This window comes from Ambystoma mexicanum, chromosome 11 (assembly GCF_040938575.1).
Source record: "Ambystoma mexicanum isolate Mex_15411 chromosome 11, UKY_AmexF1_1, whole genome shotgun sequence".
In the NCBI taxonomy this organism is placed as follows: domain Eukaryota; kingdom Metazoa; phylum Chordata; class Amphibia; order Caudata; family Ambystomatidae; genus Ambystoma; species Ambystoma mexicanum.
The window spans coordinates 666,604,577-666,676,665 of NC_090934.1; positions in this window are offsets into that span (position 1 = coordinate 666,604,577).

Here is a 72,089-nt window from a genome sequence, read left to right on the forward strand (position 1 = left end):
TTAAGGACCTTCTCCAGGGGGCTGAGTGCTTGGGAGCACAGGGTGGGTGATGTGAGGTCATCCTCCCACTCACTGACCAGGTTGAGTATTATGTGAGGTGGAAACCTGTACCTCCCATACACCTGGTCATCAGGCATCCCAAAAAGGCTGGATCTGGGTGTGAAAATTCTGGGCCTAACTATCCTCCTCCTCCTCCTGCGGTATCCCACGACCACTGCTGCTAGGAATGGTATATTCATCCTGGCATCTGAGCTTGTTTTTTTTTTGTGCGCACATTTATGCTGCACGGGTCCACGTACGCCTGCTTCCTGCTGGTGTACGTGTTCCCGGATTAGCGCGTCTTTTTTGGCGCACGCGTTATCCCCATTCAAATCCATGAATAGGTTTTTGAACGTGCGTGTGGGCGTTCCGTGCATTTGCCTCCTGTACTTCCCCCATGACGCCCACATTTTCATGCGTTGTTCACCATTCCACGTGTCACGCCCTCTGTTCCTCCTACTTTTGTTGTGTGCGCCACGCTATGTGCGATTTCGCTGTGCGCGTAGCGCACTCTGTTTGGAGACGTGTGCGCCAGCGTGCGCCACGCAGAATTTTGGTGCACATTCTGGGATTTACACGCGCACAGACTTCAATGAATCGCTGTGCGCGGGTTTCGCTGCGATTTTCGCACTGGCACTGCGATTCGCACGCTTTTGCACGCTTTCGCACACTTGCGCTGAAAATCTCAGCGCACATTAATTCCATGAATCGGCCCCATAGTGTTCATGGAATAAGACAAGAATTGGACTACTGTGTTGTAATGGTGAAATTCACTATAAACTCACAAGAAGACCCACACAAATTTATAATGTACTTGCTACAAGTACTGGAAAACAAAAACATACCTATAAATGAAATCTTCCAGATTTCATACATGTGGAAACATAATTGCACTCTGTGCAACAATATGCAATATGAAGAAATCCCTAATGAACGTTTTGTTTATGTAGCCATGCACCCAAGACTCTAGGCCCTGGCCACAACCACCGCAGCATATCAAACCCATAGATCACACCCAACCATATCACACTTTTTGCAAAGTTTGGTGAGAATTCATCTAGAGAGAGCAAAGTTATAAGCCACCTTTGGTGGCTTATAACCTCGGTGGGTATAACTTCGGGCCCTGGCCACAACCACCACAACATATTGCACCCATATATATAGGTTCAAACATTTTAACTATGCAGTATGGGCATTTGTATGTCAGTGGATACCTAACGTGTTCTAAGAATAGTTTTATTTTGCTTCCGTACAGCACAGACAGATATACTGTCCTTAGGACACCTCCATTTTGATTGCTTACGGACATCCCAGTCACCGCGCATGTTCTTACAACAGTTTCAACTTGCCTGCAAGCACGGACAGATATACTGTCCTTAGGACACCTCCATTTTGATTGCTTATGGACATCCCGTGACTGCGCATGTTCTTAGAACAGTTTCAACTTGCCTGCGGACACTATGGACAGGAGTAGTGTCCTTAGGACACCTCCATTTTGGATAATTGCGGACATTGCAGACACTGTGCCTGTTCTTAGAACAGTTTCAACTTGCCAGCGGACACTACGTACAGGAATAGTGTCCTTAGGACACCCTGATTTTGGATAATTACGGACATCCCGGAGAGCGCGGCTGTCCGCGGATAAGACGAACAAAACAGGGGTGCCTGCAACCTAAATAAATACAGCGTTTGACCGATCTCTTACTCCCCAACCCTCTCCAAACGCTCTTACACACCAACACACTTGCCAAAGTTGTATTTCTCCACCATTTGTCAATGCGCTATCCGCGGATGTACGTGGATCCAAGATGGCAGGCATTTCCAAAAATCTGACGCACTTCACGCTGTTCACCATCCAATCAACAAACACATTGCATGTCCGCGGACATGACGCAAGCCGCTTAGCCAATCAGGACACTGTCCGCGGAGCGAACAGGGAAATCACTAATTGTTTGTTTGTGACCTACTTTTTGGTAGTTTTTTAAAAACTACTGGACGGATTTCCACCAAATTTAGAAAAGCATGCTTTCGGGACCAAGCCGCTGCTACTGCCACAAATTTGGTGACAATCCGTCCAGCGGTTTGGGCTGTAGGCGTGAACAAAGCATTTTCCCCATTCATCTACGGGAAAAAATAAGTTTTGGGACCCCCCCTATAACTTTGCCCCCCGGACCAAACCTCACCAAAGTGGGCCATATACTTTTTTTCAAAGTCTGTTGTGAATTCGTCCAGGGGGAGCGAAGTTATAAGCCGCCCAAAAAGTACTCTTCTTATGTGAATAGCAACTTAACCATAATTACACAGCCACTAGCGTGGCTGCGTAATATATACCTTTTGAAATCTCATTTAGCGTTTAATTGGTTATTCCACATTATGAATATGAAATGCAGCAACTGCTACTTATTTCCAGTTGTGAAAAAATATTATATATTAGATCTGAACTGTCACAATTGCTTACTTTGAAATAGCCTTTAGTAGGCCAATAATTGCCATCATCATACTCTTTGCTAAAATCATCTTTACTGTCCAACTCAGCAATTTTTTTACAGGGTGAGTTTCAATACACACATGTCTGTACATTGTAGGCTGTTTTCTACATATGTGTACAGTGCACTGCATCAGTTCAAAAATGAATATTTTTCAACAGCACAATTGATTTACTGAACCTGCCATTTCACAGAGAATGAGTGCTATTTTTTATTTATGTATTTATATACTGGAGGAACAATGATCTTTTGATCACAAAAACACGTATAATAGATATCAGATTAGACAGGAAACAGTGAGCTTCTTACAATGGGGTGAATTTGAGGGAATTTCTAAACAGATTGTGGAGTGGAATAAATGGAGTAGGCACCAGGGACAATACATATGTGGACATACATAGAAATAGGACAACCAACTTTTGACATTTTTAAGTGCAGGTAGGAAGTACAGCCAGCTGTGCTTGGGATGGGACCATGAGAGGTGAAGTGTTACACTGGAGGCAGAGGATGTGAGGGACAGAATCAAGTTGGGGGTGAGGGAAAAATGTTAGCTAGAAAAAAGATTAGAGGTGCGTTAAGAGTGTAACTCACAGATGAGGAGGTAGTCTTTTAGTTTGGTTTTGAACAAATCAATGTAGACTGTTTGTTGGACGTCAGTGGAAGTGAATTCCATGGAAGAGGAGCAAGAAGAGATAGGGAGAGAGTGGAAGCGAGAGAAAAGACTGGGAGGACGAGGAGCCACAAAGGTAGGCGAGGCGGCAGAGCAGAGGTTATGAGAAGGCTTATGGAGTTGGAAAGAGGAGAATAGATGCAGTGGTGTCTTACCGTGGATTGATTTGTGAACCAGGATATGATCCAGCCCTTTTTTTGCATCACCAGTCATCTTGCCTGGTGACGGTATGATGAACTAAGTGCTAAGTGAGGGAGTTCAAAGAGAACCCTGGTAGCGAAGTTAATGATCTTGTCTACAGGACAGAAAGCATAGTTGGGGAGACCAAAGAGGACGCTGATACAGTAGTCCAGGTTAGAGGTGACAAGAGTGGTTAAGAGATGCTTGGTGGTGTTGAAAGTAAGGAGGTGCCTAATTTTCCAAATATTTAGGAGATCGAGGTGAGCTGCTGTTCCAGTTTTGGAGATGATAGTAGAGAAAGTGTGAGGAGGGTCATAGGGGAGGGTCATTGGGGAGGAAGGTCATAGGGGAGGAAGGACAGCTCATGGGCAACGTGTTTGTCTTGAAAGCAAGACAACACAGTGCAAAACAGGTTCAAACCCCAAACCTGAGCTTAGAAACCACTCACTGATATTAAGCGCATTATAAATGAACAATACAATAAATACTTAAATAGATGATGCTGAGGTTTCTCGCTGAAGAAGAGTAGGGGAGATTGTCAAGTGGGAACTGGATAGGCAGAGAAAGACCTGAGATAGAGATTTAAGCAGAGAAGATGTGCATCTCTGTTTTGGTAGAGGTTAGCATCAGAGAGTGCAAAGCCATCCAATATTTAATGGCAGAGAGACAGTTGGACATTTTGATAGAGAGATTGGAGGAGAGTTCAGGAAAAGAGAAGATTTGGGTGTTTTGCATGAAGAGTTGGTATGAGAACCCAAAGGAGGAGATTAGTGCCACAAGAGCAGAGGTGTAGTGTGTAAAGAGGAGCAGAGCCAAGACAGAGCCTTGTGGAAAAGTAACAGTTAGAAGAGTTATTTGAGAGGTGTTGTTGCTCCAGGAATCCTAAGAAAAAAGAGAGTATTAAGGAGATCAGAGTGATAGACAGTGTGAAAGGCAGCAGACAGGCGAAGAAGAACTGGGATAAAGGATAGGTTGGTGCTTAGCAGAGTTGATGAAATTTGACACATTCATTAGAGTAGTTTCTGTAGATTGACAGGACTGGGAACCTGTCTGTAGGGGGTCTTGGAGGCTGTGGATGTCTAAGAAATTGGTATGACAGTTGAATACAACCCTTTCAAGCACTTAAGAGTAGTGAGGAAGGAGAGACACAAGGTGAAATTTAGCCAGTAGGTACGGGTCAGCCCCTTCCGTTTTTAGGAGAGGCATGACAGTGGCTGTTTTGAAAACAGAGGGAAAGCAAGCAGAGTCAAGCAAAGGTTGAAGAGTTATGTGAGGTGAGAGATGACTAAAGGACCAATAGGGTTGACTAGCAGGGGATCAAGAGAGTATGATGGGGCATAAGAGGGGTTAGTCTTCATAAGTAGAGATAGTACTTTGTTAGTATTAGTGTGACTAAAGTGGGAGATAGAGGCAGAGGATGATGTTATAGCAGGCAGAGTGTAAAATATAGGAGGGAGTGTGAGCAAGGTCAGAAGAAAATGTCTTAGTTTGGAAATGTTTACAGCAATGTATTCAGCTAGATCATTAACTGTAAGAGTGGAGTTGTTAGACAAAGATGTAGGAGAGGTGAGCAATGAGTTTAGGGTGCCTTGTGGCCAATGAGGATGGTTGGAGTGAGAGTCAATGAAGGTTGGGTAGAATTCCTTTTTTGCTCTTTGAGAGTGGACTTGAGAGAGTTCAGGGAAGAGAGATAGAGTTGCAGGTCCTCATGTGGGTTGAAAATGCTTGCATTTGCAGAGCAGCCAGCACATGTCTATGCAGAGAGAGCAAATGAATGCAGCGACCCATTGTTGAGGCTGCTGAGACTTAGGGATGAAAATAAGCAGTGGGAAGAGAGAGTAAAATGAGTTATATAATAGGGATTGGAAGCTGGAGAAGTCAGTGTTGGTGGAAGAGGCATTGGATATAAGGGGGGGAGTGAGAACTGGTCATCAGAGAGAACGGGGCAGAAGGTTTACATGTGCTTTTAGCAATAGGTGAAGCAAGCGATGAGGAAAGGTCAGAGGGTGGAGATCAGATGGTGGTGGAATCAATTGATTGGTCAGACATGGATGGTGTAACAGAAGTATTAGTGGTTGAGAGGTGGAGATGAATAAAAGATCTATAGAGTTAGCCCCTGTGTGAGAAGGCTATGGCTAGAGTAAAGAGAGTTGTCACTAAGAAAAGACTGAAGTTCTGATTGCTGAGAAGTGGTTGGAGAGGAAAGGTTAAAGTCACCTTAGGGAATGAGGAGATGTTTAGTGGAAAGAGAATCAGGAGTTCCCGAAATCGTCAAAGAATGGTCCAGTGGGACTAGAAGGGTATCTATGGAGGTGATGTGAACCGAGTGAGGAAGAGCAATAGCAGAGATCATGAATTCAACAGAGATAGGAGAGGATGTGGCATTGGAGATTTGTGAAGCATAGAGGTAGGAAGAGAGCAGGTGTCAGACTCCTCCAGCTTTGCCAATCAGTCTAGGAGAGTGAATGAAGGATAGATTGGAGTCGTGTAGGTCCATCAGATTGGCAGTGTCAGATTGAGAAATACAAGTTTCAATGATGGAAAAAGGTTCTAAGGGAGGGGAGATGGAGTTTTGTTGCAGACTGAGCATTCTAGAGTATAATATTCAGTTGTTGAGGTAAGGAAGAGTAGAGACGTTGAGTTTCAAAGGAAGAGAGGTGAGGTGGAGAGCTGTAAGGGGAGGCATGGTCAGCTCATCAGCTATGTTTATTAGAGGTGGAAGAGAGATAAAGTAGTTGGAGTTTCGAGTTGTGAGTTTTATAATAAGGATAGAAAAAGGAAGATGTAGCGCGATTGGAGAAATCGTAGGGAGAGGTTAGTAGGAGCAGCAGGAGGAGCAGGAGTGAATGCATTATAGTTGAGTAGCACAGTGTGGAGAGACAGCATAATATTTAGGAAGCTTGGGGTACTGACAGGTGCAATAGGGAGAAAGGCAAAAGCAAAGGCTCATAGCTGAATAGGCAAAGAGGCTTGTCAATGGCTGGTCTTCACCCTTCACTGTTCCACCCTTAACTGGGACGCCCCTGGCTGGACACCCCAAGGAAGTTCAGAAGGGATGACACACGTTCTTGTCATCTGATCGCCTAGTACATTAGTGGTTGGTGTCTCGGATATTGTCCCTGGTGTTGCTGGGATGAGGCAATTTCTTCCTGATTGGTGTCCTCAGAGGAGCCTCTTGTGGCCTTCGGCTGGAGATGCTGTTGATTTAAGATGGCTGCAAGAAGTGATGTCACTCATCCAAGATGGCCACAGGAAGTGATGTCACCAATCCAAGAAGGCCACTGGAAGTGACATCATCAATCCAAGACAGCGGCTGGCAGTGAAGTTCCAGACAGAATGTGAAGACAAAAGCTAAGGAATGAAACACACTCTTGTCACCTGATCGCCTAGTCCATCAGTGGTTGGTCTCTCTGATATTTCTTGATTCTCCATTTTGCAGCACAATTCAATGGGAGATTAATTGACCTGGTAGTTGACTTTCCTCTTTGCATGTACACACGTACTTGCAGTTGTTACTCTTCTTTCAAGTAAATCTGTTTCTTAGAAAACATAGTCTAGTTCGTCTCTACAAGTTTAGTTTTACTAGTTCTCTTATGACAGACTTGGCAAATGAGTGCTTACAATGTTTTCAGTAGCTGTGCAATCATTTCTTCTTGTGCTTCTAGTGAATTAACTGCCAAAAAGCGTGTTGTCAAATACTGTAGTTTGTGATTTTTCCATGAAATGTTACCTTTCCCTGTCAAAGTACATGTGCAATCCGATCCAAACAAGACATCAAATGCAGGTAATGCAAAAGCTTTTAAGAGACCATGATGCTCAGAAGTGTTTGGACACCTTCTTATATCAAGAATAAGAACATATGTGTACTGTGCAAACATACAGCTTCATAGACAATCTTCGGTGGCATTGATGGCATGAATATTAGTATTTGTGTCTGTCAGTTCTTGTGTACTCCTAAGACAGTCCAAGTAACAATGTCTGCCATTTCTTTATGCCACAAACTTACACAGTAGTTGCTGTTAATTTGTGCAAACTGAATAATGTTTTGAACTATGGCAGCAGTTAATTAATCTTTGCTGTTAATGTGTGAAAGTAGATTATTCATACACAGTTGTGTGTTGTGGTCCATGATTTTATAGTTGGGTGGAGCAAACCCTGGAGCCTCTATTACCTTGACAAACTATGTATTGTATTTTTTTTGTAACTGTAATACACATAGTGTATTTTATTAATCTGAGATTGTTTTCTTTGGTGAATGTGTCAGATCTTTGAAAGTCTGAATACATTTTCGCTTGTCCAAAGTGTGTACCTCTGCCAAGCCATCAAGAGTTGCAGCAGATAAGATCCTTTCTTATGGAGTATTTGCAATTCCAGTGGTTGGCGTGGTGGTGCTTGTGGGTTTGACATCTAGATTTTGATCAGTTTGCCTTTTTTCCTGGCAAAGATGCATAGTTCAATTATCATTAACCATTCTCCTTGTACAGCAGATAATTCAGAGAGCCCTAATATCTCACATACATATAATTTATGCTGTGATCTGCTTATGACACAGTAATTGGGCAAATATTGGTCTGTCTATTCTTAACTCTGGTACAGCTTTTGAAACTTTGAATTTGTTTCCCTTTTGGTGCTCGACCACAGATGTACTTTGTTCATCTTGAATGGATACCATAAAAACAGGGTGCCAGTTTCTCAGTGATGAATCTCTGAATTGTGAACTTATCATTCAATATAATATCAAGAGCATTGTTAATACTCTCACTAGGAACTACCTTGATTGCAATGTAGACAATCGCAGGTGCATAATATGAAAATATGTTTCAAGTCAGTTTAAGTTCAATAAAGTATTTGTTTATCCTGATAGGCTCCCTCCTTATAGTTTCCTTAGCATCACACTGATTTGTGTGCTATGCTGCTTGGTCTGGTATCCTCCCAAGGTCAATGTCTGTACTTAATAGTGTGCAAGTGACCTAGTGTGTTGTGTTTTGCCTGCTAACCTTAAGACACTCTAAAAGCTCTGTAGAGATGCTCAAGAGTTTTATCAGCTCCGAAACTGCAGAATGTAGCATTAGTTTGCCTGACAACTGTTTTTTTCAAACTATTCTCATATTGCAGAATTTGACTTTTTGAAAACACAAATTTCTGCAAAACCATATACCATCATACCCAAGTAATTATGAAGGTTTACTGCAAATAAGTATCTGAAGATTATATGATATGATATATATGATAAGTCATTTATAACGCGCCTGTACACATGTGTTTCTAGACGTGACAAGACAAGGGGGTTAACCAAGGAATGACAAGACAAACAATCTTACTAGGCCTTGTGACATTCAGATCCTGCAAGTGTGGTAATGCAAAGTGCAGGGGAAGGGGACAGGGAAGTGTGAGGGGAGAGGGTAAGTGTAATCAGGTCAGTATTACTCTGAGTAAGTGCAACCTGGACAGCGTGGCTCTGGGTAAGTGCAGGAGTCGGTTGATCAGGATGGTGTGATTGACAGTGTCGAAAGCAGAGCAAAGGCCAAGGATGATGAGGACAGAATGTATGCTGGAGTCAAGGTTGGAGAGCAAATCTTCACAGGTGTTCAGGAGAGCAGTTGCCATGCCTCTGACAGCTCTGGAGCCAGACTGATGGTGATAGAGACAACCAACAGTATCAGTGTGGAGGGTAAGCTGGGTGATGGACAGCTTTTCGATAAGTATGCCCAGAAAAGGAGTGATAGAGATTGGGCAATAGTTAGCAGGACAGGTAGGATCTGTAGAAGGCTTTTTGAGGAGGGGGTACACAAGGGAGTGCTTGAGGAGTGAGGGGAAAGCACCATGGAAAATGATTACTTGCAGAAATAAGCCAAGGCTGGAGCTAGGGTGTCAATGTGTTCCTTGATTGTTCTGGAGGAGCAGGAGAGCACCTGCTTGGATGACACTTTCATAGATCAGACTTGTCTAGAAACATCCTCAGGTGTTATCAGAGAGAAAAATCAGAAAGGAGGAGGAGAGGCAGCCGAAGGAGGCCGAGAGCGGTTGAGGGAGAGGAAGAGGAGAGCAAGGACAGGATGTCCTGAGTTTTATTAGTGAAGTGAGAAACCAGGGTCGTACAGGGGGTCTGGGAGGGAACATGAGAGGTGGACACTGCAGATGGATTGGCCAGCTCCTTGCAGATTATGAAGAATTTGGCTGTGTTATTAGAGGCCGCAGAGGCATGGGCTTGGATGTGGACTCTCTTCTTGGACAGGAGAGAGTGTCTGTATTGCCTTTGGAGCAGGGGCAGGCCAGTTTCTCAGAGGATGCACCTGAAGCCCTCACTTCCTCTCAGCCACCCTGCACTTGCGTTTCAGGGCAGCGAGGTTGGAATGATACCAAGAGTTGCACTTGAAGGTAGGCTTCAGATGGATTCTCATGACAAGGGCAAGAATGTCCAGAGTGTTGGAAATGGCAAGAAGCAGATTTGATCACGGTGTGAGTCAGCTGCCAGAGTAGGAGGAGCAGAGAAGGAGCAGGCAGAGGCATCTACTGACACACGCTTCATGGGCCGAATGACCGAGAAGGTAGTTGGCAGTGCTGGGGTGGGCTTTGCCTGGGGGACAGAGAGAGTGAGGTGAGAAGAAAGAAGAAAGTGGCCAGTCCAAGAGAGAGGAGTAGTAAGAAAGTTAGAGGGAGGGATGTTAGAAGAGATGAGAACATCCAAGGTGTGTCTGGTGTGTTTTTCGGTCCAGAGGGTAGAATGGAGAGGGAGAGAGAGTTTTGCAGAGATTACAAAGAGCCCCATGGAGGGATCAGAAGCATCTGAGTGTATGTTGAGATCTCTGAGATGGAGAAGTTGAGAGGTAGCGGCATGGAGAGAGGTGGAGAGGTCATCCCACTCTGAGAGGATGAGGACAGCCTGGCCTGCTGGCCACAGTCAGGAAGAGGCTAGGAGAGATAAAGAGCCTGACAACCAGGCATTAAAAGGAGGAGAGGGCCTGCATAGGAATGACAGTGGCAGGGACACACTCCTGAAAGATGAGGCCTACTCCCTCTCCGGGTTGGTTGGTTCTGGGCACAGAGAGGATCTTGTAACCATCAGGGAGGAGAGTGTCTAAACTCGTGACAGAGGTGGCAGTGAATGTCTCAGTAAGAGCGAGGACATCTGGGTCAAGCTCTTTGAGGATTTGACAGATGTCAGAGGAGTGTTTGACAGCAGAACAAGAGTTGAGAGTGGCAATGTAGATTAGGTTGCCACATTTGAAAAACATCCGGGGAGGAGTAAAGGTTTGAGGTACACCCAGTGGAAGTGGTAGAGGTGCCTGTGATTGGACATAGGTGATTGCAGGTGGGTGACAAGGTAGCCATAGCAGAGGAAGAAGGTATACAAGTGGCACATTCCTAGAGGTGTACACAAATGGCAGTGAAAACATTCTCCACCACATAATACAAGCACATTGCAGGTGTCCAGTGTCGCCAGCATAATGTCCATAAGTATGAAGAGGCCACATCAAGGGAAAACATGATGACAGGAGGAGAAATAGGTACTTTGTGGCAAGGTGAGTGCAATGCTGATGATGATGGTGGAAGGTAGAGATACAAGGAGCACAAGTGAATATACACAGGTGGCATTTATAGTTGTTTACAATTGTACCCAAGACTTAGGCCAATAAGATTGTGGCTGCAAGAAGCTGCTGACACAATTCAACTGTTGTAAAGTTGGATCCCATATTGTTCTATTGGCAGCCTCATAGAGATCCATCTAAGATGTATGGCTAAACATATCAAAATGTCCAAAAAGTGTGTTGTTCTATTTTAATTGAGGTTCCAAACTCTGAATCGCCTGAATGAACCAGAAGAAAGAACTATGCAACTTTGGATGAAATACTAAAAACGCCTTGGGATGAAGTCAAATTATGAAAATGTAAAAAATTCTTCAGGACCCATAGAAACCATAGGGACAACAGTGTTTATACTTTTCAATGATATAGGGACCAACACAACATTACCATCTAAAGCAACCAACTCATCTTCAGAGGGGAGTGGCACAATTTGAATCAAGGGCAATTTTTTCGATAAAATACAAAGATTCAAAGAGGAAACAGAACGTTGGTCACAAAATATGTGTGATTTCATAAGCTAGCAAAAGAAAGAGAATACATTAACCAATAGAAGAGAACAAGGAGCAAGAGAGGGGGATGAAACAGAACTGAAAGAAATAGAGAGTTGAGAGTCCAAACACGATCCATAATAAGGAAGGAACAGAGAAGGGGCAGGACCTGAATATAGTGATACACCTCTCCGAAAGAACTTTGGCGGATTATCTTTCGCTGCAACATTTAACAAAAATCACATTGATACCCAGGTGCACCTGTTTTAATTCATTCAAAACTTAAACTTAAGGAACATTTCCTTCGCAAACCTCCAATGGGTTTCAGAGCAGACCCAGATATCAATATTAGTAATCTAACTATTCAACATATCTGTAACACAAAATCTTTACTTGAAATTAATGGAGCAGTGGAAACCACATGAGCACAGATTATACAAGATCATAAACTTGAGTCAAGATACATTTTATCTACTGGAACTTAAGAGGAAATACAAATTCACACATCCTCAATGAAAACATAATAGATACATTTGACAAGGCACACATAAATAACAGGACGATTCTAGAATAAACAAACTTAGACAAAACCTAACACATAAGGAAATACAAGCCCTTCATGAATTAACCTGTTACAATGACATTATCATGAAGGAAGCTGATGAAGGCCATAACATAGTTATCATGAACAAAGTGGACTACATACAACAGGGTTTGAAACATCTCAATATGCCTGGTTGTTACACTAACCTTAATGGGAATCTGACAATCAGAATTTTGGAAGAAAGTCCAACACTAATCAACAAATAGTACAGGATTTGTTTTCTCACAGATGTTGAAAAAACATTCTAGGCATGTGAATACCCTGTTCTTGCAACTTTTTATTTTTTGCCAAAAAACCTTAAGCATGTGACAAATTACCAGAAGTAAGATTGATAATGAGTGGGATTGGATGTATACCTGAGAATTTCTCCAAATAGACTGTCAAAATAATTAGACCAAAGTTATACCAACTAGACTCATACCACCTTCATGCACATTCTACATATGTTAAAAGATCATGCTTAGAAAGACAAGACATTAATGCAATGATAGACATGAAAGCACTATACACTTCAATAGAACATGTATTTGTCTCTAAAACCTTGGATCACTTCTTTGGGGACAGTTCTGCTTCATACGTCCTACACTTTGAAATGTTAAAGGAATTTGAATGGTCACCGTACTTTGGCAACAATGTATCCCTCCTTAATGACATACCCTATAAACAAGATAAGGTATAGCAATCTACACCTGTTGTTTCATAGCTAAACTGTTCATCGGTTTATTTTTAAAATGCCCATGTGAGACAAAATGAGCAACTGTATAAATATGTGAAAACCTGGCACTGATACATTTCTGATTTTCTCATGAATTGGATAAGATCAGTTGATAACCTAATCACGTTTCTAGAACATTTAAATAACAATGACTTTGGTATCGAAATCAGGAGCAATTACAATAAGAATGAAATAACGTTTCTTGACCTGACCCGTTACGTATATGTAGGGATGACACAAACCAACTAAATAAACTCAACACTGCATGCATCAAGTTGCCACACTTGCAACAAAGTTGATAATGCACCAGTAGGAGAATTCATTAGAGATTGTGGAAAGTGCAATAGGGATGTTGTGTATGAGCATGATTACAATAAGTTTAAGAACAGATTCAAAGAAAGTGGGTAGCACAAATGTTATTAACAAAGCATTCAAGTAAAAAATGTGATAGGACGTAATTATGACTGCCAAATTCACTTATTTAACAACTAATAACAACTGTATAAAATACCCAAAAGAAAGTGCAATGATAACTAAAAATCAGAGGTAACATTGGCATTTTCATATACAGATGGAGAAATCAAAGAATGTATTGATGTCTTACCTAGAGTAGCATACATTAGGGCTCCCACAGTAAGCACTAAACTAGGTCTGAATTTCATTCCACTCACAAGTTTGAAGCAACCGGCTAAAATGTAAAGGTTTTTAAAAATGTGGATCATGCTCGATGTGGAGATTTGCGTGTGATAACGCACACCGTTTGACTAATATAGAGGGAAAAACATCTCTTCTAAAGGATATTATTAATTGCAGAACAAAATTAATTTCATTTGTGATTCAATGTATGTCAACACATATATATAGGAAGTACAATAAGAGAACTAACAATATAGATAAGCAAACACTTTGCCATGATTGGCAGCCAAGATGGGGAGTTACCACTGCCTGGTTCCTGGGACTACTGCATGTCAAAAGAAGTTCCCAAGGTGGCAATAGGGATCAGAAAATCAGACAACAGGAGGCAAAACTAATCTGCAAGTTCGAATCAATGCTAATTGGATTCAATACCGAACATAAAATGAGTGCATTTTTGTAAAAGTAACTTGTGGATGCATGTGGGTTGATCAATTCATGAATCTAAGTATGCCTATGTAGTGTCATTATATATCTCATAACATTATTTGATGTAATTTGTATCTTACAAATTGATGTTGGAGTAGGATGGTGAAACACAAATATTACTTTACACAACTGATAAGAGTTGGACTAAAAATAAATCAAAACATTAAATTAAAACCAATACTAATACAAGCTTGTAAATAAAATGTTGTTAAACAGAACAATGAATGCCAATCATCAGTAGAAACTGACAACCTACTTCTGCCCATTATTGGCAACATATAAACAGCAATGCATTATGTGAAACATCACCTTACACAGACATCATATTTATTGCAATGTGTATCTTTATATACAGATCGTGAACACATGCACACATATGAACATATCTTATTGGAAGATTGAAGCTGGCTTTTACTAATATGCAGGAGTCCTTGTGAGATTACAACTAATTGTTAGATGTATTTCTAGGATTATCCTGAGGTACACTTAATGATTTAGATTATAATTCTGAATAACACAAAATATTCTGTTTCTTATTTATTTAGTTTATCAGTTGATATTGGACAGTTTATTTGAACAACCAAAGCATCACATAACATTGGGACAATATAACATTGTGACCAGATACTCATTGAAATACGTTGCCTTTTAGATCAATTATAGTTGCCTTTATAAAGACCTTTTGGTCAAAACGTGTGTTGGTAAAAAACAGTGACATGAAACAAGACATGTGAGCAAAGACAATATATAAATGTATTTTTAGTGTGATTTGTTATGATTTCTTTATCAAATCTCTTTGGAAACGTCAAACTCACTAAGCGGAAGCACTAGAGCAAAGACCTTTACCTTTCTTATATATATATATGAGCACTTACTGCTGCTGCAGCATCTAGCACTGACAACTTGTGGAATAATCATACTGATCAAATGGTTCATCTGGCAAGATAGTTGAATGCAATACTCAGATCAACTTCTTTCTCTTAGCTTGACAACTTTTAGATATAAGGAGGTAAAGATTCAAACAATGTTAGAAAGTTCTTTCTCTCATAAAACCTAACTGCAGGGGAATACCAACTCCCTTTCATTAACCCATTCCCAAAGTCGTTTTGCATTATCTTTGCCAAACATCTTATTGTGGCTGTAAATAATACAAATCTTAGGGTCTTTAGGACTAACCTTCTGAAAAATTTGACGAATTGATCGGAGCAAGGAGATTTCCCATTCTTAATGTTCATTGTAGTTTTAGAAACTTCTGTTGGTATGTTTCTCAGAAGTTGTCATCTGCACCGGTGGATGGCCTTGAAAAAACATATCAACAGTACCCTCAGAGAGGTTGCAAACATGAGTGACAATCAGATGCATTCATTTAATTTCTAGTTATATATAATTTTGCTTTGTGAAATGATCATTCAAAATGTTTTCTGAGCATTTGCTCTTACGGCCGAGATGAAGGATTCTCAAATTCTTCCCTCGTGTCTAGAACTCTTTTCAGATAACAATAATTTAGATTTAGAGCTACATGCCCTGTTGGTCACTCAATTAGGGCTATGGCAGTTTAAATTTACACACAATTTCTTCTTTCCAAACTAACAGTCTTTATCAAACCATCTTCTATTGCTGTGGTGACTACCTTGGGGTCCAACAGAACATTGCTTTGAGAAAATCTCACCCACCTTCTGTACCACCACTTTATGAATAGTGAGTAATTGGTCATCCAATATGCATACCCCCAACACATATTCAGTATATGGGAGATCTGAATAAATTGTCTGATTGCTATCAGAATTCTCAGTTTCTTGTCCCTATCGCAAACCTTTCCTTTTTCCCATGGGGTCTGCGCTGTTGTCATTGGACACAAATTTCATGATTGGAATATTAGTTCCAAAATGTAACAATACAACCATGGGCTCGTGATCACTCGAAGGCCATCACATGACCTGGAAATCACCAACCTTGTGCCAAGATTCTAATTTGATAAAAATATATTTGATCAAGGATATACCTCTATGTGACTTAAACATATTAGACACAAGGCTATCCAAAGTAGCTTACATATCTTAACCTGGAATTCAGTAAAATGTTCCAAAAATGCTAACATTTTAGTATTACATTTTGATTTTGGAATTCCATACTCATGAATGCCCCAGTCTTGATCTTCCAGAGAAGTGTCCTAAACGTTGTTTAAAGTAAACCCCAAAGTCACATTAACATCTCCCAAAACTAAAATACATGGACGAGTACTTATATTAGTATCAAATACCTCATCCACTCTAAACACAGAACCAAAAGTATCATAACTTAATTATTGGTTTTGATTCCTTAGAGAATTGTCAAAATGTACTGCATCAGATTTTTCAAGTGCTCATCACTACTCTTTATATATTTATTATCAGTGGAGTCTACATAAATGTCCTGCCAGAACCGAAATTTAAAGACAAGCCACCTTATTATCTCCCTCTCTTATATTTAAAGGTTTGCCATAACTTTTATAATCCCCAACCTAAGCTGTATTTTACTGATGTTTCTCCCAGGGCAGCAACATCACATTTAGAAATCCATTTGCATCAGTGCATGTCTGGAATGACCTTCCCCAACCCTGCACGCATCCAGGATATGCACATCAAATCAGATTTTCTAAATGTAATATAGTCAATATACTGATTCCAATGTGTTTTGAAGGAGTGCTGCTTCCTTCATACGTTGCTTTTTATTCTTGTTTTGTACAGACTTGCTCAAATATTGTACATGTCTTCCTTTCTGCCGGATATTATGCTGATGATTTTTTAAAGTTACTCCTCTGTTAACAAAAGGTATCATTAGATTTCAGACTTCTGGCAAACTCTGATTGGATAATAAGGTTCTCCTTCATCTGAAATGCTGTTTAAAAAGTAGACATGTCCGATATTCTGAAATAATCATGGGTGGATTTTGACCTGGCAACCTGCCATTCACATTGGAAGATAGCTGCTGCAAGAAGACAGCTGCAGGCCAGCATACTGATGAATCCTTCAGGACCCTGGATGGGTTCATGCATGTGTGTCACTGCTCCTGGATTTTCCAGGGGCACTTAACACCAACAGGGTGTTGTATCTCTTCCAGGAGAGATGCATGGGCTTTGGTGGCATGCTGATGGGTTTGTCATCTTTGCAACTGGACAATCATAATTCTGATATCACATTATTCCTCCTATTCCCTATGAAAGATCCCATGTGTTGACCCATACATGCAACACATGGGGACACATCTGGAAATCAGTAACTTTGGTTCTAATCAGTATTGAGATGACACCCAACATTACTGAAGGGATCTTTTGCGTTAATTGTTCACTTGGATTATTATTTGTGAGATTTATTAAGATGAAAAGTTACTATGAGAAATTCTAACTTACCCTTCGTTTAATACTGAAGAGGGCTAATCGATTCACAAAGCTGTTACTATGAGTAACTCTGACTTTTTCATAACTCATTTGTAGCAACTAGCTAGAAGTAACCCAGGAGCAAGTCAAAGTTCCTTATAGTAACTCATTAGTGAATATGCCACTGCAAGTCTTAGAATATTGATGTCAATCTTATCAGCTTTAAAGAAACCTTAAAAACAGAGCTTATTCTGTCCTGTACAAGTGTGAAACTGGGTTTCTGAGTCCACAGTGAATGGTGTTTGACACGGCCAAACAATTACCAAAAAACATTCTCTAGATTCAAAACTGAAAATGTAGACACGTGATCACCAGGTTTTTCAAAGAACATTTCTCCAGAAACATTTGCTAAGCAACATCAAGAGGATGTTTATTTCCTGCTGAAGATCTGGCCTGATGGTTGTAACGTTATTCAGGCAAAGGCATTTAAACGTTCTGGCCATGCATTTCATCATGTGTGTACACACGTTTGGCCGAATTCCCCCCATTCCGTTGCTTTCTGCATTGGTTAACAACTGAGAACACATCCATGAATGAGCTGTCTCTCCCAACCTACGAACCCATCGACATGGGACATTCCTAAATCTTGGTATGAATACTCATCCTGATTTGTTTGTGATTGCCTTACATTTTTTTAAAATATATATACAAAGTGATATAACAATACCTACGTTCTTGATTGTGTGTTCCGGTGCTTTGTCAATAAACTGCATGGCGCATATTGAGTAACAAAATAACCTTCATATACTAAACTCTTTTTAAAATTGAATTGGTGATGACTCATTTAGACATCAATTAATGCTGCCACTGTGTTTTCCAAGAATTGAAGTGCACGTCAGTGTCGAGGAGGGACATTTATAAGCATGACCGCATAGTCACATCTGCTTGAACATCCTGCATTATATAAATAGGTTATTTGCTGTCATGCTATTTATATCATTTGATTGAACTATCACGTTTCTGAAGCAATAGTGAGATCAGACTGATATGTGTAACGGAATTATTCTGTTTCTAAAAAGTTATTTGAAACTGTGATTGTTTTAAAAACTGTTGTTAAGATTTAATTTTTATAAACTATATCTAAAAAAAAATGTGGTTACAATTGAACTGATTCACAGAGCAAGTTCCGTACTTGATCGTGTCCACAGCACACGCAATACAAGTGTAGGCGTGCATATTTTTCAGGTCCGTTTTCTGTGTCCCTCATTCACAATTGTACACTCTTTGCATTGCACTTGCAGGCCATTCGCAGGGATATAAACAAAGTAGATAAGGGCATTTTCAGACTACAAATGTTCACTCACAGCTTTTTTCCCAATTTGGAACGTCTGCCCCTGAAACTTCCTCTCAGGAAAATGTAAACATGGCCTTTCAACTGACATTTTCTTCAAGGCTTAGATAGCCACAAGGCGGTCTGCCGCTCATTGGGCCCACATGAACATCGGGTAGAAAGTAAATCAAGTATCCTACCCCACCCAATGCAAAAGTCAACTATGTAGGGATGAAAGAACAGGAGCAGTCAGGCAGTTAGTGATAGGCCAGACAGTGCCACACATCATTTGGCTTATGTTTACATGGTAAAATGGTCTGCTTGCCTTTTCTTGTCAGATTCGAGTTGCAATGGCTGTCCTGGGACTGATTGGCGTTAAGCTAGAGAGCATGTGACACCATCGATAATCAATTAGGCCCATAGTGTTTTTACTTCAATTTGCCATAGGAAATGTGTCCCACAATTGACCTTTCCCTTTGCAGTCGGTGAGCAGATTAGCAACACTATATACAAGACCTTGAGGGAAAGTCAGAATGTGGCAAACAATTGTCTTGGGCACCAATTAAAAAGTGGCCCACAGTTGCAAACGGTTGCAATTGATTCCTTTTGTGACAGAATCTTTGAGCAGTACCCAAGGGGGAGTTTTCTGATGAAATGTGATGCAAATTGTGGATTTTAAAGAATATTTATTCAGTAACAATGTTCAAAACTACTAATCGCATGGTGAAGAAACTCATCAAACTGGCCCACATCGGACACAAAGTGATCCATTATACCCCAAAAACTGGCCCACACTAACGTTTTGCATTTTGGGTTCAGGCACAGGCCTATTGCCCTATAGACCAGTCCTAGCCTGCCTGAGGGGGTTCGTTGCCTGTAGAAAGTGCAATAATTTCACATGTTGCTGCTGCAATGTATCTTCTTCTTTTGTTTAATGCACTTGATCACTTGTCGCTGTCCTGTACCATTACGATGCCTCTGTGTGGTTATACACAGCAGTTATCACCTTAGTTAAGCAACAGCTGTGCTTCTCAGATAGTCACTTCCCATTTGTAGAACCTAAATTGACTATCCAGTGATCAACTAGGGTTCACAGTTCAAAAAATTAACATTGGTGCAAGTTCAATTGTCCATGCTATGACGAATAAATCAAAATTGCCCCGTGCAATAGTGCAAAATAAATATTCTTTCATATAATTTCAATATATTTTCGGATCCAGTCAGCATTTGCCCGAGTGGTTATAGGGCCATATTATTTTATTATTTTATTTCTATTTGACGTATGGTTTAATTTAAAATTCAATTCATATTACATTAGGAAACATTACACATATCAATTCATTACATTGTAACAGTACATTACACATATGTTTAAAACTTACTTCATAACATTTTTTTCTTAAGAGGGAATATCGTCATAATGAATTCTTAAAAAGGATTGTCTTGGACAAATCTTCCACAAAACTTGTTAAAGCAAAACACGATTTAAAATGCTCACTTCCACATAGCAGAAGCCACCAGGTTTTAACATCTTACAGAAACTTGTCGTCAGGTGAAGTGCAATTAGCACTACGGCATAGTTGGCCCTGTGCAAAATAAAGTATACTTTCATTGCATTTTTTCATAGGGCAATCATTTCCCTGGTGCATCAATGCATTGACATACTATGTTCCCTGAACTAGGACAATTGCTCCTCTCATGCTAATTGCACTTTAACTGGTGCAATGTTCATGTTATAGAGCCCAATCGTGTCTGAATTAGCATTAAAGTGAACTTGGCTCTACCGCAAAAAAATGCATTGAAAGCCTATGCTTTTGCTTGGGGTCAATGCTTGTCCTAGTGCTAATACCAGGAAAATTTGCACTTACACCAGTGCAATGTTTCTGTAATATGGACCCTGATATCATAGGACATTCTGGAAGACATACCAATGATCATGATGTTGCAGGATTTGGTAAAGAGGACTGTAGTAGTATGTTTTAAGAAGGAGACCTTTGAAATGCTATACATGTCAAACCCATCCAGACATCAACCACATGGATATTTCGTATGGGTAAACAGAAATGGGAATCTTTCCTATCACAAGAAAGCTTTGCTAAGATGTGTTCCTGCACTGAGAATCTCCACATCCTTACTGGTTGTGCAAGAGATAGAGAAGCCAGAATGCCCCCGAATCCCATTTGAGGATGTATAATGTAATCGCAGGCTGCCAAGAATGCTGGGTACAGGATTCCTGTTTGGCATATTTGAGCACTGCCCATGGAGCCATTGTGAGTGTGCAAAATACCACACATTTGAATACCAAACTCTCAGATTACTAATGAAAAAAACGTTCTCCTAATGCATGACCCATTATGGGCGATTAATAAACAATGTAGTGATTCTGTTCCCCATAAAGTTATATTGCGGGAATAAAAATGTAAATAGGGAACCATAGATTGAACTAAAATGTAATGTTACTATACTGACCGTTTGCATGTTTAGAGCCCTGTGGTATACGCGATGTATGCATGCAGTGAGGAATCTGACGGCAGTTTAGGCAATGCATCACAGTAGGACTTTTTTCCGGAACATGTGTTCAGGGCTGCATACAAAGTGCATCACATATGTTCAGTTAATGCCTTTATTTTGCAATATACCATCATGCTTACAACAATAACATCAACACTTAAGACAACATTTCACAGTGCAAATCAGTGGACATAAAGTGCAGTTGTATGTGGAATGACCAAAAACCTCATACATATAAAGGTAATACAGTTGTTAATACATCACCCATCAACTCCAATAAGATGTTAGAATAGCCAATGCAATTTACATCCCCCAGCAATCAACATGAATAACTCATAACACTTTTCCTCGAGATCCATGCTCTATTCAAATAATGGGATACAGCATAAACCATCATGTTATCTTCATTCATTTTACATAATGTCATAAAAGTCATAGTATTCTGAATTCCAAGCTCATTGAACCAAGGTTTTAAATACAGCAATCTATCTTTTTTGTACAGGGATCACATTAACATTAATGTATTTCTGTTTCAATTTCTTTATATTATCAGTAGGAACATAGTTCTGATAGAGACACATCCCATGATATAAATCGATACACCAATGCCAAAGAACCAAGTCTCAACAGAGTCAAAGTAGCCCTCATAACCAAATGCAAGCTTATATTTTCAACACCTTGTTGCCAATAAGGAACTTCCAAGCTCATTTAAAATGCAGTCTTCCTCCTTTAAGTGAAACACTGTCTTAACTAAATGGGTGTCTATAAAGTTTGGATCAGACTATATAATTCGATGGGACCACAGTAGCATGATGAACCCTTAATGTGCCTGCTCCATCTCGAGATAGAAATCCCATCTCTGTACTTCACTAATTGTGGACTTCTCTAAATTGGAACCCTATATAGCAATGGTTTAACACAATAACAGAACCAATTCTGCATTTTTTTTGTTCTAATCGAAGTGGTAAAGAAGTTCTACTCTTGGGTGAGCATAGTAAATTCATCAGAAAAGCATTCACATGGTAAGTGGATACCCCAAAGGTTTAAAGCCATACACAGCCACTTGCCGGGCGTGGAGCTCCTATGCTTTTACAGGGGGTATCAGGGCTCCACGCTCCTTTAAACTTCGAGAAGTTGTAGTGCTATATTTGCTAAGTTTTAAATTTGATTTCCCCAATTGCAATCTCCATTTACCGGAATCCATAAAACGAATGCCTAAATAATCGTACGTTTTAATTTTTTCTATAAATACATCATTGATTCTTAGAGAATGCTTTGGCTGTTTTTTGATTCGATTTATTTTTAGAATGATTTCTTTCGAGACCTTTGTCCCTAAAATAATCTCAGAAGAATGCAAGTTTGTTTTAACCCATTTGTGGTAAGGGGATTTAACACTGCATCATCACAAATAACAATATATTACCAGCTGGCCGTTGCAGTATTAACATGCCAGTATTACTGTATACCAGCTCGATAACGCACCGGCTAAAAGCTGGAGGTCATTCCACCACCTAACTGGCACAAATCGCTGGTATTACTGGTGCTGGTAATACCGAAACCTGTAAACCTGAAACTCCCCCATGGAGTCCAATGAGATTACATAGAAGGGGGGATTACACCGTCACCAGGCAATCAAAATCCTATGGACATTCTACCTTGCCGAGTGCCGTTAACGGTAATACAGTTTGCCGCCATTCTGGCAAGGATACTGGCAAACTTGTAATGAGGGCAATGTTGGAACATCAGTATAAGAAGAAAAGAGAATATCAACTACACCATTAATAAAAAGAAAACAAAATATGGGGGTTGGCACACAGCCTTGCTGAACAACTTTTTCTACTAGAAACAGTATTGTGACCTGGTGTAACGTGCGCATAGAGCTGTTAGGAAAGATTTCACATTTGAATGTAATTTTCCCTCCATGTGGCAACCCCCAAACTTTTTGCTGCTGTTTTACACCCTGATCTAACCTTTGCCATAGAAGCGCAGCCCTCCGCCGCACTCCACTGGGCTTTCGCTCAATTCTTATGGGGAAACTAACATGTCCTTAAGACAGTCAGTACTGGGAGACTTTGTTTCCCTTAGTCCTTTCCTCATGTTACAGCTTTTGTGCAGCAGGTAACAAGAGTGAAATGTAGCTTACCTTACCGCACTCTTGGGTCTCTAGTCATTCCAAAGGCCCTAGAAACTCTAGGGCCTTTGGACTTATTATGAACTGTGCATGTGTGTCACGGACAGGACTGGTGGCAGCTATCGTTTATCTTATGTTTTGAACCTTTTTTTGCCATGTTATCTGCGCTTACCGCGTTTGGCACAAATAGGCGGCCTTGCTCCAAAATTGCCATGCCACGCGGTTCTTTGTCCTGTCCATTGGCCATCTTGCCCCTTCACCTTCCCCAAAAAAACTGTTTTCCTGGATGGAGGATTTCAATATCAAAACGCACTTCAATTAACAAATTCTTCCTAGACAAGTTTTCCCCTGCCACTGCTAGCAGGACTATTTCCTTGGGGAATTGTCTCTCATTGTTCCTTTTGTGAGGGTAGGCAATACCCGTCCCAGAGAGTTAGCCACTCCACAGGAATCTGGCCTAGGAACAGGAATCAAAGGGCACACTCATTCACAAAAGATGTGGCCTCACACCAGTGTATGGCATGCCTTTGATTCTAGTGCGAATGGAAGTGGGTGTGGTTAGTACAGACAGAGGGAGCTCTTTACAGCTCAGTGAAGGTTATGCCACCTTGTTTCACTCTGCCTCTACCTTTCCTTCCTGTCCTCTCCTCTTCCTGTGATGTCAGAGAGCAAATTCCACTTATTTCAAGAACCGGATTGGACCCTTAAAGCAAAGTAGCTTTTGTCCAATCACCTTGGGACATTTTCCTTTAAAGAAGGTGTTTCTATGATTCATCTCTGGACTTCAGCCCTTGAAGAAGAATGTGTTTGGGTCCTTCTGGGAGAGCAGTCATTTCCAAACTCCTCCAGTTTTGAGGTGAAGGCAAGTAATTCAAGGCAGAGGAAAGTGTTGCTCCCTAACCATCTTACAAACACAAATTAGAGACACAAGGGAATATTTAAGTGGACCTATCCAAACAATCCCTCCTCAAAACGTATCAAGTTGGTACATAAAATCTGTATAGATGTTCCTTTGTCTTTAGCAGGCTCCTACCATGTGACTGTTTGATAGAAAAATGTCATATATATCTATCAATCTTCAACAAACCACCAACAAGGTTTTTAACATTTATCTAAACATATTTTATTTATTCATCATAAAAGCATATTGTATTAAGAACATCCAATTTGCTTGACCAAATATTGAAAAAGTATCATCACTTTTCATCTATACTCCTCATAAATAGTGGAAATCATGTGGTATTTTTCATTTTAGAGACCACCCCATAACATTGGCAAACAATTCAAAGAATTACCAATTATGTAGATTTAGTTTTACTCCTCACTCAACTTGTTCACTTCCAAAACCATTCATCCCAACATGTTTAATTCCACATCAACTACTCATTCACATTCACTATGCTGGACATTTTTCAGGGGGATACAATTCCATATTAGTCAAACAGATTCTTCTTTAGCTCTATCCTTATTTTCTTGACAGAGCAATAAACAGCACAGTTCGATTCCTCGCTATCCTTAATTATTCAATCAGTCACAGTGTCTTCCTGAAAAAGACAAATAATTATAGAGCTTGGTTTACTTTAACCATAATTAATACACATCTATTAAATCCTCTGTTCATTATAATTGAAGGGTATAGGGAGTTAGATTCTCTTAATGTCTTTTGCATCTTGATTCTATGCGCGCTTGCAATTCTGACCTTCACACTGGCCTTAAGCTTCAATAAACCTACTCAATCTAGATTCAATGATTTCAAGTTCCACATCCAAGTTTGATTTCCTGTATTCATCGCATCTTTTAATCAAATATTATATATGGACGGTCAGTCCCAGTTTCTCTATACTCTTCATTTAGTTTAGGAACCACAGTTTACCGCACAGCTTACTATTCAGCAAAAGCACTCACCATCTAAAGACGTATGGTACTGGGTCAGTGAGTTTACAGGTCTGAAGATCAGATTTTCCCGATCGCTCAATTCTTCCCACAATCTTCTCCGTACCCTGTTAGGGGCAACAGGCACACAGCAAACCAGTATTTATGATTTTGAGTTCTAAAGTTCCATCTTTCCTTGTTAACTTTATTCAGCCACATTATTCTCCATAATATTGGGTGTGCTCACCTTTACTTGGATAAGGAGTATACACAAAACATGTTTTTCAACTTTCCGGATCCGACTACCAACACTGAAGCATGTCTTTGGTTGTTTAATTAGCCTGTGTTAGAGCAGCCTCCCACTCGGATAAACAAGGGAGAACATTATTCTTCTACGTTGAGTTCAGTTCCTCCTTTCTCCCTAAGCGGAATCTCTTTGTAACATAATAATGCGTGTTACTTTAGGCTGTGTGTTCTTCAGATTGCTCTTCCTTCAATACTCCTCCTTTATACACACAACTGTGTTGGCGGCTTCCGTACTGAATTGAGTGGTCTCGTTCTGTAAATGTATAGACGTTTTCTAATTAGTGGGAGAGTCCGTGGCTCGCAGTGCACAAACATTCATACCTGTATTCACAATGCTCCCATTCAAAGCAGTAGTTTGCTCTCCTTCGAAACAGTCTAAGCACCATGTTTGTCCATAGTCAGTCACGCTAATTGTTACCTCTATGTCCTAGTTACCACGCCGGCCATCCATGCCCCCGTATTTGTATTGTGTTATCCCCATCTGGAATAACTCGTAACTCTTTATTACCCGAAAGGAATCCAGCCTACGTATTCTACGTTTTTGAGTAAGTGTTCTTCCTTTCTGAGGGTTCCTTCCTCTATTCAGTGGCAGTGCATCACGTTGCTTTGGTTAATCTCAACCCTGAATCCATTCCTTATCTTTTAGATTAATGCTTCTTTTTTGGCTCCTCTTTTTACCTAGATCCAGGTTCCAGCTATACATCTGCCACAACTTAGTAATTCATTTTATATGTTTTTGCCGCCGCGGATATATCGGTGTGTTAGCATTGATTTCCATTCATTGTTACAGCTGCGTACTATGCCAAAATGCAGTACTTATGACATTGGAGTTCCTTATATATTTTTTTACTACGGTGTCCAGTGTATCAGTGGACACTGTAGTCCATTTGAGCTCATATTCTCATCCAATATGATGCTCTCTCCAGATCAATCTACCATTCGATTTTACTAATGTTTCAGTATTTCGGTGTCCAATGAATATATATATATATATATATATATATATATATATATATATATGAAATGTCTCATATTCAGGTCGTTTACCAGCCCCTTTCGAAGTAGTTCAAGTATGCCTTTTGATTCTACTGTCTCTTTGTGCTACAATCCAAATCCATTGTGGTTCTGTCTCCTGATTGCACCATTGATTTTTTCTGATTAGAGTGACATTGCAGGATATGCTGCTATAGTTAAACCCCAGGACCTTTTCTAACATGTCCAAATTACTCTGCTCTTTCATGTAATCCTGTCTCCATACTTTTTGCCAGAAAGATACATTATTTTTCTTTTTTCATTAGTCTCTTTTTATCTATATTTATATAAGTATGTGGTTTTATTTGGTATATAACTGACCACGTAAATTCCTCTGCTTTATGTGTTTATTCTATAAAGTGACTTACTAGAGGTGCTGTGTGAATTCTATTTTTCATGCAGATCTTATGCTCAGTGATACGTGTTATTATTTTCCTTTCAGTCTTTCCCACTTAGATCTTTTTACAGGGACACCAAATGGAATGCACCATCATTTTTGAGTTGCAGTTGATTAATGTTTCTTTTCTCCTACAGTTTCCACAGGGGTAATGGCCTTTTGGGGTTTTCATTCTCCAGCTTTTTGTTAGGTTCAGTTGTTTCTTTGTCTTGTTACATCATTACACATCACCTGATCTTTATTTGTTTTGTTTCTTCCATACGCAATCATTGGTCTTCCTAACGGGCACTTCCCTTTTTCCATTATTTTCAATTTCGGTTAATTATATTTTTTATCCAATTAGATAGGTTACTGTATGTGTTGGGAAATAATATATCATCTCATTTCTCATCAGATCTTTTCTTCTGGTGTTCTAATAGAGCCTCTCTGTTATTATTGTTTGCTCTTTTTATCGCCTTTGCATGTTAAATTAGGCGGAAAGCCTCTTGCATGTAGATTTTCTCTCAATTTGCATGCTTCACTTCTGTAATCAATTTTGTTGGAACTATTTATTTTGAGACATAAGAATTATCCCAGGGGCACATTGCCCCGTACATGTCTTGGGTGGAATCTGTTGTAATGTAGGAGGGAGTTCTTAACTGTTGTTTTTTGAATGGCTTGACAGACAATGTTCCACTTTCAATGTCCACAATGATTTTAATGTCCAGGTAGTTTATCTCTTCTTTGTTGTAACTACTGGTGAAGTTAATATGTCTATCTTGTGTGTTAATCCAGGAGAAAAAGGATAATGCTTCTTGTTCACTTCCTTGCCATATAATGAAGACATTGTCTATATATCGATGCCTGAGTCGAAGTTTCTTGAAATTATTAGTTTCTTTATAAATAATGTTATCTTCAAAGCCTTCCATATAGAACTTTGCAATTCTATTCTTTGAATCTGTTAATAGAATCTGCCATTACAATGAAAATAAGTTTCCTTAAGAGCTAACTCTGCATACCACAATATGAATGATGATGGAGTTTTGGAACTCTGTGTCTCCACCTGTAAGCGTTCCTCCAACCATTGTATGGAGACCCTTTGTGGGATATTTGTGTACATTGTAACTACGTCTAGAATGATCGAAATTTCATCTTTTGTGGAAAAGGAACTCCTTCTATATCCCTTCTATCTCTCTTATCATCTGGGTTGTGTCTTTGACATAAAAGGTAATTCACTTGACCATTGGTTGCATGAAGCTGTCTGAAAATGTGTATAATGGCTCAAGCACTGAATCTATCCCAGACACAATCGGTCTTCCTGTTGGTCTAGTGAGGGACTTGTGTATTTTAGGAAGAATGTACAATTGTGGAATTCTTGGTTTTTCAATTTTCAGGAACTCACCTTCTTTCTTTGATAGCCAGCTTTCTGTCCAGTGCTTTATTTACTTTATGCTGGATCATTGATTCCAGTTCTGTGTCGGGTCTACCTCCAGTAGTTGGTAATTATCTTCATTTCTTAATTGTTCATTACATTCCTGAATGTACTTTTGCCTATCTAGGACCATGTTTACCCATCCTTTATCTGCTTTTTGAATAATGATTTGTTAATTTTCGAGTAGAGCTTTTTTAGTGTCATTCTCTCTGTCTTACTGATATTCTGAAAGCTATTCTCTTTCTCTGTTTTCATCTCCAGTTCTCCTAACTTGTGTAAAACTCTATTTTGAAAGACTCTGGGTTCTGCACTTTGAGTTTTTGAAGGGGGGGTACACCTTGATTTATTGTGTAGTCCACTATCCTCTTCCCCTTCACAATCTTTATCTACAAAGTATTTTTTTAAGTGGATTGTATGCATCAGTTCAGCAAACTCTTCTCGGAAGCCAAAACGATTATGCCTGTTGAATTTTACAAACCCCAGCCCCTCCTCTAGAGTTGTGATTTCATTTTTTGGTAGGCATTTAGGCTATAGTCAGAAAGATTTACCACAGTGCTTTCATACTGCAATTGATCTTTGGTTCTACATCCCAGTCTTGTGGGTCTCTCTCTAAATAATGCTCTACATTATAGATACCCCTGTTGCTGTTCCTTCTGTTCCTCCATGTCTACCTCTGGTGTTCCTTCTCCCTCAAGTGTAGTCAGAGTTTCTTCCTATTCTACCTGTGCTACCTGCGTCTTCCGTACTGTCATCACTTGAACTAAAGGTTGTGCCTCGAAAACCTGACTCTTCTTCTTCCATTAGGTTGTCTATAATTTAGTCCAGCCTCCTCTTGGTCTTTGAAGTCATTTGGGGTGTAAATTCAGCCCCAGAATTAGAGAGACTGAGAGGCCATGCAGGGCCTCATTTTGGGAATGAAACTAGCTGATGTTGTGACCCATAGGGATATGCTGGTCCATCCAAAACACTTACTTTCCTACATAAGGCCTGGTGAATGCTAACAGTGGAACCCACTCAACACTATCAAAATGGGAAGGCCAACAAAAGTGTGCCTTAAAACATGAATACAGCAGAATTTGCCCAATGCAGTTGAAAAAGACAGTTGTGGATGAAAATGCTGTTTTCATAAAATATGAAAAGCTACAATTTCACTTAAAGAGACAGATAGCAGCATGTCACATTGACTTCTGGTGCTGCATTGACTTCAATGCAGCACCAGACTGTGATCCAGAAATCTAAAGTGAAGCCAAGCACCTTGCATTTGTCACAGATAAAACACTTTTCAACATTCAAAATGACATAATTTAAAAGGAGAGGCCTACTTGTTGTAGAAGTGAACACATGTTTACTATGTTAACTCTGGCCAATGTGTGGATAATACTGAAAGTGAGACTCATATCTTTTTAATTATTGTATTAAAGAAAGATTTAATTCCTGAACAACAGGCCCAGATGCAAAACAAAAGGTATATGTTAAACACATCATTTCAATTTAAAATGCTCTTTTTTCAGAATAATGGATGCAGCTTGTTTTCCCAGCTGAACTAAAAGGTCTGTGCTTCTGAAACTTTGACCTCTATACTTTTGGGTGGGGCGCATCAAGAACCTCTGGTTTCCAAGTAAAAATGCAAAGAAATACAAAGAGTTAGATCAAAATTTTGGGAGGGTCAGATAAGCCAACCAACAGAATTGACCTCTTGGACTGACTGAACCCCAATAAAGTGCCTCTCACAGGCACTAATCGATCTTCAAAGACTGTGTTAGAAACAGACACAACTGATAAGCAAATGTTCATGTCACATGTTTCTGAGGAAAACAGAACTCAGTGGATTTGCTTGGAATATGAAACAACAACTGTCCATATTATGTCTTGCCATTTTATTAACACTGGACTCCTTTTCCCGTAAAAACAGGAGAACTGTGCATCACAATGAACACATCCAGGACTCATATTCAAGATCACAAAAAGCCTGCCCGTTCTATGCTTCTCTTAATTTTATGTGATGTATACAATTTGAGTTAGGAAGAAAACCATAATCCTGGCCTTCTCATATTTCAGAAGAATTCAAAAGAGCAGTGAATTGATGAAGTGCAAAATTTAATGATTGGATTGTGAAGTGTCATCTGTGTAAGTATTTCAGCTCAGGAACAAACCATGAAAAAAAATTACAGCTCCTCCCAGGAAGATCATGCTGAAATAAAGTAGTATTCCCTGATTCGCCATAATATATAGAATTCTAAAATATATATGTGTATGCAGTTATCTGAAAGGAGAAGGTATTTGCCATGTAGTGAGATCTTTAGGAAAAACAATGTAAAAACATGTCTTTTTGAAAATGTGCATTTTTCTCCTCCCCCAGTAGCCCTAATACAGACCTCTACACTAATTACCCTTTCAGCAGGCATTGGGGGGGATTAGTGCAAGAGGAGAATGAGAGATGTCCAATCTATAGCGTGGGAATATTCATAATATATACGTTTTCTCAGGACCATATAATATCAGTTTTCAATCTAAAGGGGGACGGAAAGGAAAAAAGAGGAGAGCAGACTGACAACAAAAGAGAGCTGAAAAAAGGAAGGCTGACACCCAGGAGAGCAGATAGACAGGATAACCTGGGATACTTGCTGGGGACTTTGGCCTGGGAGCTGAGAGACCTATCTGAGAGAGAGGCCTACAATCTTGTTCCAGGGACCTTGCTGTGAATAGATATCAGAGGTGTGAGCTGCCTACCTATTCCTGAAAGAGGTTCTGAAATCTGGCTGCTAAGAACAGAGATCTCCTATGTAAGTAGATATATACCAAAGCTATTAATTGTGTGGGGAGCTAATTGCCCTAATCCCTTTCCATTACTGGGTGGGGGTGAGCAAAATGGTGTAGACCTGGCAATATTTGACTAAAAATATCTCTTAATTAATTCGCTTAGAGAAAAACACCACATCCATTTTAACCAGAGTTGTGAGGGATATGTAAGGAACTCATGGTGCCAACATTAAAGACAGACACAAGTGATTACAGTTCAAGGGAGTTTATTGAACAATAAATGCAGGGTGGAAAAACATCTAACCTAAACCCAAATCCAAGATTGGAGCAAGCATCGACCATTGATTAAAAATAAGGCAGTCCTAGAGGCATTGTGTCAAATAAAAAAAGGGCCTATACTAAGAAACCTATTACCAAAAGGGTGTGGGAAGAAAAGAAAGAAGTGTACACAAATTATATGTCAGGATGTGGTAGCCTGGGTCTTTCTTCCCCAAGTTTTGAGCATGGGGTAAGATGGGAACTTGGAGCACAGCACACACTCAAGCTTTCCCAGCACAAGTCGACAATTTTTTTGAAGCTATCAGAGCCGTTGATGGCCAAGTCTCATTTATCTTGAAATTATCTTGCCTTAGAGGGCCTGACATATTCAAATAACAAAACAAAAGTTCCATCTACAAAATTTAAGTGTGTTTCCTGTTTTTACTTCAGGTAAGGATTCTACACCACTGGGCCCCCCTCTTTGGGGCGTCAACCCTCATTCCTCGTGGTGTTGGGTGATAGCTTTTCACCCCCTGCATCTCCCTCTAAAAGAGTTCCTATCAATATCAAGGTCTTCTTGGTTGTGGTGGTGTCCTGGTTCTGAGGGTCTAATAGGTTTACCAAAACAACTAACAAACACAAAGTTCTGTTCTACATAATTCTCGGGTGATGGCTTCACCCTTGGCTACCCCTCTTCTGTGCGGAGATCCCTCTTTGCTTTCAGCCTCCGGTCACTGGGTTCACTATGGCTTTTCCAGCATTCACCAATCTTAATGTCTTTTAAACAGTTCCAGTGGACATCCTTCAGCCACGTTCACCTTTGTCAACTTTACATTGACAATTGCTTCAATGTTTGCGGGATTCATTTCCCTTGCTTTCTCACAAAGCGTGATTCACTTCCCTTACTTCCTCTACAGTTCTTATGTCAAAGGTTGTGGAATGTATTGGGATTTTGCTTGACCTCTTGTATGATCACTTTGACCTACCTTGACGGCTCTCCTACGGTCTTCTGAATCGTGGGCCTGTACCCTTCTGCAGCTGCTCTCCCCTTTTCATTTTATAGTTCTATGAACTTCACTCACTTTGCGACTTTCATTCACAACAGCCTGGTTCCTCATTTGACTCACTGGCTGTGATTAACTGCTTGGATTTCCCCTTAAGTGGAGTCAAGGCCAGTACCATGGATGCAAGATTCTCCCTTGTTCTGGCTTATCAGCATTGATTCGCTCTGTGTACGGTTGACATCTGCTGCAGGACAATTGGGTTATTGACCTCGGTCTTATGATTCCTTCTGCAGAGGTTTTGCTGGGTTTTGTAGAGAAGGGCATTGTCGTTTCTCTCCTTTTCGGCCTATTGATGTTTGCCGCCTTTTGCCTCCTCTTGAACTGCCGGGCCTGAATAGCTGTCTCGTTATTTGGTCTGCCTTGCTCATACTGTGCTCTCTTGCTACACCGTTTATCCCTGTGGGGAAGGGAAAGGGGAATCAGATGTGTGTGATTCTGATCAATTGCCTGACTTTGCTTGACCCTAATATTGGGACATGTCAGGTAAACGGCTCTGATGGTAGTCTGTTGTCTTTCATGTTGTGTGAAAGTGTTTGTGTCAAAAAAGGGTGGGTCGTAGTTTTTGAATGTCCTACAAAAAAAGATGGGGGAAAGGTGTTGAAGGAAGGGGAATAGCACGTCTCACCCATCGGTGTCCCACTCCTACTCACCGAGGACCCCCCATCCAGGTGATTCTCCCTCACTAGTCCACCCCCAGGAACTGGATCCAATAGCGATGTCCATGCCCTGGCCAACTGGATGACACATCCCCGGGGTTTAGCCAGGGAGACACCTTCAGGTTTCTCACAGGAAGCTGTCTGTTTTAACCCAGTCCTTTTAATTAGTGGGTGCTCTTCCATTAGTGGGAAGGGGGTAAAAGTACCCTTAGCTTATTTAACTAAAAATGTAATGTAATAAACTTACATAGGGTCAGTTACCACTGAGGGATGTTTTTGTCAAAATTTGAAATTGACAAAGATTATCCCAGTGCACAGTAATTGACTCAAGTCTTTAATGTAATTGGGTAACCCCGCTGTTCAGTCGAATGGGCTAGTGTCCCCCAAAATGAAATCCCTACATCCTACATCCTGCATTGCCCGCAAAAACAAATTGCCCAAATTGATTTGTCCCACTCAATCCAAATTACTTTAACCCTGCATTTCATTTGAATGTGTATTCCCCAAATGATGTGCCCATTCATTTTATATCCCAAACATTGCCTTTCAAATAAAAGGCCAACAGAAAATTCCCATTATATTCACACTCCCTGTACCCATGCCATCAAACTAATGGGTCATATAAAACTGATTCCTGCGGGAGGGGGTTGCTGGGAGAGAAGAGCATCGTGATAACTCAAGCCATCACTGTGTGTTTAAAAGGTCCTTTATGTTAATGTGCAAAGAAACCCTCTGTTTGTTTTGACTTAAAACTCAACCTGTGTTTTTTGTGGTAACGGAAAGTATATGAAGAAATACATGTCAGAGTTGGTGGCTAGTGTTCTGGTGCTTTGTTTCTGATTCTTTGTAGAAAATTAAATAAATATACACTATTTTTTCTATAATAACAGCTTAATTTGTATGAGAGCATTATAATCCAAACAGTACAGCCATTTCAAGCTATAATACGCCTCCAACCGAAAATAGCCAAATTGCCTCCTTGTGAATTATTAAAAGGCATCCGTAGCAAAGTAGTATATTTGCCATTCGATCTTAACGAAAATGTATAAACTCTAGGAAAGCGGCGGCCAATGGATGAATCTCTTATTATCATACTTAATTGTGTATCAACAAAAGGAAAAATGTGGCAACAACTAGTATACTTAAACAAAGTTAGAAAAGCCCTACAATATCTAAATGAAAACAATGAGTACTACAAAGATATACACATTGAACATAACTTAAGAGAAACCACCCAAATAATTCAGGATTCATCACCACCTGACCAATTTGAACTTGTAGATCCTATTAATGCAGCCAATATTTCAGACCAGTGTACAATTCACCCACTACACTCCAAAGACAAAATAGACGACGCATTAGAAACATATCAAATGTGTCAAGCCAAAGGATCTCCAATCAGCATCTGTAAGAAAAGTGTAGATGCATTTGCCTTTTCTCTACTCTTTCCTACAGGAAAAGGGGGAATACATGATGAAAGATCAACACAAAAAAGAGCAAAGGAATATCACTCTTTATGAATGTATTCTGAAAACCCCAGATTCAAACAACATGTAGAATACAAATTCCGCCTCCTGTTCAAAAGTGAACTAGCAACTCTATGTTCCGGAGTTGCACATACATTGAAAACAGGCTCCAATTTTTAAACATGTCTGCAACCTAACTACTTCAAAAGATAAAAGACAAAGAAGAAGTTGTGCAGTCAAGTATCATAAATCTCTTGGCAAACAAGTGTGGTACAAAAGAATACTGTTTCCGACATCACGCTGATATACAGTGTATGCTAAGAAACCTCAGCCCACCCACATGGTTTGTTACTTTAAGTTGTGCAGAATATGCATGGGATGACTTGCACAACTTTTTACGCATAGCAAACCAAAATAAAGAAAGAATAGACATATAAACACCAGGAAAACTCTGTTCTCTTGACCCTGTAAATGTATCAAGATACTTTCACCACCGCTTTATTGCCATGCGGCACTTCATCTGTAATAAAAATATGCCTCCCCGGGAGTAGTGGAACACTTCTTTTGGAGAAAAGAATACCAATCCAGAGGGGTAACACACATCCTAATGCTTTTGTGGATAAAAGATGCTCCTAAATTTGGTCATGACAGTGATGCCACTGTTTTGCAGTTTATTCACAAACACATATCCTGCGACATCCCTTCATAAACCTGAGCTACGTATGCAAATGTTCTACTTCCAAAAACATAAGTATGGCAAATACTGCCGATGCAGACATAAAAACAAAGGCAAATACTACAGCAAATGCTGCTTTGGTTTACCTAAACCAATTTCAGCAAAAGGACAAGTAAACAGCTTCATGTCTTCTATTAGACACATTGTGAAAAGCAAATCACCTAAAAACACAGACAGCATTAAAAGAAACAACACTTCAAAGTACATCAATGATTACAATGCAATTGTGGAATGCAAACATAGATATGCAATATAGTACAGACAATTCCACTGCTGTTGCAAGATATGTCACAACCTACCTAACCAAAGCTGAGAAAACAGAGCTAAAAGACCTCTGGGGTGACATATCATCTGACAAAACGCTGTCACAAAAATTTTACAGATTTGGCATAAAAATTGGGTCCTATAGAGAATGTGGCTGCTACGAAGCTGCAAACCGTTTAACAGGCACATCCTTATATGGCAAATCTGAACACAAATGTGTCGATGGGTGGACACCACGTCAGATCAGGTTACAGAAGGGTAGATGAAGATCATCTATCCAATCAGTTGCTCACAAGATTGTACCCTAAACATGGTTACAAAGAGGATTTCTTCTAGTTCAAAAATAAAGCATAGCTGTAGGTCATCAGTTCCAATATGGCTGCTTCAATGAATTATGAAACCACTTCTTCAAATAGTAGGTGCGGTATATGATGCACTATATTCAATGTGTTTTTCTGCATCAGACACCAAAATTAATGCAATCGCAGAAGGGGCTTTTTAAGCCAATGCATTTTGGAGCTAGTTTGCTCCTTCGTCATGGCAAAGCCCCAATTATGCTAATATACAATCCAAATTGATGCAACAAAGGATAATACATAAAGAATATTATTTGCTCAAAACATCCAGCAATATATTTGAAATTAAATACCCAGAATAATTTGCATATCATGTATTGAAGAGAAAACAAAAGAAACAATAGCATCATCAGTTGCATGTTGCCTTGAAATCAAACTTTGTCTCAAATCAACAAATGAAAACATAAACAAAGAATCAATAATATCACGCTTTACCTCGGTTGTAATGTACTGGCCAATCTGTTTTCGATGATGTACTGTAAAGAATATATGTGCATTACACCCTTAATACACATTGTTCGAAGCTTTAATCTCGAAATGTCAAGAAAGAAATTCTGCTTACCTTCCGTGGCGTCGAAGTACACGACGTGCTGTATCACACGAATGGAGGTAACCCTCATGAGTATCAACACTTGTACAATCATAAACAATTGAACTTTAGTAAACTATCGATGGACAAATGAGTTCCGTGTGGTTTTCTGATCTATCTCACCTGTCTGTGATACACGCTCAGGATGTTGCCTTAATTGCGCTAGAAAGCACAGTCGGTTCTATTTGTATCATTGTGATAGTGACACGTTTTCATCCACAGACGTGCCCGAAGGTGTGTCTGTCAGCGTCAAGCATGATTGGTCCAAAATAAATTCAGAAGAAATCGTTGAGAAGGGACTGAATCTAAATGAATAATGTTCTTAAGTAGTAAGTATATTAATGTGCAGCAATCTTGCAGGTAAACTAAAAAGGTTCTGTGACAAAACAAATGCGTTCAGCCGTATATTAAATAGGAGAAACCATGCTAGAAGGCACAGAAGGCATAGTCAGTAAAATGTATGTGGTTACTATGGTGACACGTTTGCGTCCACCTTGGAGGTATGTCTGCCAGCGCAAAGCATGTTTGGGTAAACGTGAATTGAGAGTACTAGGTAAAAAAGAGACTGAATCAAAATTAATAATGTTATGGAGTGATGAGTATATTAATGTAAAGCAATGTCATGGGTGAACTAAAAAGGTTCTGTGGAAAAACAAATACATTCTGTCATATGTTAAATTGGTGTGGCGTTACATTAGCTGTAGCGGCAGCGATCGCACCAAAGGAGTGTATTCAAAACATATGGATTCAGGCTTTAAATATAAAGCCCATGTACTAAGAAATATGTAAGGAAATGCTATTTTTTCTGGTCAAGGCAAAATACTATTTGCATCAAACAGCATTAATATAGGCTGAAATGGAGTTTAAAGTTCACCACCATCTGTGGTGTCGGGTGGAGTGATGTAGATCACATTCAAAAATAGTAGATGATTCATTGCTGTAAACAGATAATGTGTCACCAAAAAGAATAGCAGATCAGTTGATTTAAAGCATGTTAAGCATTTCTCGATGATCTGTGGAGACTGATGTGGGTGCCACAGAAGCCTCATCCAGGAGGGTCCGATGCAGCGCCTCACGTCCCAACCAGCTGGGTTCAGCTGATTGGGATGTGTCAGTCCACACGAAATCAAACAATGATGGTACATAAAATTTAAGAAAAAGGACAGGAGGTCATTCAAACCACAGCCTGAGCAAACAAAAGATAACACAAATCTCAATATAGTAAAAAAAAGATAACAATAATCTCAATATAGTCATCAATTCACATTTCCTAACAATGATGTAAATGCACTAATATATAAATGAAATATGACCAAACATGATCAACAACCCCTAGGTAGTCACATCATCACCAGTACATGCTCAGTAATAATATTAGATGTAACACTGGAAATTGATCTCTTCGTTCAGTCCATTGGGGTTAAATGACCCCAATCTGTCTATCCAGTATGTCCCCCTTCTATCAAGCTTCATGTTCAAGTCTTCATGTGGATTTGTTTGTGATAAAACTTCCAGCATTTGAAATCTGATCTGACTCAGGTTGTGTCTTTTTTCAGCCCAATGGCGTGCTACTGACGAGGTCATGTTTGAGTTCCTTATGCATGAATGTTGTTCGTTCTATCGAATCTTCGCCGCTCATTTGGTTTTGCCCACATAGTATAATCCACAAGGGTATTTTATAGCATAAATGATGTTACTGCTCTCACAGGTTCCATAGCTATTGAGCTTGATATTCTCTCCTGTGCGTGGATGATTGATAGAGTTGCTCCTCGTTACAAAACCACATTTGGAACAATTTAAAAACAGAAAAGTCCCTGTGTGTTGTGTGATAGGTTCTTTAGATTGTAGTTTGTTGGAAACCAATTCGTCCCTGAGATTATGGGTTCTCTGGTAGGCAACAATGGGCGGTTCTTTAAATAAATGTTGTAACCTTGTGTTGCAAGTCAAAAATTCCCAGTTTCTTTTGATGATGTCTTTGATCTTGTGACTTTGCGAAGAAAATTTTGAAACATACACCAAAGAGATCATTTTGTTTTTCTCTGTGGTTTTCTTCACCAGTGTCTCTCGTCAGTTTGATCCACCCTCATTTTGGCAGTTTGCACATCGCTATCAGTGTAGACTTGTGACAAAAACCTTTCCCCATTGCTGCTAGTTCCTGTGTGTAATCCGTTGAGTCACTAACAATGCGTTTCAACCGTTAAAGTTGACTGTACTGGAGATTCCGAATGAGGCTGGGTTGATGAAAGCTCAGGCGGTGTAGTAAACTGTTCCTGTCTGTTTCTTTATGGAATAGGCTGGTACTGTAATTGTCATTGTTTTTCCATATTTTAACGTCGAGAAAGTGGATCTCAGTTCGGGATATCTCATGGGTAAACTGGATCCGTGCATCAATGATATTGAGGTAACTGAAGAAGCCAGACAAGATTCCAAAAATGTTGTCTATAAATCAAATCCAGAAATGAATCTTATTTTTCATATTGACTTGGGACAAAACATGATCCATTTCAAATTTGAACATGAAGCAGTTTGCATAGGGGGCCATGATTGCCCCATGGATGTTCCGGATGTTTAAAAAAAAGATCTTTGTATTGGAAGTATGCATTTTCAGCAATGAATTGCAGCAATGCTAGTATGAACTTTTTGCGAGCCCCCATTTCAGGTTCCTGTAAGAGTATCCATTCGATAGCTTCTATCCCTAAGTCATGGGGAATCGAGGTATAAAGACTTTGACGTCAACTGTGAACAGTAAATGATCGTGTTCAAAAGTGGTTGACTGTAGAATTTGCAAAAAATGTGTAGTATCACGAATGTAAGTGGATGTCCATTGGATTTGAGGCTGTAGGAAGAAGTCAATGTATTTGCCCAAGGGTTGCAGAATGCTGTTCATCCCTGCTACAATAGGCCTGCCCAGTGAATGTTGAAGAACTTTGTGTATCTTTGGCAAAGTGTAGAAATTGGGAATCCTTGGATGGAGATCAGTAAAAATGTGAATGTATGGTTATTTATTCAGCCGAGGTCTTCAGCTTTCTTGAGTAATTTTTCAAGGTTGTGTTTGATAGAGACTGTGAGGTCTCTGTCTAGCCATCCGTATATACTGTTATCTCCCAGTTGTCTAGTGCACTCATTGTCATAGTTCCTGGTATTCAAATTCTTATGTTTAGGCCATTTATAACTGATCTTCTCAAGGTCCTTGGTGACTTTTCTCTGAAAGATTTCCACTGATGGTGCTGTCGTTGGAGGTGTAAAATTGCTTTTTGCTCTAAACTCAAAAAATTCTGGTTGTTCATCTTGTGAGGATTGATGACCTGCAGTGTCTAATTCATCAAAAAAGACCCTGGCACTAAGGGGTTAACAGCGCCGTAAAAGGCTGCAGCGCCGTTAACCCCTTAGTGCCTAATTACGAGGTCCCTTTGCGGGACCCGACCTGAACGGCTGGTCTGGACCAGCCGTTAAAGTAGGGACCCGCAAAGGGACCTTCGAGGTAATTACGGTACCGCAATTTGCGGTACCGTAATTACCGCCTTCCCCAGTCCCATTGAGCCCATGGGGCACAAATGGGAATGGGGAAGGGCCAATGTTAAATGGAGAATTACTGCCCTGCCAACCTTGGAATGGGGTGGTAATTCCCCATTGAACATTGGCGGACTCGTTACAACACCGGCAGCAACCATGGTGCTAATAGCGCCATGGGTTACTGCCAGTGTTGTAATGAGGGCCCCTGGGTTTTAATTTTCTTATGAATTTGTAAAGTTCAATCTTACTTTCAAAGAGAGTACTCCTATAGGTAGGCACACAACTTAGCCCTTTTTGTAGGGTGTGTTATTCTGCTGTAGTTAACAGTCTGTCTGAGATATTGATGACTAGGTTTTCCTCAATTGCAGTCTTGTTAGTGAACCTTCCCTTTGGCTTCCTCCTCCCTCTCCTTGTTCTTTTCTTCAGGATCCTAAAAAAGACAATGAGCTGGCTGGATTTGTAGTTGTAAACCACAAATGTGTTCACCATGCACTCCTATTAGTGATATTAGTGAATTTGGATAAATATTAACTAGCATACAAGTGCTTTTTGAACAATTTAAGGTGCAGGGGAGATAACAGTCAACCCTGGCATATGGGTTGTAAAATATACGCAAACAAAGTAAGTTTCTAATAGAGGAACTCCCGACCCCTGCACACTTTCACAAGCTCAGATAGAGCCTAATTATTAATATGACTTAGATACACCATACATGTGTGTACATACTTTACATTACTTGTTAATTTGTTTAAAGTACAAAACAAAACATTGTTTTAGTTTTCAATGAAGAACATCCACACATAAATTGCAGGTATTTTCAGTTTCTTTAATTTTCAATAATTCATAGCTGGCCCAACGCGTTTTGAGAAGTTCATCTCTTCTTCAGGGGCAAATTCAACACAATTTTTATCACATCTAAGGGGAAATTTCAACAAAACATTTAATTATCTATATGATCATTTATTTTCCAAGTCAATCATGTTTCAATATATTGTATTCACATGTATTCTTATTAGGAGAGTACCCAATGTTCAGATAGTTTAGATAAGTATCATTGAAGTAAACACATTCACTCAGTTCTTCAACTATAAAGTTGTTCGGTCTGTTCTACCCTAGACAATCAGGTGTGTCCAACAATAAATGTAACAAATTCAGAATTTCTGTGGACAATATATATATTGCTATATGAATATTTAAAGCATTCAAAGGTCTGTCAGCCTAATGGAGGCGTAGTAAAGGCATTCAAGGAGGGGACATCTTTATCGTTGTCATTAATTAGCAAAAGACATAGTGGTTCATCAATAAAAAGAGGGCTGTTAATCAATGATATAATTGTTGAAAAAGGGGGGTGGGCTGTATCTTTATATAAGAATATAAATCTCAATTGGTGTTTTTGTGTTAACCCTTATAGTAAGGAAAGTAGTCACCGTGAAGGTAGAATGGCAAAATCTCAACCCGGTGGATCCGGCAGAGCACGAGATGTAGTAACTTCTCAGTAGTCTGGGTCGTACTCTAGTGTTAAGAAAATGTGTGAAGGAGGCGTTAGAGTAAGATTGAGTAGAGTAAGGAAGCAATATAGAGCAGAGTAGAATCTGCTTACCTTCACAATCCGGCAAAAAAGGAAATGGCGTGTCCGCACCCGGGCTCGTAGTAAGAGTAACGGGCGGCACACTAAAGTAATGGCGCTTGGCGATGACGTCACTGCGCAGTGGCGTCAGGTGACGTCACTATTGTAAACAAATAGGGAAATGTTGTGTACGTTTGTCACGGGTGCAACAAAACATACGATTGTTAATAGTGTATAGAAGTGATCAAGTTCTGCAAGGTAGGTATGACGTCAAGGAGGACAGACGTCTTAGGATGAATTATCCACTCAAAACATAAAAACAGAATGAATATTATCCACGAGTGGTGATGGAGTTTATGAGAGATCCTAAGTTTAGGTCTAAATGGCATAAGGGTATGGTAGGGTGTGTAAATATTGAAAACAGTAATGAAGTTAGAAAAACGTTAGAAAAAACATGCTAGTGGTTCTGAGATATGCTTGAATATGGTTGAGTGGGTAAATATAGGAACCAGTAACAAAGATTGAAAGAACATACTTGAAGTCCTATGCAAAGGTACTGATTAATGTAGGTGTACTCCTTTACAAGTGCATTCAGGCTCACACATCATGAATCAACTCGCCTCTCATTTAAGGCTTACATTCTACATTGCCCTGGTTTTTTTTATTGAATCCTATGTATATATGTACAATATATAAAGGTACCTATGTTATTACATACAATGTTCTACATATGAAGGTCTGTCTCAATGGTAGGATATTTACACTCTAATGAGTGACCAGTTGACTTTTGTTACATTGGAGACTTTGTATCATTGGGTTTTTAAAAAAAAAATGTCACTTACAAATGTGTATTGGACTAAACTCGGTTTGTACATGGGGTATTTCACAAGAATGGACCTAAGTAAAAGTCTTCGTTTAGGCCTAATGGAGTCATGGCATCCAATTTATGGATCCAGAATAATTCTCTTTGTGCCAATCGTTTGGCTAAGTCTCCCGCTCTTGGGGCTGTTCGGGTCACCTCCAGTACAACCAATCTCAATTGAGATATATTATGTCCGTTTTCTTTAAAGTGTCTGGCAACTGGGGATTTAATGTTGCCCGTTCGTATATTGGATTTATGTTCCGTCCATCTCTCACGTTCTTTACGGGTGGTCTTGCCCACGTAATATTTTCCACATGGACACGTAAGTCTGTAGATCACATTTTTACTTTCACAAGTGGCAAAGTCCTTTAGCATTATTTTTTTACCGCTGTTAGGGTGTCTTATATGGTCCCCCTTGATGAGGTTGGAGCAATGTTGGCAATTGAGGCTGGCATGTGTTCCCATCTTCTGTTTTTTTAATGTGGTTTGGGTTGGTTTCTTCATTCTTTCTGCCCTAATTAGACTGTCTTTAAAGTTTTTGCCCCTCTTATAGGCCAACATTGGCGGGTCGGGAATAATCTGTTCAGATTTGGATCTGATTTTATCAGATTCCAGTTGTTGTTGATTATTCTCTTGATTTGGAAACTTTGGCTGGAATATTTTAAGGTATGAATGAGTCTTGTTGTGTTTTTCTTGGGTTTATCCTGTAGTAATCCTCTTTTCTTGAATCTGTCTTTCATAATTTCCTGTTCTGTTAGTAATTCTGTAGGATCTGATGTGATTTGTTTCAACCAAAGAAATTGAGAAAAGGGTAGATTGTCTTTCAGATGGAGTGGGTGAAAGCTTCCAAAGTGTAGGATACTATTGACGTCTTTTGGTTTTCTGTAGATTCTCATGTAAAATTCTGTGTCTCTTCTTTCAACTTGTACGTCCAAAAAATGTACTCCAGGTGTTCCAATTTCTAATGTAAAGGAGATGTTCTCATGGCAGTTGTTGATGTAAGAGAGGAACTCTTGTAATTCATCGGTGGTCCCTTGCCAGATGCCGAAGATGTCGTCTATGAAACGTTTCCAGAATTTGATTTTGCTTTTCCATGGTTCTTTGTTCAAAATGTGATGGTGTTCAAAGTGAAACATAAATATATTTGCATAGACGACATCTTCGGAATTACAATGAGAGCATCACCTTTACATTAGAAATTGGAACACCTGGAGTACATTTTCTTGGTTGTGTAGGTCCATACTTATCTATCCATGAATACACTTCTTTGTTGATGTACTCATATGTGTCTCTTTTGATTTTCCTGATTTTCTTTAGTTCTAATTCGTTCTTATATGACTCCAGTTTAGAGTAAATATCTGCCAGAACCTGATCGTAGTTTTCACGTCCTGTGGTCTCTACCAGTTCTTTTTCAATCTTTGTAATTTCTGCGTTCAATGTAACCAGATTTTTAGATAATTCTTGGATAGTGACTAAAATAAGGTCAAGGGAACACTTGTTGAGAATAGCTTCCCATTTTCTAACAAATTCTTTACTCTCCTTACAGAGAGTAGGGCGTATTTGGATTCTTAGACCTCTGGGTATTTGTTGATTTGTATAATATCTACCCAGAGTTATGGTGTGTAGTTTCTGATTTATTTATTTTCTGATCAAGTATTTGTTTTATCCGTTTTGCTGGATCATTGGTGTTGGTGCTGGATTTGCCAATTGATGTATAAGAAATCAAACCCAAAATGGGTGGGCACCACGTCAGTTCATGTTACAATTGTTATTATTCAAATACTATTTTTATTATTCAAATACTAGTTTTATAAGTTTCAAGTGAAAATTATCAGGCACTGACTGAAGCTGACTGAATAGGGGTACAGAGGACCCTGGACCCAAAGATACAGCAAACAACAGAAGGGTAGATGAACACATAGGGGGTCATTACGAGTACGGCGGTAGGGGGTTAATGGCACCGGGAAGGATGCTGGTGCCGTTAACCCCCTACCACCGCATTCCGAGGTCCCTTAGCGGGTCCCACCAGGTCCGGCTGGTTTTACCAGCCTCCCTTAGTGGGTCCTGTTAAGGGAGCATGGAGCTAATAACGGGCCTGCTATGGGGGTTCAAATGGGAATGGGGAATGGTATTCGAAATGGGGAATTACCGGGTCCGCATAGGTCGGAATGTCCCGGTAAATCCCCATTCTGACTACCCGGACCCGAGTTTGGAGGCAGCCATGGTGCTAATAGAACCATGGCTGCCTCCAAACTCGTAATGACCCCCATAGTCTGGCTAAGCATTGGTCCAGCTGCATCCAGAAAAAGAGTGCTGAAATCCTACCAAGACATAGAAACAATAGCCAAAAATGATCCCAACAGCTAGGATATTTTAAAAAAACAATGGGCCTCTTTACATGGTATGCGGTAAGGGTTTACCGGTACCGGTAAGGGCACTGGTACCGGTAAACCCTTACCGCCTTACTAGGAGGTCCCTTTGCCGGGCCCGACCTCAACGCCTGGTTTCACCAGCCGTTAAGGAACGGGCCCACAAAGGAACCTTGGTGCTAATTACGGTACCGCAATTTGCGGTACCGTAATTACCTCCTTCCCCATTCCCATTTAGCCATATGGGGGCAAAAATGGGAATGGGGAAGTGCCTTGGTGAATGGGGAATTACCGGCCCCGCTCATCTTGGAGTAGGCCGGTAATTCCGCCATCCACCAAGGCGGACACAGTAAAATACCGGCGGAAACCATGACGCTAAAAGCGCCATGGTTACCGCATACCGTGTAATGAGGCCCAATGTATTAGATACATAGAGCCTCATTACGACCCTGGCGCTCCAGGATTGAAGGGGGCCGGTACAGCACCTGCCGCCTTCATTCTGGGAGCGCGATTACAAGCTTCCCATCATGGGACCCGGATCGCACGCTTGGTAAAAGCAGGCGTGCTTTCCGTGTCCCACGAGGAGAAGAGGGAGGTAATAACGGGCCAGTTGTAAAATGCCCATTATTACCTCCCTCCCCATTGAGCCCTTTGGGGGCTCAAATGGGAATGGGGAAGGGTTCCTGCATGGAGGACTTTCTGGGTCCTCCTATCTCGGAGTAACACGGTAAGTCCCCATTGCAGGAACCCGGTAATGGAGCCCGGAACGGTGGCATCCATGGAGCTAATAGCTCCATGGCTACTGCCGTTCTTGTAATGAGGCCCATAATACCCAAACAGAAGTACTGCTTTGGAAAACATGTGCCTGTACCATAGCCCAAAAGTTTTTCCTACTATAATAATGTCAAACCAGATAAAAAATGAGGAAAATACGTGGACTCAGCTTGTGAAGGAAGCCTCGTCAAAGTTACCAAATCCGGTATTGTACGTTTTGACCGTATCTAAATGGGTACAAAAAGGTCTAAAAATGCTACCACCAAAAGTTCAAACACCAAAAGTTTGATGGTAGCATTGCAGGAAAGTAAAAAAAAGAAAAGACTGCAGGGGCTGCGGGGGTATCACCCACAAAACCCCGCTCACTATACTGTGTGGTATAGTGAGAAGGGTGTTGCGGGGGACACCCCTGCAGCCCACCCGTGAAAACAAAACAAAAATGTAAAAAACAATTGTTTTTTAAAAAAAACAGGGGCTGCGGGGGTGTCCCCCGCAACACCCCGCTCACTATACTTTATAGTATAGTGAGCGGGGGTTGTGGGGGAAACCCCTGCAGCCCTCATAAAAGTAAAAGAAACAAAAACAATAAAAGTACCCTGCTGCGCCTGTTCCCGATCACAGAAGTGAAAGGGAAATGGCGCTGCAGGGACTCAGCATGAAGAAAAAGGTATGTTGGGTTTGTTTATGTTATGGGTGTGGGTGGGGGTGTGTTGAGGGTGTGTAGGGGGGTGTAATGGGTGTGTTATGGGTCTGGGTAGGGGTGTGGGTATTTACGTGTGGTTGCATGAGAAAGGTGCAAGCTTTTGGTGGTTCGCACCTTTCTCATGCAAACTTTCCAGCCGCGGGCAAATCAGCCGCGGTCGGATCACATAGATCCACCAAATCCAGCCTAATTAATCATATAAAATTATCATTTAAAACTCCTCAACATAGAGAACTTTACTACATGGCCCCAGTGCAACATTTTAAACCATGGAGAAAAGACGAGGATGTATTAGGTAGCCATGACTCATTTGAAGCTGCATTCAATGCAAATGAAAGCAGTATAACAAATGTCAATTTCAAGCAATACAAAACCATGTTGGACAATGAACGCCAACAAGAAGAAGTTCAAACACAACTAAATGAAGACACTCCTGAAGGCAGTCAACCTTCTGTTACAGGAAGCCAAGAAACACTTGGAGAGCCATTGTAAACTAAGCAGAAATAGCTGTGACTTAAGTAGAGTACACCATGTATCAATATGAATAATCAGAGGAAAATTTGTCAGTGCTGAAATCACAGCTAAATGATGATCAACTTAGCATTTAGCTAGAAGTAACTAAAGAACCTGAACATGGTTTGAACATGGTTTGAAGAATGGTTTGAAGCATGAAAGTAAAAGTTGTAGCTGTCCACATTATAAACCTCTACTCCTCTATGTAAGTGGTGAAGCTGGTTCTGGAAAAACATTCTTAATGAACAACATGAGCACATTTCTACAAAAGTTAACAAACAACAACCTTTCAGCTGTTATAACAGCCCACACAGGTTTATCTGCCTAAAACATAGGAGGTGTTACTTTGCCCCGACTACTGCTCCTTCCAGTAGAGCACCAAAACAAATTAGAGGACTACAAACTATCAACAGAATCTGATACTGAAGTATGCAATATTCGGAAACAAATGTTAATACTCCTAATAGATGAGGTAGGAATGGATTCCAACTCAATATTGGCTTTAATTCACCTCAGGTTGCAAGAAGTCCTTAAAATGGACTAAGAATAGCTCTTTTGAGGTAAACACGTTATTGTGTTAGGAGATCTCCTACAATTAACACCAGTGAAAAGTGAGCCTATTTTTAAAACCTTAGGACACAATCAGTGCCGCACCACACTTGCCAGCATAGGAAATGTAAATATCTGGCAACATTTCCAATACATAGAACTAACTCAAAACATGTGTCAGTCTGATAAGATTTTAAAATGCTTTAGAACTGGTCTTCTTTCTAAAGATGCACAATCCATCTTAAATAGAAGTCTCATCCATTAGCTATATGGGCATGACACATCTGCTCCTGAAGTCATGAAGCAATTATCACAAACAAAATGTAAAATGTATGTCCTTAATGTCAACCCTAGCAAGCTGTACTCAATTCAATGAGACAATGTTAAAAAAATAAATGCAACAAATAGTGCATATTAGCTCCACAGTATGCACAGCATGACACTCCCTATGTGTCAACAAGCAACAGGACAACTAAATAGCTTAGAAAAATGTATCTCCAACACAGCTGGTTTAGAGAAAATGTTAATATTGTGTTTAAACTGCAGAGTAATTCTGAAACGTAACCTTGACGTGGAGCAAGGTTTAGTCAGTGGAGCAATTGGTACAGTTGTTGGCTTCCAAACGTATCCACATGGCAACAACATTTAGTCTTTGTCAACATTCACCTTGACAAACTTTCAGAAGTTAAAAGGATAGGATTCTCAATGGCACGATTCCTTCTTTGCAAAGACATGTATGTATGTAGAGAACAATTCTCTCCGTCTCTTGCATATGCAGTCACTATTCTCAGATTCACAGATGATACCCAGATTCTCCAACCTCTTTCTGGTGATTATGAAAAGGATTTGGCCTTGGTGAACAGTGTGTACCTCATCATCCAGGCATGGATGGCCACTCATGGACTATGCCTGAATGATGACAAGACAGAGATCATCATCTTGGGTACCCCTGCTACTTTTAAGAAACTTGGACCCAGTTACTCTTCTTTCAACATAGACAATAACCTTATCAAGACCACCAATGAGGTGAAAACTCTGGGCATATACTTGGACACTAACCTCACCTTTAATGAACAGGTCAATTCGATCGCATCTTCCACCGCATACACCTGAAAACTAATCAGAGCAGGTAAACCTTTCATTTCTAATAACAGTTGTGTTACTTTGGCAAAAGTGCTTGTTCTGTCAAAGTTGGACTATTGCAATGCGCTATACATTGGAGCTAATAAGGCTACCATCAAAAGAATCCAGATCCTCCAGAATAACGCCTTGAGAGCAGTTCTAGGCATTTCCCAGAAGAGAGCACATATCAGAAATTAGCAAAGTAAACAACTGGCTCTCTACTTAAGGTTGCTTCACTCATATTCAAATGCTTGAACAATGCAACACCCTGCAACCTTGTTGACAGATTCACCAAAACCATCCCCTCTAAAATACACCAAATCATCCTGCTCAAATAGCCTCTCTGTACCGAGATTCAAATTATCCAGAGTAGGGAGTTAATGTTTCCACGTTAAAGCAGCATCACTCTGGAATTCTTTACCTCCGCTTCTGTGTGCGGATAAAACTTACTCGAAATTCCGGGAGAATTGCATAACATGGCTCAAAAACTCTGACAACCATTGACTCTGCCACTCCCTTCCTGACTAACCATCGTGATCTATGAACCACTCTGTAATAGTAGCATACTGTCTCAATTGTAATATATGACTCTATGATGCTGTTTAATGTGTATTTATCCTGTATATAAGTATACCATCCTGTCTACTGCGTAGACAAGTGGTAATTGTACGATACTATGTCATTCTAAATCAGTTGTGTTGTGTAAATTGTTAACATGATGATGATGTGTAACTAAGCTGTATGTCTTCTTCTGCAATACGACCTTATACCTACGGGTCTGGAGCGCAATACAAGTAATAAAATTCAATTACAAAATACAAATACAAATACAAAAATACAAATATTCACAAATCGCAAGGTCTAACCCTATATCAGGCATTGATTGACATTGGCAGCTAAGTCTTTAAAGAAGGTATGTGTTATGTAGCACTTTCACATCTACGTACACTCAACTGACAATTTCTAGTCAATTTTGATGCAAACAAAGTGAGGGCTGACATTCCTTGCATCCTAGAGTACAACAGACTATGTGCATTCTACACACCCCAACTCGATATGAACCCTGTTCCTAAAAAAGGTAAAGTTTTCAAAAGAAAATGAACGACTACCCTGTTTGCCCAGGGCCACCCCCAGAGCATCCGTAGTACCTAAGGCAGAGGGCTGTAGCCTCTGTTCCTCCACATCTGCTGCAGCTACACTCTACCTGTGCATCTGGAAGAACCCGCTGTAGCCCCATCTGCCGCTGTGACCCACTTGATGCAGTGACCAGACTCCAGAATCCACCTCATGACGGTGAGGTAACTTCCCATGGTTGCGAGCACATATCTGTGCCTTTATTTTGAACAATTCTGATGCTCCAACGATCCTGCACCTTGCACCGCCTGATTTGGTAATGTTGGGTGCAATGTGGGTCCATAACAAAGCTCTGGCCTTGTTTACCCGCTGCTAAGCAACCAAATCGTTCTTATCTACACGACATCCGCCAGCAGGCGGAAGAGCCAGCCTATGACAAAGGCCATGATAAAGGCCCTGTTTGCCCCTGTTCCCCACAGCGAGCAACGGGCCCTCTCCTACACGTCTGGGTAAGCACATTCTCATATTTGGCTACGACTAGGATTTGAACTCAATTAACACCTTACTCATACCCCGTTTGGCCCGAGTGCCTGGCCTTGATCAAGTCTTGACTCCCTTATAGATCTACCTCTAAACTCGATTAAATGTTTACCGCTGCGACCTACACACACAATTCACTTATTTCATTGACACGTGCCTTCGATATGCCACCTGAGGTAACATACCTCCCACCAGCCTGCACCTGAATTTTGGTGCACTACGAACATTGCCATCACCCTACCAGTAGAGTTACCCAACTGTGCTCAGTCCGGTATCAGGCCTTACCACCCCAACTGACATACCCTTACACACACTCTGTCTCTTTCACCGTTCTCCCAAAATGTATGAATCCAACTTGATAGACTGCACACTGTTGCTGCTACTATTAGCAAATTGAAGTAGTTTATCACGGCACGTGGTGCACTATTGCACTCTGCCCTGCTGAACCTGAACTAGTCTACTTTATCAGATTTTTTTTTACTGAACTAGCCTATTATGTCATGTATGTGCATTGTGCCTTATTGCTAGTATTCTAAACCAGCCTATCTTGTCATGTGTATTTTGCTTCACTGCTAGTATTCTGAACTAGCCTATTATGTCATGTGCATTTTGCCTTATTGCTAGCATTCTGAAATAGCCTATTATGTCATTTACATTTTGCCTTATTGCTAGTATTCTAAACCAGCCTATCTTGTCAGACTGTGCACTTTTGCACTCTGCCTTGATTAACTGACTTAGCTTATCCTGGTAGACTGTACTTAAACCACATACTCTACCCACTGTTTCATCTGTTGAACAAATTCTCCTTGTGAAATACCATATAGAAAACGAACCCTAAGTGCACTATGCATGCCACTGTCCTTCATACACTCTTACTGTGTGCCAAACTGGCATCAGGTCTATTGACTACCATTACTAATCATTCCACCATACTTGCACCCTACCTCACCCTGACAAGAAATACTACAGCTATAATGGGTACTACATTTCCCCCATGAGACTAGAACAATAAGTTCAGTACTTTGACTAGAAATCCCACAGGGACTAGGATAGAGGCGATATCTCCTTCTGATGATCATTATTTTAGTAACCTGGACCAACATCGACCGCCATTTAAGTTCAACCTCACTCAGGATTTACCGAAAACTAATAAACCTTGCCATATATCCTGTAGAAACATTACAATCCATTCCAGACTCACCAAACTCTACGAACCACTTGCCAGCTCCTTGATAACTAATATAGGCCTTAGGAGAGAAGGCCCACACAACAAACAAAATGTTATAACCAAAAATAACAGTCCTATTACCCTACCCACACACAAGGCTTATAGTCCTACCCACAAAAAACATCAGCAGAATAAATGCCTTACTGCGATACTGGATGAAGAAACAAGTAATTGTACTTCACCCAATCCATTGACAGGTAGCCCTGTTCCTGGCCTCAAGAGAGCCTTAATAAACACTAGATCTTCAGTGCCTCATGCCATGTAGATAGCCTACTTAATCCAGGTGGAAAACTACAACTTTCTAGCCATTAAAGAATCATGGCTACATGCAGCAGCCTCATGCTGGGCCTTCATGCTCACAGTACGTGATAATCATACCATTCTTAGAGTAGACAGGACTGAGGCACGGGGAGGAGGCATTGCCCTCATAGCTAAGTCTAACCCAGCTATGAGACTAGCCCCCTCACCTGGCTTTAAATCCTGTGAATCCCTTACCGCCAAATTACCCATCTCCGACTCCCAAACGTTCACTATTCATCTCAATTATAGACCTCCAGGCCCCACCGGTGCATTTGAGGAGGACATCTCAACCATTCTATCTGACAATCTAAAAAACACTTTGCAAGTACTCCTACTAGGGGATCTCAACTTGGGATTTAATGACCCCAAAGTCCAGCAAGCTACATCCATCTCTAATGTTCTTACAGAACTTGGTCCAAAGAGTGGCACTCCCAACACATGACAAAGGGAGAACACTTGATTGGGTGGCTGACTTGTAGTGCCTCAATCACTGCTATAACCCCACAGCTATGGGCAGACCACCATCTCTTAGCATCACATTAGCAGTTAGAATTCTCAAAAATAAAAAGAACCCTCATGCTCATGCCATCCTAACGATGAATAGAAAAAATGTCATGGCAGATAAGCTTTTACCCTTAATACTACCGACCCTCAACTCACTAACAGCTATGACTGATCATACTACCTTGGTTAATGAATACAATAAAAACATTACTAAAGCTTGAGATACCATTGACCCCATAAAAATGAGGAAAAGTAAACCCAGAGCACACTTGAACTCTTGGTTCACTCGGCACCTCAAAACACTGAGAGCGGAAAAAAGAAAATGCAAAGTTACCTGGAGGCACTTCCCCTCTGATGAAAACAGATCTAACCTTATCAATATTTCATCCATTTATAAGAAAGAAATACTTCTTACCAAGCAGGAAACATACAACAAGAGGATTCTTCAAGCTAATTGAAGCACAAATGCACTCTTTATAATTCTGAAAGAGCTTGAAGCCCTGATTACCGTACCAGACAACTGTGTCAAAGACAAAACATGGGGCTCTAATATACAGATGGCTTTAACCAAAAAAGTAACCAACCTGCAGAATAAGATTGCAGACAACAAAGCAAACCTACCCACTATTGACACACCGGCTAGTATTCCTACGTCTTCCCATAAACCATCACAACGCTTTATTTTCACCAGAGTATCAACTCTGGAGGTGGAAAAAATCATCATCTCCCTCAAACCCTCGAACTGCCAGGTAGATAAATGCCCAGCCAAAATCATTAAATATGCCGCAAGAGACCTGGAGCCCTTTATACTTAGCAAATTAATGCTTTGTTATCTACTGGCACCATCCCTAGCAACTTAAAGGAGTCTGAGGTACTCCCCCTCCTCAAAAAACAGGCATTAGATCCAACTATTCCCACCAAATACAGGCCTATCACAACAGTGCCATGTTTACTTAAACTTTTAGACAGGGTGGCCTATCTCCAGATACAGCAGTATTTAGAGCTTAACCACCTCCTTGGAACACAAAAATCAGGCTTCAGGCCTCAACACGGTACCAAGACCATGCTAATTGATCTCAAGGCCAAAATAGATGAGCTCAGGGACAAGGGGAAATCAGCCTTACTACTTGTTCTAGATCTCTCAGCTGCGTTCAACTTGGTGGACCACAAGGTCCTATGTAATCACCTGGACTCAGCAGCCCACTTCTCTCAGGAGGCCATTATCTGGATTGAATCCTTTCTGAGTAACAGGAATATGAGGGTTTTCTTGCCATCAGCTGCAGTAGACCCTATTCGGATCACATGTGGAGTGCCACAGGGTTCATGTGTCTCACCCACAATGTACAATATATTTACTATGCCCCTTTTCAATGATCTGGACCATCTAAGTATCACCTACACTAACTATGTAGATGTTACCCAGATTCTCATACCACTTACCGGGGATTATGACAAGGATTTGGCATTGGTAAATAAAATCTATCTCATCATCCAGGCATGGATGGCTATCCATGGTCTATACCTGAATGATGACAACATTGAACTCATAATCTGGAAACTACTTTCAATCTCAATAAACTTGGCCACAAATACATCTCTTTTAACATCGATGGCAACACTATTTAAGTTGTTAAAGAGGTAAAACCCTTAGGTTTTTACCCAGATTCCACCTTCACCTTTTCCAAACAGGTCAACTCCATGGCCTTTGCCTCTGCATACACATGAATGCTAATTAGAGCAGGTAAACCATTCCTATCTAAGAATAGTTGCACCATTCTGGCCAGAGCCCTAATTTTGTCAAAACTGGACTACTTTAACTCCCTATACTTAGGCGCCAACAAGTACATTATCAACAAGATCCACATTCTCCAGAATAATGCCCTTAAAGCGGCACTGGGCTTTCGACCAGTGACAAAATTCTGCTCAACACTGCCTTGCTAACACACAAGTGCCTTAACAATGCTGCACCTCACTATCTTATAGAGAGAATCAATAGAAAATCATCCAGTCACCCAACCAGGACTGCAAACACAAACTGCCTAGTGGTACCCAGGTTCAACCTGACTAAAGTCGGAGGGAGCAGTTTCCCAGTTAAAGCTGCTCAGACATGGGCCTGGCGCGCATTACAAATAAATAAACAAACAAACAAACAATTAAAACAATGTAAACAGAACTAATAAGAGATCTCCCAACAATACTACCAAAGAAACTAAAACCAAATGCTATTACTTATAGTAGTACAACCAGAAAAGTATATAGTGCAAAAACAACTGCACATCCATCAGCAGATATAAAGAGAACTATTTTTTCTAGAAAAACAAGTGGAGGTCCAGCAAAGCAAAAACAAAGAGGTGATGGCTGGAAGATTTAGACTGAATCTTAACCACTGGCATTGCTCGGGGCAACCCTCCAGACCATCGTTCTTCGCCTGCCAAGCCATTACAGAAGGGGTAAGACCATATGCAAATCAGGCTTGGCCCCACCCCAAAAGGGGAAGTCCAGCCCGAACTACTAGGTCACATCCCTTCTGCATGAGACCACAAGCATCCCCAAACATGTTTCACCCTTGTTGGGGCTCATCAGTGAGGAGTAGCTTGGGTCTCTAGGCCCAGCAGGCACGGGACCCACGTCTGGGCATACCCGTCCCACTCGGGGTGACAAAGCAAAAACAAAGAGGTGATGGCTGGAAGGTTTAGACTGAATCTTAGCCACTGGCATTGCTTGGGGCAACCATCCAGACCATCGTTCTTCGCCTGCCAAGCCATTACACAAGGGGTAAGACCATATGCAAATCAGGCTTGGCCCCACCCCAAAAGGGGAAGTCCAGCCCGAACTGCTAGGTCACATCCCTTCTGCACGAGACCACAAGCATCCCCATCCTTTCTGTGCAGAGGGGACCTGGCCTAGCAGTTCGGGCTGGGCTGCTACCTGAAGTGGCAGCAGCTGCTGACTGATTTGCACATGGCTGGTCCCCTTTTGCAATGGCGCAGACGGGCTAAAAAACGGTGGTGTGGAAGGTTGCCCAGAGCAATTGCCAGTGGTTTAGATTCATTCGCAACCTTCCTCTCATCACTTTTATGGTCAGTTTGTTTCTCCTTGTGAGAGAGGGTATGCCCAGACGTGGGTCCCTTGCTCGCTGCACCACAGGGAACCAGGCTGCACCTCACTGAGGAGGTCCAACAAGGCCGAAACATGTCTGGGGTTGCTTGGTTTTCTGTGCAGAGGGGACCTGGCCTAGCAGTTCGGGCTGGGCTGCTACCTGATGTGGCAGCAGCTGCTGACTGATTTGCACATGGCTGGTCCGCTTTTGCAATGGCGCAGACGGGCTAAAAAACGGTGGTGTGGAAGGTTGCCCAGAGCAATTGCCAGTGGTTTAGATTCATTTGAAACCTTCCTCCCATCACTTTTGTGGTCAGTTTGTTTCTCCTTGTGAGAGAGGGTATGCCCAGACGTGGGTCCCTTGCTCGCTGCGCCACAGGGAACCAGGCTGCACCTCACTGAGGAGGTCCAACAAGGCCGAAACATGTCTGGGGTTGCTTGGTTTTCTGTGCAGAGGGGACCTGGCCTAGCAGTTCGGGCTGGGCTGCTACCTGATGTGGCAGCAGCTGCTGACTGATTTGCACATGGCTGGTCCCCTTTTGCAATGGCGCAGACAGGCCAAAAAACGGTGGTGTGGAAGGTTGCCCAGAGCAATTGCCAGTGGTTTAGATTCATTCGAAACCTTCCTCCCATCACTTTTGTGTCCAGCAAATGGTCCATTTACATTTTCCAACACAACTGGTGTAAATTGCTATGCAAATGTAGCAATCAATCTCTGTTCCAATTGCCACCAATTGTTCAAAACATTTACTTGAATGGCTCAGACCAGTTGTGTTTACAACTGCTCGTCCTTCATTGAAATGCAACAAATAATCCTGACAACGCAGGAATGGTACAATTCACCATAAACACACAGGAAGATCCACAAGAATTTCTAATGTAAGTACTGGAAACCAAAAACATACCTATAAATGAAATCGTCCAGATTTCATACACGTGGAAATATACATGCAGTCTCTGCAACCATGTTGCACTAGAGCATATCCCTAATGAACAATTTGTGTATGTATCTACCATATTGTGAATTCATCCCATTTCATCAGCAGGTGCACAATGCAAATCATGCCATATTATGCACTTTTTGCAATTTAGACAATCGTTCCACCTTGCACATAAACTCACATAGCCAATATGTTATACTAATGCATTTAAGGTACAACACAAACGGTACCAATAACAACTGCAAGCTTACTAGCTTTAAACACGGGCAAGTATCTCTTGGCAAGAAAACCTTCACAACAGGCATAATCTACCACACTGGTGCCACAACCACGGCATGGCACTAGACTGCATACATTAACAAAAGATGTGGTTGGTTTGAATGCAACAACCCTTCCATGTCTCTAAAACAGTGATTACCAGCAAATCTAACAAATGCCTTCTTAATAATCCCTAAACCTAACTGTAGTCACTGACCTGTGAAACCATCAACAGTTAGTGCAATTTAAACATTCCTTTAAGTACTGCACACTTCAAACAAATGTACTGTGAAAGTTACATTCAGGTAAATGTAGTATTTTCTTTTAATGATGTATAGATTTGTTTCCCAATTACCCAATGATTATGCAAACAGAAACAACTGTGCAGAACACACAGTAATGTTGTTTCAAACAGAGTATTTAGAATGTACAGAATATGAGGGTCTACAAAGTTTAGTCACTAACCTGTAGAACAATCAATAGTTAGAATACGCCATCTAGTATCTAACTGCATCCATAGTATTGCAATGCTACTCTTGAATAGCAAAATAGTTAGAATACACCAACAGGTATCAAAATGCTTTAAAAAAAAAACCTTCAGAACTATACAACTATCAACATTTAGGGGCTGATTCATGGAATTTGTGCACCGAAAAACGGGGATTTGTGCGCCATGATGCCCGCAAATCCCTTTTTCACAAATGGGGATTTGCGGGCAGAATGGCGCACAAATCCTTGTTTTTCAACGCACAAATTCCATGAATCAGCCCCTTAGAGTACGCCAACTGGTATCTAACTGCATCCATGAAATTGCAATGATACTTTAGAAAAGCAAAATAGGTAGAATACACCAACAGTTATCTAAATGATTAAAAAAATACCCTTCAGAACTTTAAAATTATCAACAGTTAGAATACGTCAACTGGTATCTAACTACATCCATAGTATTGCAATGCTGCATTTGAAATGCAAAATAGTTTCAGAATTTAAACAGGTATCTAAGTACTTCAAAAATACCTTTAAAAAAAGAGTACAACAGCACTTTTGTAAAGTAAAACAGGTACAATACACCAACAGGTATCTAACTAATTCAAAAATCCCCTTTATTACACTTCATTGCAAATACACCATTAATATTCTTCCTACTGCAACACTGCTTGTAACAACAAATATATTTATGTGAGCACCTTAAAAATTCCCTTAAGTACTGCACACTTCAAACAAACAAACTGTGACACTTAACATCAAATAAATGTAGTCGTTTTTTAAAATCCTGTATGGATTTATTTTTCCCAATGACCCAATGTTTATGCAAACAGAAACAGCAACTGTGCAAAACACACACTAATGAGGGGCTAAAAAGTACATGAATGTGTGAGATTGTATGCAATGTGACATTATAAACTATCGATTTAACATATTATGCTTTCACAGAAAAAGAAGCAAAGATTTCTCCTTTGTTACCATGTACAACAAACTCAACCTGTACCACCAATGGTACAGCAATCATGATACGATATGATATGATATGGAATTTATAATGTGCCTATACACAAGTGTTTCAAGGTGCGACAAGGCAAGGGGGGAACAGAGGGAAGACAGACAACAGTCTTACTAGGCCAGGTGTTATTCAGATCGTGCAAGGGAAGGGGGAAAGGGAAAAGTGTGGTATGGTGGGTAGGGGAAAGTGCAGTACATGAGATAATAAAATAATGAGAAAAACGGCCAGCTGGTGGCAAGTGCAGGGTGAGTGCAGACAAAAGTGCTGGTGGGGGATACAGAAAACAGACCCCAGGTGCAGGGGTTGCCAGGGAGGCAGTGCAGGCATGCAACAGGCAGGGTTTGGGCCTGAGAACAGAAGGGTGGCCAGATAACCAGTGCAGTCTCAGTATCAGCCAGGAATTCAGCAGGGGAGAGGGGGAAAGAAAGCAGAAGCAAAGAAGACGGTTTTAAGGTGCGTCTGTAACCAAAGCTGGTTCTCCTCAAGTTTTAGGGAGGCAGGGAGGCTGTTCCAGACGGAGGGCCAGGCTGAAGAGAGAGATCTACCACCAACGTGTTGCTTGGAGAAGCGACTGACCCTGAGGGAGTTGGAGGTGGTTGAGTGATGAGCTCGAGAGGGAAGATATTTAGGAAGAGTGAGTTGAAGGTATTGTGGCCCCAGGCCCCAGAAGGCCTTGTAGACGATGCATAGGGTTTTGAACCTAATCCTCGCAACCACTGGGACACAGTACAGAGATTTCAGTCTGGAGACATACGATCCCTGGGCTTGATGCCGAGGACAAGTCTACCAGTCCTGTTTTTGATGAGTTGCAGAGGGCGAAGAGTTGAAATAGGCAGATTTAGAAAGGCTGTTGCAATAGTCAAGCCTAGAGAAAACCGGAGCTCCGGAGACAGTGAGCTTCTGGGGGAAGGAGAGTAAAGGAAGAATACCTCTGAGGAGGTGCAGCTGGTAGTGTGACTTCTTAGAGACATCAGATATGTGAGGAGAGAAAGAGAGTGTGGAGTCGAAGATATCCCCAGGATTTTTAGCCTTGCAGGTGGGAGCAGGAAGAGGGCCAAGAAAGGACAGCCAGAGAGCAACAGGAAAGGAGGGAGGGGGTGAGCCAATGAGGAGAATTTCAGTCTTACTCGCATTAAGGCAGAGGTCATTGACGGCACACCAATCCTGGATAGCAGACAGAGAGAGATGAGGGACAGAGAAGAGGTGGCCGAAGGTAGCCTGAAAATGAGCTGAGTGTCATCTGCAGAGCACTGAAAGTTGGGGCAGAGAGCGGCAATACGGTGGGCAAGGAGTGCCAGGTATTGGTTGAATAGCCAGGGAGAGAGGTTAGACCCCTTGGGGAAACCACAGGTACAGGAAAAGATAGCAGAGAGGAAGGAACCAAGTTGGACCTGGCAGTGAGTGTCAGTCAGAGAGGAAGGAAGTCAGCCATGCCAGGGCCTGACCAGTGATGCCCAGGTTCTCACAGAGACAATTTAGCAGTATGGTATGGTTGACAGTGTCAAAAGCAGAAGAGAGATCAAGTAGTATGAGGACACAGGGTGTGTTAGAGCCAAGGATGGAGGGCAAGTCTTAACAGATGTTCAGGAGAGCAGTTTCTGTGCTTCTGGCAGCTCCCAAGCCAGACTTATGGTCATGAAGACAACCAACAGATTCGGTGTGGAGATTGAGCTGAGAGATGGCCAGTTTCTCCAGGAGCTTGCCCAGGAAGGGAGTGATGGAGATTGGGCGATAGTTAGCAGGGAAGGATGGATCGGCAGAGGGTTTCTTAAGAAGAGGGTGCACAAGGGAGTGCTTCAGGGGGATGGGAAGACTCCAGGGGCGAAGGAGTGGTTGCAGAAGTCAGCCAGGGCAGCGGCCAGGGTGTCAATGTGTTCCTTGATGGTTTTGGAGGAACAGGGGTGAACCTGTTTTGACGAGACTTTCATAGATCGGACTTGTCTAGAAACCTCATCAGCGGAGAACAGGGTAAAGGCAGAGAAGGAGGGAGGAGAGGTTGTGCACTTCAATTGTATTGTGTCACCATCTTACAAATACTATATACTGCCCACAAACAATCTATAATTAATGTACACATATTATTATAATGATTGCATACAATGGCCGGATTCAATTTCTGTAGACATATTATTGTAATGGTTGTGGCCATGCACCCAAGAATCTAGCCACTGGCCACAACCACCACAGCATAATACGGCCATGCACCCAAGAATTTGGCCACTGGCCACAACCATCACACCACAACTTGCCCTCAGCCTCCCAATTCCAATGACATCTGCAGACATGGAAATGGACCACCAACCCTATTTTGTAGCTCTGAAAATATCCCCATATCATCCAGATTCAACTCCCTGCCCAGAACAAGCCATCTTGCAGTATTAAAATAACCCCAAATATGTGTCTGAAGGTGTCCACCGATGCCCTCTTTCAATCACCCAAAAATCCATGATGTCTGCCCAAGCCCTCTTTCAGTCACCAAATAACCCCAAATATGTGTCACAAGCTGTCTGCCCAAGCCCTCTTTCAGTCACCAAATAACTTAAGCTGTCCGCCCAAACCCTCTTTCAGTCACCAAATGACCCAAAATATGATTTCCAGACGTTTTCCCCACCACGATGTCAGCGGTCGGTGCGGCTGTCTGTGGATTAAACATAACAAGTGTTCAGAAATAATAATGCACCTCACGGTTTTCACCATCCAATCAGCGGGTGTGTCTGTTGTCCACAGACATCTAGTCGGCCCCTGGACCAATCGAATTTCTGGCCGTGGAGCGAACAGGGCAGTGAGTCCGTGGACTGAACCCAGATATCACACATTATTGTTTACCTACTTTTGGATCATTTTTAAAATAAAAATAATATTAGACAGGTGTACCCCAAATTTACAAAAGCACACTTTCAGGACCAAGCTGCCGCTCCTGCCACAAATTTGGTGAAAATCTCTCCAGTGGTTTGGGCTGTAGACGTGAGCAAAATGTTTTTTCCATTGCATCTATGGAAACAATTGAAATTTTGGGACCCCCTACAACTTTGCACCCCCTTGATGAAACCTCACCAAACTTCCCAGAAAAATTCTGATGGGGCCATATTCTTTTTTTGCAAAGATTGGTAAGGATTCGTCTAGGGGGACAAACTTATAAGCTGATCAAAAAGTGTTCTTCCTATGGGTTGAGCAACTCAACCATACCCACAGGGCTGCTAGCGCAGGCCCTATAGTATATCTATATTTGTGAAAGAGTTGAAGAAAACAAAAGTTTTAATATAAGCATACCAGTACTATATTTTGTTAGATGCAGATCTTGTTGAATCTGGAAATAGAAATCTTGGACAGTTGCACAGTCATTTTTGATGCAGATGCCTTTCATTAACAGGAGATATCTACTCTGAGAGTTCAAGTGTCCATCTGAAGTGTTGAAGCGAGATGATACGGTTAGGTCTAGAGGTTTTAGATGCGATTGGTGTATGGATGTGTGATTATTTGAAAGCAGCCAATAAGGTAGTGTTGAGAACATGGACGTGGAAAGTTTAGTGGGCTACCGCTGTGCTACAGGGTCCGTGGACACTGCAGTAGTCCACAGATGGCACGTGCCACACCCAGGTCTTTTGTGGATGCCTGGAATGGAAAGGGGAATGTGGGGATACACCAATTAGGTATTGCTGGGGGGGGTGTACAGGAAGAGGCGGTAGAAGGTGTTTTTTTCAGGAGTTGTGAGAGCACTGAAAATGGCTATGACACAGTGTTTGAGAAGGCAGACTGTGTTGATTCTGGGGAACTCTTCAATTCAGTCATTGAAGGTGTAGGGTGAAAATCATGGCATCCTTAGAAATATTGGATTGGCAGAAGTGGAGGTTTTGTGGCATGTAGTTTGGGACTTAAACAGGGCAAGCTTGTTTTCATTCTGTGAGATTATGGTTCACTTTAAATGTCCAGACATTGTGATTGTGCATTGTGGAGGGGACAGTTTGGGATTTGTGACTGCAGTGTATTTGCAGGTTGCCCTGAAGGATATCTTTAAAAACCTATTGTAACTGTTCCCTGCTGCCAAGATTAATTGTTCTGAAGTAAATCAGAGGGAAAAATGGAGATGTCCCAAAAACCTTTTGAGTCCACAAATTGTAAAATCAAGGCAGTTTGTCAATACAGCTGTATCTGCTTTTTTGATGTGCTTACAGGAATGTCATCTTTTGAGAATGACAATATGGTGTGAATTGTTTTTGTCAAGATGGAGTTCATTTCACAGATGTCAGAAATCCAATTTTCCTTAGCAGCGTTAGGAATGCATTGAAAAAGTTCCTGTAAGAAAATTGTAAATGGAAATGTAGAGTGTCCAGTAGTATTGTAAATAAAAGCAAAAAAGGTGTTTGTTAACAACCCCCCCAAAAAAGTTATTTTCAAAACCACCCCTGAAGATTAAATAACTTTAATTGTGCTTAATTCACCAACACCCATTTGAGTGGCCTCAACGTTTGTGGACACTGCGGTAGTCTGCGGATGACACATGATGCATTCAGGTCATTTAAGATTGGCTGGCATGGAAAGGGGACTGTGGAGACCGCAGACAGTCATGGTGTCCGCAACATGGGAGGATTAGCCAGTCATGTTTTCCTGGGTGTGCTGTATAGGAAGAGAGGCTAGCAGGAGTTTTGATAGTAGAAGTTGTGAGAGGATTGAAAATGGCCATGGCAATGTCTTTCAGTTGGCAGAGTGTTTGGATTTTGGGGGACTCTTGGATCTATTGGTTGAAGGTGTATGCTGAGCATTGGTATGGAGTTCAAGGCATGAAGTATGTGGACTTGCTCCCATTTTGTGCAAATATGGCTGAATTGAAACATTCAGACATTATTATTGTTCATTGTGAAGGGAAAAGTGACTGGAAATGTAATGCAGTTTGCAATTAAGGTGAAATTGGGACAAATGGAAAAAGCAAGGTGCAACGTCAATAATGCAATGTTTGTTTTTGTGCCCAACATCTTTCAGAGAGATGGGGTCCATCTAACTGATATGGGTAATCAGATTTGTGTGGAAAACATTCAAAATGCTTTGAAGCTGTTTTTATGAAAGTGAGACAAAATAATTAAATTAAGTTAAATGTTTTCTTAGTTCTGTTTGTAAAACGAAAAATTAAAATAAATATATAAAAGCCAAAAACTAAAAAAAGTTCTTTTATAAGCCACCCTTTTTGAATGTGAGACAATTAAAATGATTATAATCATCTCACCCCTGTAATTGTTTACCATGCTGTCTGTGGACTATGCAGGCTGCACAGGGACCTGTGACTTTTTTTTCTCACTTAATTGTGAACGGTGGCTCCTAAAAGAAGAAGAAAAACAGGGGGAAGGGGCGCCAACCACAGGGACAAAGGGGAAGGTGGAGAGAGGAAGATGTTGCATGGGCCTTAATCAGGCATGTGGCAGTGTTTCTCATGCTCCTTGACCACAGCCTCGAAATCACTCTGAAACTGCTCCCCTAACAGAGCCATGCTTCACAGTACATACATAGTACTGTGACCCTCAAAAGGTAAGGGTCAACAGAATTCTGTTTGGCCTGTGAAGCCGCCTCTGGGATCTTCTGACCCAAAGGAGCATCCTTTGTGGTAATAGGAGCAGATGAAGATGATGGGGTGGGGAAAGTCAACCTGCTCTTACCTGAGAAAGATATCAACTTTCTCAGAGCAGTGTGTTGGGTTGATTTGGTGTGGCGCCTCATGGAAGTAGTCCATAGGAATAAGAGCCAGATTTCTCGCAAGTGAGTACAACCTTTCACTCGGTGGATTGAACCTTGCTTGTACAAGCCTTTGGGACATTTCCAATGGTTGTGAAAAATAGCCACACCCAGGACTCACTCCGAGGACTGGTGACAGGTACTTCCTCCACCGTGCCTGTTCCCCTCTCCAGGCCCTCCAGATGATATGGTGGTGGTGGTGGGAAGTGGCTGGGGAGAAGTAATGGCCAGAAGAGATGCCATGGTCTCCAATAAAAACTTCTACAAAACAAATCTGCACAGCAGTGAGGACAGTGCTCTCTCCTGGATAGCCAGATTGTGAATGGGGAAAAGTAATGGGTGGGTCCCTTCTGAGGAACCGTGCGCGGACAGTCATACTGAGTCAAAAATAGCACTTGAAAAGTTGTACAATATTGCCAGATAAACCAAGAATGGATGTGGGCGTTATGGAAAGGTAACATTTCTGCTTGAAACACCTTTGATTGGCTGGAAAATCACTCTTAAACGGTCCACAGTCACGAACATCATTTGCAGACACCCCTGTCAAGCCGCATGTGTATGATCATATGTTGACGTCCGCGGCCGTCTGCTGCCCTAATGGCCCTCCACGGACCCACTTCGGGTGGGAATCGCACGGTGCATACGCTGGGTGTCCATAGAAAAGGTGCAGTGTCGGCTGACTTATTAAAAATGTGCCACGCGAAACTGGACATGTCCAGACATTGCCCCGGTCCGGTGGCACCTCTATTTTTAGTGCGGGCCCCCGGCCACTCGCGGTGTCCACAGACTCATAATGGGATTTTTGAAAAAAATACAAAATATTACATAACAATATACAAATATTCAAGAAAGGGATGGAGTATCGGTATGGGAAACATAAATGGGAGGATTAGGAATTTGTGTACAATAATTATGAAGGGGGAAGGGAGTGAGGTTTCATCAAAGCGTCTTTGATTAAAATTTTCAGAATTTGATGGGGATGATTGCTGGGGACAAGGGAGACAGGTGCAAGAAGGACAGTGATAGGGAGCATTTTTATGGAAAGGTTTTGCGACATATTGTAAAAGTTCTTTAAAATCATTATTTAGTTGATCCAATTTTTTAGACAAGTTCATGATTTGATTATTTACAGTTACAGATATGACTTATCTTTCTAATTCATGGGATTGTGTATCATTAAAATGGAGCATGGTTTCTTCACGAAAACTATGAACTGTAAGAAAAAAACTATGGGCCTCATTTCACGGAAGGCGGTAAGGGTTAACGGGCACCGGTAATGGTACCGGTGACCGTAAACGCTTACCGCCTGATTACGAGGTCCCTTTGCGGGTTGGTACTTAAACGGCTGCTTTTTGGCAGGCGTTAAAAACCAACCCGCAAAGGGACCAGGGTGCTAATTACGGTACTGCAATTTGCGGTACCGTGATTAGCACCTTCCCCATTCCCATCATGCCCTATGGGGCAAAAATGGGAATGGGGAAGGGCAATGGGGGAAGGGGGAATTACCGCCCCACCAACCTTGGAATAGGGTGGTAATTTCCCTTTCCTCCAAGGCGGTGCTGGTATTTTACCGGCATGGACCAAGGTGCTAATAGCACCTTGGTCCACCGCCTACCGTGTAATGAGGCCCTATGTACTGTACTAGTAAGTTGTGTACAAAATACGTTATTTGTTTACATTAAAATATGTACTGTATAGCATTGGAGATGTCATTGTCGCTCAATCAGAAAGGTGAAAATAGTCACAGCCCCATAGGTATAACTCCCTTGCCTGTTTGGGTAGCAAAGGCCAAGGTCAGGCTGTACACTTAAGGAGGGGTGAATGCCATTATAGAAGCAACACACACAATAGCCATGGGTACCAAAATCAAAGAATTCCCACCAAGTTTCAATAAAATGGGATCTTTAATTGAATTATCAAAAATGTACATGGCAAATAAAAACACTATTGTTCCAACCCCGTAAAGAGAAATACAGAAAATGCATATTTTAAAATGAAACGGCACTTTGGGTTTGTAGACAGGAGCACTCAGACACAGGTTTCAGCAGCAAAATGTCTACGTTATTTGAGATATCAAGTTCAACTTTCAAGTTTATTTTGTAATGCAATAAATACTCTATAACACACAATAACACACTAAATTGTCTATACAATGCATGTAATGCATAAAAAGGGACATGTCATAAAATATATCCAACACATGAATGGCGGAAAAAAAATTCATCATCAATGTGACACTTGGGATAGTAAAAAACCACTACTGATTCTTAGGGTTTGACGAAGATAGGTCAGCTAATGGTGTGGTGGCTCTTAAAACCAGCATCCCATACAGAATAACTTTTGTACACAGATTAATTTTTGCACTTGCATTTTGAATTATACACTGGTTTTTGTTTATTGAATTTGGATTATCCTTTTATGAATCTACCTTCCACAATTATAATTTTTTGAAAGAGAAACAATGTGTTATTAGTTGTTTGTTGAACTGATACCTTACAAATTGTAAATGTATAGGCATTTGATATGTCTTGAATGAACTTTGAAGTAACAAATGACATAAGCCACACTGGATATGTGAAGTCTCGAATTTAACTCTTGAACCTGCACTTTAGCAACAGGAATATCAACATGTGATCCTGGCCGACCCCCATTGTTGTGGCTCGCCCCTGAATGCCTGTTGTGAAAGGACCTTGGGATTGTTTTCATCCCTGTAGGACTGCATCATTGGGACACCTGTTAGCAATTAACAGGTTAAGCTTGCTCTTTTTTTCCCTTCACATTCTTTGGTGGCCTTAAGACTGTCCGGCCCACTTGCACCTAAAACACAAATACATTTCCAATGGACAACGTTATGTAAACACTTAACACAATTTACTACATGCCTAGATTTAACAACACATTTGAGTGCCTCCCTAATACCCCATTATTTATTCCAGGACATGCTCGTGTCTTAGTGACTGGCAGGACACTGCCACGCAATGTAATCCTGTTCTAGAGGTCAATGAGTACGGGTGAAGGGTGCTTACTCTTGCAGGTTACACAAGAAGGTTCGAGTATAAGCCAATGTACATCATTTTGTGGATTTCTACATCAGTTAAACATGTTCATATGCACTTCCACCCTCCTCTAAAAAGGCACTTATTTACACATTTCACGTTATATTCTGCATTTCAGGGACTGATCGGCACATTTTGTATGCGACAAAAGTGGTTGCTATTGTAAACCAGGGGTTATTAACGGGCTAGTGAAACCTATAGTTTTCAATTAGACGCCAGATTGTCTCTAGCAATGCAGACATCCATTGCATATATCAACACTAGGTGGGGGTGACTACACTAAAAGGACCAGTACGGATTTGGCCTGCCAGCTGCCATTTTGTTATGTTATGTTATGTTATTTCATTTGTAAGGTGCCAAAGCCCGAAGGCATCCAGGCGTCGGAAGAAAAGAAAGTAGGCCCTATCTAATACACATAGGTAGCTGGATCAGAAATTATGAGAAGAGGAAAGTCTTTAATTGTTTCCAAAACATCATAAGATTGTTTGTATTACGCAGAGACATCGCGTATTATTTTGAGACGAGTATTGGCGATCTAGGGTGATTAGGGTGCTATTATGAGGGAGACAAAATATTTACACAAACACAATCCTATTGAAGTCTTGCACTTCACCTTAGATGAGCTTGCTCATGCAAGTGGTGTTTTCTTTATGCATATACAAAATTGGAATTCCTGACTAGGTATGAGATGGCTGAATGACCAATATATAGGCCCTCATTACAAGTCAGGCGGTGGACCATGGTGCTATTAGCACCATGGTCCATGCCGGATTCCGCCATGGTGGATGGCGGAATTACCGCCCCATTCCAAGGTGAGTGGGGCGGTAATTCCCCATTCACCATTTGCCCTTTCCCATTCCCATTTTTGCCCCATAGGGCATAATGGGGATGGGGAAGGCGCTAATTACGGCACCGTAAATTACGGTGCCGTAATTAGCACCAAGGTCGCTTAGCGCCTTGTACCCTCATCACAAGTCAGGCGTTAAGGGTTTAACGGCGCCGTCAGCGCCGTTAACCCTTAACGCCTGATTCACACTTTAACGCCTGCTTTTTGCAGGCGTTAAAGTCCAAGGCGCTAAGCGACGTTGGTGCTAATTACGGCACCGTAATTTACGGTGCCGTAATTAGCGCCTTCCCATCGCCATTATGCCCTATGGGGCAAAAATGGGAATGGGGAAGGGCAAATGGTGAATGGGGAATTACCGCCCCACTTACCTTGGAATGGGGCGGTAATTCCGCCATCCGCCATGCCGGACTCCGATATGGACCATGGTGCTAATAGCACCATGGTCCAGCGCCGGACTTGTAATGAGGGCCTTGGAATTTAACGCCTGCAAAAAGCAGGCGTTAAAGTGTGAATCAGGCGTTAAGGGTTTAACGGCGCCGACGCTCTTTACGGCGCCGTTAACCCCTTAACGCCTGACTTGTAATGAGGGCCATAGAATATTAAAAGTAAGGCTATCAGCTACATGGTTATTTGTATTTTGTATTGTGTTTATTTATATAGTGCACCGAACCCTGAGGTATCTGGGCGCATTTCTTAAAGTACAATTGTTACACATTACATACAGTTTGAAACAGTAGGATGTGACATAATGTTACATCGTTTCATAATTACAGGTACAATTAAGAAGAAGTTGTATGCAGTTGAGGCAATTGGAGGTGAGTGGTTACATAATTACATAGAACAGAGCAATAGGTGCTTACATTACACGATGCCTATAATAGAGGTAACGAGGGAAAACGAATGAGCAGGTTATTACGATACCTGTGAGATGAGCCATCTTTTTACATGGTTCCTAAAGTTGGCATAGGACGGTTCTGCTCTGATGCAAACCGGCATTGGCCGAAGGGTTTCAGACTGAGATCAGATGAACGATGACGACGAAGATCATGCAGAATATGTGTTCCATTTGCTATGTAGCCATCTCTAATTGTATATTGTGCATTCCCCCTTTGTCTCCCTTTTATAAGCTCTGTGTCGTTTCGATGTGCCACTATTGAAGGGGATGGAGAATGAAATCAGGAATGGACTATATGCAATTTAAAACACACCCAAAAGTAACAAATAATCCTAGCAACCCCGCCCCTTCTCCCTCATGTGTCCCCTTGCCCTCCACCCCAGTACCCCTGCCCCTTCCCCACCCACCCCACCATCCTCGTGCTAATCAAGGAAATGCATTGCCTAGCCTCCTGGCAACCCCTACCTGACCTTCACCATTCCTCTCACAGAGATGCTCCAGGGGAAAATGAGCAGCCAAGCATCTGAACGTATTTTAGAACTGCAGCTCCTGCACTGAGAAAGACATAGCCGCCCTTGTCTGCGTATGAGCTGCATCTTGGCTAACAACGGGACCCTCTTGCAGCAGGGGAGCTGTCATTTCTTTAGTCCTCTTTCCCTGATTGTCTATGTCCGATTGGTGACAGGGAAGCAGAGGTATATGCTGTATTCGCTTGCTCTGACATCACAGCAGTTGATTATGGAAGTCATTATCACCTGCCGTGGCATCACAGCAAGAGGATTCAACACTTTGAAATAGAAATTGCTAAAGTCATGCACAGCATGTGGAGTATCGGATCGTAGAAAAATAACAACTTTTTTCAGGAGAAAACCTTCATGTCCCGTCAAGTGCTGTGTAGTGGGAATATAAGCTTTACCAGAAAGACACTTGAAACTGACAACCTCGATACTTATTACGAACACATTGTTCCTTAAGGGAAGAATATGTATGGCTAAACATTTAGTCAAGAAGAGAACGTGGTGTGGTGTAGGGGCACTACTATGTAAATGATTGATCCCTTGTTTCAGTCAAAGACCCCATTGTAGACATCAATTCTGAAATTGTATTTCTCGTGCAGAGGGGTATAATCTCCTGGTCTAGGAGACTCAAAACTACTCTGATTCCACCACCCTGTTGTTCCCAACAGGTGACACCATTTCACTCTTCGAGGATAATCTTTCTCCTACTAAATTCGGTCTATAATTGATAATTGTTATTTCGCACCATGTGATACTCAATCTCCTGCATGAGCATTGGAAAATAGAAGTTTTGACAAAAAATGATATTTATGAAACAATTTAGTTCCATAATTCCTTTATTGTTACGCACGTTCACTTTGACACTTAGTCAGGCTAATTCATTTAATTTGTTAACTTGAATTCATTAATCTTGCAAAGTGCCTACATGCAAACCTGGAAAGCTGATATCTTTCAGTGCCATGAATTTGCGGTGTTGTTGGAAACATAAAAACTGATATTTCTTTCCGTACTGTAGGTCTTAACATGTGCAACTGTACTCACGAAAGCTGCACTACGGGAAGCAATTCAAGGTTGTGATTTAAATTGCAGTCATTCAGCATGATGATACAGACGCTGCTCGCGAGCCTGCTATTAGCGTGCTGAAGTGGCACAATTTATCAATGTAGCAAGCAGTACCTAGACGGGAGGGCATCATGTAATTGAGGTGCTATCGTTGCTATTACTGCATTCAGCGAGATAATGCCTTCTTCACTATAGTCTAGCCTGGAGATATATGTCACAGTGTTATTTGTCATTAAGAGATATGATGTTTCGCGTGTTGGCCCAAAGAGACCCAGACCAAAGGAGAATAATACATTTCCAGAGAGACGTTCTGGTTGATCCGTCATTTTGACTGATTGTACATCACAATCACTGTTTGGGGCAATTTCATGTCGGAGTTCGCATTGTCTTAACGATGGAGGTGTCATGGCATCATGATGTGCTGGCCTGCAGTGCTGCATTTTGTTGTGCCAAATTAGAATGCAAGATTGCAGAATTGTTATTATTAAAAAAGCATGATTTTTTTCAATTATTAATTCCAGCCATTTTGTTATGTTTGCTTTGAACTTGGCATGGCTGCAATTGATGTCAATTTAGCATTATTTCGCAAGAAGAGGAGCAGAGTAGTGATGGCAGACTTTAAACCAACTGATGAACATACATTTGCCCGAAAAGTAAGAAAAACTTATTTTCCATTATCCAATCGTTCTCATTTGCCACACAGTTGTGCAGAATATGAGGGATGCATTCTGATGCAAGCCTTGGTTAAGTCTGGCTAGAGAGAATTACAGGGTAATTCATAGAATTTCGCACAAAAGTGGCGCACGAGGCTGGCGCACAGTGTGCGCGTGCTAATGTCTGCGCCAGCCGCGTGCGCTAAAATGGATATCCGCGCACAGCGTATTCATGGATTTTAGCCTCCAAAACCAGCCGTGGCGCAGAGTGGCGCAGCGACCCTGCAGCAGCGCCAGTTACGCCCCCAAGAACGCCCTTGCGCAAGGAAAAGCCATCAAAATTCCCAATTCACCGCAAAGGGCTGCGCTAACCCTGGACCAGTATACAGGGCTGGCAAACAGCAATCGCCGAGCGGGGAACGTGTATTACTGGGGTGCGCGGGAAGTTCCACACACAATTTCAGCAGGGTACGTGTATTTCTGGGGTGCGGGGAAGTTCAACACGCGATTACAGCAGGGTACGTGTATTACAGGGGTGCGCGGGAAGTTCCACACGCGATTTCAGCAGGGTATGTGTATTTCTGGGGTGCGGGGAAGTTCTACACGCGATTTCAGCAGGGTACGTGTATTACAGGGGTGCGCGGGAGGTTCCACATGCGATTTCAGCAGGGTACGTGTATTTCTGGGGTGCGGGGAAGTGTAGCACATGATTACAGCAGGGTACGAGTATTAAAGGGGTGCACGGGAAGTTCCACACGCGATTTCAGCGGGGTACATGTATTTCTGGGGTGCAGGGAAGTTTTACATGCAATTTCAGCAGGGTACGTGTATTACAGGGGTGCGCAGGAAGTCCCACACGCGATTTCAGCAGGGTACGTGTATTTCTGGGCTGCGGGGAAGTTTCACACGCGATTCCAGCAGGGTACGTGTATTACAAGGGTAAGTGGGAAGTTCCACACGTGATTTCAGCAGGGTACATGTATTTCTGGTGTGCGGGGAAGTTTAACACGCAATTTCAGCAAGGTACGTGTATTACAGGGGTGCGCGGGAAGTTCCACACGCGATTACAGCAGGGTACGTGTATTACAGGGGTGCGCGGGAAGTTCCACACGCGATTTCAGCAGGGTACGTGTATTTCTGGGGTGCGGGGAAGTTTTACACGCGATTTCAGCAGGGTACGTGTATTACAGGGGTGCATGGGAAGTCCCACATGCGATTTCAGCAGGGTACATGTATTTCTGGGCTGCGGGGAAGTTTCACACGCAATTCCAGCAGGGTACGTGTATTACAGGGGTGCGCGGGAAGTTCCACACGTGATTTCAGCAGGGCATGTGTATTTCTGGTGTGCGGGGAACTTTAACACGCAATTTCAGCAGGGTACATGTATTACAGGGGTGCGCGGGAAGTTCCACAAGTGATTTCAGCAGGGTACGTGTGTTTCTGAGGTGCGGGGAAGTTTTACACGCAATTTCAGCAGGGTATGTGTATTACAGGGGTGCGCGGGAAGTTCCACACGCAATTTCAGCAGGGTATGTG